The 72,089-nt window shown below is 44.2% G+C and overlaps 1 protein-coding gene across 2 annotated transcripts; it reads right to left on the bottom strand.

Annotated features, from left to right (window-relative positions):
- Positions 1-44,002: 44,002 nt before the first annotated feature.
- On the bottom strand, positions 44,003-68,765 carry LOC128349007 (uncharacterized). 2 transcript variants are annotated; one of them, XM_053304857.1, is made up of 4 exons: positions 68,644-68,765; positions 57,914-58,054; positions 47,390-47,659; positions 44,003-46,392 (listed from the first exon to the last, which is right to left on the bottom strand). In XM_053304857.1, the coding sequence occupies exons 1-4, from the start codon at positions 68,702-68,704 to the stop codon at positions 46,259-46,261; spliced, it is 606 nt and encodes a 201-aa protein (XP_053160832.1). In that variant the 5' UTR covers positions 68,705-68,765; the 3' UTR covers positions 44,003-46,258. The 2 variants fall into 2 exon arrangements, 1 of the variants encoding a protein (XP_053160832.1); XR_008318486.1 differs by lacking the exons at positions 57,914-58,054; positions 68,644-68,765 and adding an exon at positions 57,755-57,907.
- Between the last annotated feature and the right edge of the window lie 3,324 nt (positions 68,766-72,089).

Below are 72,089 nucleotides of genomic sequence, written 5' to 3'. Positions count from 1 at the left end.
GCTGCCTGAGAATATGGTAGGGGGCTAGGCAGCAGGGAGCAGCTCCCCTCTCCTTATACTCCAGTTAGGCTAATGGCAGTTAGCTATATGTCCGATGCACGAATCGGAGTTTGGAATTTTAACTCCGGTTAGTGTTAACTGCAGTTAATGTGTATGTCTGAGTGCGGACATTGTAGTGTTGATTGGTTTGTATGACAAGGGTAGTTTGTTCATTTTGGGTTGTTTTTTAAAAACTTAAATTGATATCTTCCCTTTTTCTAAGGATCAGGGTGGCATACCTAGTTCTTCTGCTCTCTCTTATCACAACAAACCTGTGAGGTAGGTGATGCTGAGAGTCAGCTGCTGGCCCAAGGTCATCCAACAAGCTTCTAACTAAGAAAAGATCTGAACCCAGGTCTCCCCACACCTTTTTATAAAATTACAGAGCTGGATGAGGTCTTGTAGACCATCTAGACCAGGGATTCTCAATATTGGGTCCCCAGATGTTATTGGACTTCAACTCCATAATCCCCAGGCCCATTGGCCTTTGGCTGGGGATTATGGGAGTTGAAGTCCAATAACATCTGGGGACCCAACATTGAGAATCCCTAATCTAGACCAACTCCCTGCTCTATGCTGGATCTCCTCCATTGACATCAGGGCAGGTGTGCTCTCAGTGCAATTCCATCCTGCTCATGTGTTTCAGTTGGCATTTGTCTGAACTGACCCTTTAACACAAATCAGTCCGTCCTACTATTGTTTCATTCTGATCTGAAGTTCATAAGATTGTTAATATGACTTTGCCATGATCTTTGTTAAGGATGTTCATGTGCTTTGGGGGCATATTCCTAGTACATGGAATCTATCCTTACATCAATAATTAAGGATCTTTTGAGCATGGGGGATTGCTAAAATGATTATTATGCAATGAAAGGACAGATGTACTCCTGATCTCCAACTCTGGATAACCGATATGTGTTCTCTGTTGGCATTAGAACTGGTTTATTTTTGTTTTATGTTTTGTTTTATGACAGAATGGCAAAGAGGAGAAGTTCTTAGCAATCTGGTCTAATTCTAATAAACTGAGGTTTAAAGAGAAGTATATTTGGAAGATTCCCCCTTCCACTATTATTAAAATTAACACTACTTATATATTATGTAAATGATTAAGGGTTCCCCCCCATCCACCACCTTCAGTGTTCCCTTTTCTTGGTTTCAATTATGTAACCATCCATGTGGTTGTTCTAGTTGAAATCGAGAAAAGAAGATCACAATCTGCCTGCATATAAAAATGTGAGGGGAGTGGGGAAGATCCCAACTATGATTTCCAGCTCTGCCTTGCAGGCAATGTATGCTTTGCAGCACTTATCATCATTTGCCATAGTAAAGGCAAATGGTGGTTTGCGACCAAAGAGGAAGTGTGAGAGAGAATCAGAGCACACAAGGGAAGGAGAGAAGTCAGCCCAAACTCACTCATGGCTTGGCTTTATGCATGAACTGAGCCCATATCTGGAAGCAAGAATGTAGTAGTACTTTATTACAGCCAACGGCCTCTCAATACAACAAAACCACACACAAAACTACACGTCACATCAGAAACATCAAAATAAACTGCAATAGACACAGTACAGTAAGAGTATCATACATGAAGAATTTTCAATAAATAAAATCTGTTCACCCTCCTACTATACTATGCCCGCATCTAGCCTCTCAACATATCTTCTGCGACGTTTACTTGCAATACAAAGAAACTTGGCTACTCTTGTCATCCAAATCTGCAAGTAAAAACTCCACTTTCTCCTGACCTGAGGTCAATCTGCGATCTCTTAAAAGGGGGGAAATTAATTCTGCTCTTAGCTCCTTATAAAAACAACAACTCAACAACACATGTTCGGTAGATTCAACCTCTCCCACATGACACGAGCACAATCTCTGGAGATAAGGGATTTTCAGAAATCGCCCTTCCAGGATGGCCGATATTATTATTATTATTATTACATTTATATCCCGCTCTTCCTCCAAGGAGCCCAGAGCGGTGTACTACATACTTGAGTTTCTCTTTCACAACAACCCTGTGAAGTAGGTTAGGCTGAGAGAGACGTGACTGGCCCAGAGTCACCCAGCTAGTTTTCATGGCTGAATGGGGATTTGAACTCGGGTCTCCCCGGTCCTAGTCCAGCACTCTAACCACTACACCACGCTGGCTCTCTGGAAGCAATATAACCAATATTACTCCCAGTGCCCAAGCTATGGGAAAACCCTTTCTGAGATTTGTCTATATCAGCCTAGGTTCTGGATGCCCCTGAGTATACCTTTAAAAAAAAAAAAAAAGACTCAACTGTGGTCATTACAATCATATTTCTAGTTTTCTTGACTCGACTCAGTCAAAGCTTGTTTACCTTTCATGACTTGACTAAAGATATTTTAAGAGTACAAAATTCTATGTTAGAGACAGGAAGTCCAGTACATCTGCAAAGTCAGACATACCTGGATCATCTAATGAAAATGACCAGCAGTAGATTCAAGACAGGCAACAGAAGGCACTTGTTCAGATAATGTATAATCAGTCTGTGGAACACACTGTTACAAGGGTGGAGCAGTAATATGCTAAATGCAATAGCAGTTAGTCATGGTGGCTATATGGAACCTCTGTGTTTAATGGCAGCATGACGTTGAATAGCAGTTTCTGCAGAGCTGCTATTGGCTGACATCCTAATGAAGCACCAGACCAGTGCCATGGGAGAAGCACTGGCCCTTGCGGGGTTGGGGGAAGCTGCTGCTTGTTTGTGTGAACATAGGAACATAGGAACATAGGAAGCTGCCATATACTGAGTCAGACCATTGGTCTATCTAGCTCAGTATTGTCTTCACAGACTGGCAGCGGCTTCTCCAAGGTTGCAGGCAGGAATCTCTCTCAGCCCTATCTTCGAGAAGCCAGGGAGGGAACTTAGAACCTTTTGCTCTTCCCAGAGCGGCTCCATCCCCTGAGGGGAATATCTTGCAGTGCTCACACATCAAGTCTCCCATTCATATGCAACCAGGGCAGACCCTGCTTAGCTATGGGGACAAGTCATGCTTGCTAACCACAAGACCAGCTCTCCTCTCCTGTGCTGCCTTGAGGGTGTGACAGATGGTCACACCCTGAGTCTCTGGGTTTAGCTATGAAGAATATGGACAGAGAGATCCCCCTTTCTCTCGTGGCATTGTTGAGGTCCCACATCTCTTTAGAACACTCATTGGCCATGTTTGGACATAACACAAAACCAGAGCTAAAGGGGCCTCCAGTTAAAATTTGTGTCTGTCCGAATGCGAGCAGCCGCAGTTTGGATCGGAAATGGACCCATTGTTTCCTTCCCCAGACTCCAATTTGTACCTTCGGTTTGTAGTTAGTTTTGCTACCCGTACTTCTGGTTCTGTGGTGCCGTTATATCCGTACGTGGCACCACAGTCTCACTCTTTGGCAGCCAGAGTTGAGGGAGGAAATTCCTCCCTCGCTCTGGCTGCTATTGGCTGCCAGGGCTATCCTTCAGTAAAGAAGAAAGCCCACACAGCCTGTTCCGCCTCCTCCCTGCAGTCTCAATTGCAAAGAGGGAGCTCCCTGTTACATCTGAATTTGGATGGGAGAGTGGGGAAAGTGGGGAGTGGAACTGCAGGTCAATTCGAACTGCGGTTCCGGGTTACATGATGTAACACCTGCAATCTTGTGATGGCCCTTCAGGCAACAGGGAGTATGTCCTGTGCAGAGTAGCAGGAAGAAATGCAAGTGGCAACAGGCCTTAAAACACAACTGTCCTTTATTGTTATAACAGAAAAGATGACACTCTGCATAAGCTCCACCCCTAGCGACTTCTCTCAAAATGATAACTCTCTTCTATGCAAAGAACTTCTATGTGCCAAAGAGCTGCCAAGCTCCACTGGCAAACACTCTTTCCAAATATTTATTTGTTTGTTTGTTTGTTTGATTTCTATTCCACCCTTCCAAAATGGCTCAGGGCAGTTTACACAGAGAAATAATAAATAAATAAGATGGATCCCTGTCCCCAAAGGGCTCACATTCTAAAAAGAAACACAAGATAGACACCAGCAACAGTCACTGGAGGTACTGTGCTGGGGGTGGATAGGGCCAGTTACTCTCCCCCTGCTAAATAAAGAGAATCACCACGTTAATATGGTTTTTAAAAAGTAAGGTTTTAACAATTGCATGCCCACCCCCTTGCAATTTTGCCCAGGAATTACCTCATTGTCTTCCCAGAGACAGACAATGGCCAAATTCAAATGTAACACAAAACTGGAGGTTTTGGCGAATCTGCAGTTTCCATTTTAAACTGCAAATCGCACCACAGACATTCATCCAGCCACAGTCTGCCAGCCTCAGGTTACAGGACAGGGGAGGTCCTCCCTGCTCCTCAGCCACCGAGGCCAATCCCAGCAGGCTCCATAGCCAGACTATTGGCAAAGAGTCAGCGTGTCAGCAGAGCAGCTGTGACTGGCCACAATCTGGAAGCTCCACAATCTGGAGCTTGTGCCGATCATGCATTTTCAGAGCTGCCTGCCTGCCCTTCGCATGTAAAGGGCATTTAAATGACACCCCATGCCAGTGCTTCTTCAGACAGATATGGCGGCACCACCACCTTCCAGAGAGCCCTGTACCTAAATAGTCCCACACAAGCACGATTGGGGGTGGGGGATCGGAGGCACTATTTCCCTTAATGAAAGGAAGGGAACATGAAGGCTTCCTAGGAGGGGATATGTATATGAGGGAGGGCAACGGATCATGGGGGGTCTGTCTCACCACAACCTAGGATGCTGTTGCGATGGATCATCCCATCAAAGCAGTCCATGCAGATCAAACCACACTCCTGCTCCACCGGTAGCTTGCTGCCAGAGGGCTATCCCTCTCATGAGAGGGTCAGTCTACTAGGTGGGACCAGGGGGTTGTAAGCCCTAGAGCTCTCATCCGACTCCATGATCATGAGTTGAGTTGAGCTAACCAAACAAAGGGGCTCCCACTTGTGTGGGGCCCCAACTCTCCATGGTAAAAGATAGAACAGAAGCGCTGCAACCACCCCTTCCCTAAGAAGCCTTGCACGCACCCAAAGGAGATTTTGTCACTCCATGTGTCAGAGCCTGGCCACGTGTGCAGATGGGGGGCAGGACACAGGGTACATGGACAGATTTTTAAACCCACTCAAAATCCCTGGGTCTGGTCTGGCATTGCGCCATATGTAGATCTGCCAACACAGAGAATTGAGGGATAGGGGAGCCCTGATTTCCAGGGTCACCTGGAGAGTAGGATCACCATTTGGTGGCACAAGCAAGGGCACAAAAGCCCACATGAGTGGACAGGCTGGCAGGGGGCAAGCTTTGACAGCTACTTGGCAGCAGTCACCAAGAGAGGGAGAGCAGTCACTGGGGAACCTGTCCCCATGGCTTTCCTCCATAGAGCAACCTGGCTCAGTATAGACCTCCAATGGCCCGACACTCTCATGAGAGAGCATTCTGTGAGAGAAGGGGATGCTTTGTTTTCACACATTATCAGTGATTCTGCTTGGCAATTCTCTCCCCTCTGACCGTTCTTCTCATGAGTTGTGAGGGGATGTCCCCATGGCCTGGCACTCTCTTGAGCGAGTGCAGTCTGCTCCAGGTCAGCATCTGTCATCATCACAGATGTCAAATGGCCTCTTTCACTGGAGCAATGCTGATCCTGCTGCCCCTCCGTGCTCATGAATAAGCCTAAGGACCACCAACCCCCAAAGAGGAAAGGGCTGGGCCCCCTTTCCCCAACCTATCTGTGGGGAAAAAGTAGAACTTGGCTTCTCGAGAATCTCTGTTTGGGGCTGTCATTTAAACTCAACCCCGGGTTTAAAAACAACAACCCAAAACCCAACCATTTGTTCCCCTCCTGGTACTATGTTGGGGTGACCTGCTGATGTTGACACTAGGAGTGCTTGTGCTTGTGAACATACATCATGGTTGCTTCATTCTCAGGGAGCAAAACACTTAGTGCCCATCCTGTCATCCCATCCCCTTTCCCTCCTTCTTGCCAGGTGGGGGGAGCAAGGGACAGAGTAGGAATAGGGAATGCCCCTATGTGACTGTATCATTGGACGGGCTGACCAGCTTGGAATGGAATGCGGTGATGTCCCTGTTGCTCAACAACTGCATAGCTGGATAAGTGACTGGATGGGAGGGGCTGGTGATCAGAAAGGCAGCCAGCTAGAAGCAAAGCAGTCATTGAGCGGCCACAATCCCCGGCAGGTCAGCACCGCTGTCTCTATGATTGCTGTTTCAAAACCAGCACGAAACTGTAGTTGTGGCAGTGTCTGGGATTAGATGTAATGCTTGTATATTGGCATATAAACCAAATATTTCAAGGACACCACATGCCTTTTGTGATCTCTCCTCCAAAGGAAGCCAAAACCTGGAATTCTTCATTGTTCCAAGAAGTGGGGAGTACTTGAGGTATCTATTGTTGAGATGGGGTGGGGAAGAAAGGTAATTGACTAATTCAGGATGTGACAGTCATTTTTCACAGCATTTCAGAAAATGACTGAGCTCTATTCAGAAGCTGTGGGATACTGAAAAATTCTGTACTTCATATAAACCAGGAAGCAGCCAGCTCTGAAAAGTGTTTCATGATGTCATTGGATACTAATCCCTACCTAGTACTGAAAGTTCACAGAGATGAGTGTGATATCTTGGCAAAGAGTACGGCAAGCAGGGTTCTATAGAACATGCTTTATTTGTCAAGCACACAACACAAAAGAACAATAAAGGCTGAGTCGGGCTAAGGTTGTACTCTTCTGAACTTGCCCATACGAATCTACCAGGGCCCTTTGCTCAGCATTTCAAGCCTTGTTCATGGCCTTGCCATTGATTGAGATTTGTTTGACGGGGACAAGAGACAGAGCCTTTTCAGTTGTGGCTCCTTGACTCTGGAATGCCCTCCCAGAAGAGCTTCACCATGCTCCCTCCTTTAAGTTTTTAAAAAAATATTTTAAAACCTACTTGTTCAGAGAGGCTTTTTAATATGTTTTATTACAGCCTGGTGGGTTTTTAACTTTAGTTTTAATTGTTTTTGTTTGAATTGTTTTTATACCACATTGTGTTTTATTTGTTTTATTGTGTTAAATTTTATATTAGTTTTTGTTGTTTTATTGTTGTGAGCCACCCCGTGTATTGTATTGGAGTGGCAGAATATAAATGTTAATAATAATAATAATAATAATAGAGCTTGTTCTCTACAGTCTCCAGCCCTGGTTGCTCAGCTGAAGATCCTGAGTCCTGTAACCCATTTTTCGACAAGTGCCCAGGTACTCTAGCACTCAACACGACCCTTGTTGACCCAGGCGATGACCAATCCAGTATAGATTTCATTTTTCTGGTTCTCACCATGGTTATGGGATTAGGCACATTTAGTCTGGCTTCTCAGTAGAGGCCTGTCTGGTTTGAGTGACCCTCCAGCATAGCCCTCTGCATCCTCGAAGATTGCAAGCCCCTCCACCTCAAGGTAGTGCCCAGCGGAGGGCACTACATAATAATAATAATGGAACTTTTGCATGAATTACAAATTGCCACCAAGCAAGAATTGGTGGAATGATTCGATTGAGAAGGTCACAGAAAATGAGGAGGCAAAAATCCTTTGGGATTTTCAGATACAACTGATAGGCATTTCGCGCGCAATATGCCGGATCTGACAGTCATCGAGAAGAATCGGGTTCTGATCATTGATATTGCAATCCCAGGGGATAGATGAGTCGACAAAAAACAACTGGAGAAAATAACTAAATACAAGTACCTTCAGATTGAAATTGAGCGGCTCTGGAAAAAGAAAACAATAGTGGTGCCAATAGTTGTTATCGGTGCCCTTGGTGCGGTACCAAAAGAACTTGAACACCATCTTGACACCTTGGGCATGGATAAAATTGCAGCACATCAACTACAGAAGGCCACACTACTCGGGACAGCATGAATAATACGACGCTATCTTTAATTTTTCTTTAGTTACCCTAGACCCTTGGAAAGGGCCCGATAATTAGAGTACCAAATCCAGTCAATAATATCTGGTAGACTGTGTGCAAATAGTTGTTGAGATGCTGTTCAAGTTATTTTGGTACTGCACCAAGGGCACCAACAACTATTGACACCAGAGCCGCTCAATTTCAATCTGAAGGTCCTATTTTCTCCAATTGTTTTTCGTTGATTCTTAATAATAATAATAATTATAATAATTATAATAATAATAATAATAATAATAATTATTATTATTATTATTATTTATTCATTTTACACAGTCAGACAGGTGTTATTGACTGGTTTGTTTTATCCAGACATTGGGACCTTCCCAAGGACATGGGATGCCAGAATTTTATTGTCAATGTTGTTGCTGTTGTTATAGGTATCGTCGCAGAATATAGGCTGTTCCCAGTAAAGCTGCTTTTTGTAATCGGCTGATGGTGATTTCTGTGGCCCCTATGGTGTTAAGGTGCTCTTCAAGGTCTTTTGGAACTGCACCCAGGGCGCCAATTACCACTGGGATTATTTGGGTCTTTTTCTGCCACAGCCTTTCAATTTCAGTTTGTAGATCTTTGTATTTGGTGATTTTTTTCTATTTCTTTTTCTTCTATTCTGCTATCCCCTGGTATTGCTATGTCGATTATTTTGACTTGTTTTTCTTTCTTCTCGACTACAGTTATATCTGGTGTATTGTGTGGCAGATGTTTGTCTGTGTGTAGTCGGAAGTCCCATAATATTTTTACATCTTCATTTTCTTCAACTTTTTCGATTTTATGGTCCCACCAATGTTTGGCTAAAGGCAGCTTGTATTTTTTGCAGATGTTCCAGTGTATCATCCCTGCTACTTTGTCATGCCTTTGTTTGTAGTCAGTCTGTGCGATCTTTTTACAACAGCTGATTAGGTGGTCCACGGTTCTTTACAAAGGCGGCACTTGCTGTTTGTGGTTGATTTTTCGACTTTTGCTCTTACTGCATTTGTTCTTAGTGCCTGTTATGTGCAGCCAATATTAAACCCTCTGTTTCTTTCTTCAAGTTGCCATTCTTAAGCCATTGCCAGGTCTTGGTGATGTCTGATTTTCCACTTATATTGTGCAAATATTGACCATGCAGGGGTTTATTTCTCCATTTTTCTGCTTGGTTCTTGACGTTCTTTCTTGTAGGCCTGCTTTGTTTCATTGGTGTTGAATAGTTTCGCATTATTGACCATTTGAAGTGCATCTTCTTCACTGTCTTTTATATATTCTTCAAGGCCTCTTTTCTCCTCCTCTACTGTTTGATGGACTTGCAGCATTCCTCTTCCACCTGAGCTGCCAGGGAGGTATAGCCTATCAGCATCACTGCGGGGGTGCAGAGCATGATTGATGGTCATGATTTTCCTGGTCTTACGATCTAGCGTCTCTAGCTCTGCCTGGGTCCAGTCTATTATTCCTGCAGTGTATCTGATAACAGGTATAGCCCAGGTGTTTAGGGCTTGCATGGTGTTCCCGCCATTGAGTTTGGACTTGAGGATTTTTCTAACTCTCCTGATGTGTTCACTTCCAATTTTTCTTTTAACTTCAGTGTGTGCGATGTTATCAGCCTGGAGAATGCCCAGGTATTTGTAATGTTCTTTCTCTTCCAGGTTCTTGATCTTGCTTCCATTGGGCAGTTCTATTCCTTCTGTTTTTGTTATTTTTGCTCTGTTCATTATTAATGCAGCACACTTGTCTAGTCCAAACTCCATTGCTATATCGCTACTGAATATACGGACAGTGTTTAGCAGTGATTCGATTTCTGACTGGGACTTTCCATACAACTTCAGATCGTACAGCAGATGGTTGATTTGACTTGATGTTTTAGATGTTTGGTATCCGAGGCCTGTTTTGTTTAGTGTTTGCGAAAGTGGGGTCGTGGCGATTACAAACAACAGAGGGGGTAGTGAGTCCCCTTGGAAAATGCCTCTTCTAATGCTAACCTGTCCAAGTGTCTCGCCATTGATTGTTAACTGTGTACTCCACATGCTCATTCCTTTTTTAATAAATATCTGAATGTTTTTGCTGACACCAGTTGTTTCTAAACATTTTAGTATCCATGTGTGAGGCAATGAATCCATGTGTGAGGCAATGAATTATTATTATTATTATTATTATTATTATTATTATTATTATTATTACTAAGGAAGCCCCAACAGGTCAAAACTAACAACAAGCTAACTATATGGGACAAAGCCCCTAAAGATCATTCAAATTATTACAGTGAGAAAAAGATTTTAGAGTTTGAAGGTTAACCACTACAGCACCAAGAATGCATGCTGGCACAAACTTACTTCAAACTTCAAACTTCTACCCTCTGCACATGAAGGAACGTAATTTACCCCCAGGAACCCTTAGGCCCAGCACCTTCCAGTGCCCTCTCCTCCAGCTTGCTGTGTCCCCAACTATAATGCCTCCTACCTTTCAGCTTGCCACCTTAAGTGGCGCAATGGGAAAATGCTTGACTAACAAGCAGAAGGTTGCCGGTTTGAATCCCCACTGGTATATCGGGCAGCAGTGATATAGGAAGGTGCTGAAAGGCATCATCTCATTCTGCATGGGAGGAGGCAATGGTAAACCCCTCCTGTGTTCTACCGAAGAAAACCACAGGACTCTGTGGGCGCCAGGAGTCAAAATTGACTTGATGGCACACTTTACTTACCTTTCGTTTTACATGTCCAATTCTGGAGAAAAGTGACATAAAAACCTGCATTCTCTTGAAACCCCAGAGCCGGGGTAGGCAGTCTTGACCCTCTAACTGTTGTTGAACTACAGCTTCCATCACCCTCAGCCATAATAGGCTGGGGATGATGGGAGTTGTAGTTCAGCAGCTGGAGGGCCAAGATTATCCACCCCTGCCCTAGAGCGTGGTGCCCCTAGACCTGGCCCTATGGCCCTATTAGGAAATTAATTTCTGCACATGTCTACTTTTCAGTCCCACCATCCTTCCCAGTCCCCTGTTTTGTGTGTACATGTTGCAATTACTGTTTTTTTGTTAATGTGGGTTGAAAAAATTAAGCCTGAGTTTGCAAAGCTTCACCAAACTAGAAGTGTGCACAATCCTCGGTTTGTGGACAGGTTCAGCACTGAACTGGTTCGGGTAAGCACCGAACTGGTCTGGCGCTCTGAGGTGCCAACTTTGTCACAGAGGATCGACTAGATTTGCTGGAAGTTGTTCCCACTACCAGCACCATGATACCCTGAGCAAATAGAAAGTTGGTGGGTTGGGTCCTATTAATCCACCTCTACTATGCATCTGACTGGATTACTCCTGTAATAATCACCTACTACTATTGTTCTCTCTCCCTACTCCACTGTTTCATCTCCACCCCAGTCCAGCTTGTCCCAACTTGTAGGGATGTGTCTTATCTCCTTTTATTTGCCTCATATAAACTTATTTGCCTTCTCTTGAAAATTCCCAGATGTTTCATATGTTTCATAGAAACCTAAAATTTGCTTCTAATTCTACTTTTTCAGAATGTCAGTGCCACAAGCGAGGCTACCAGACCCAGCGGTATCTGGTGATAGACACAAAAATACACCTGGTCCCATATATGCAACAGCATGTGCGTCATGGATCAAGTGGGCAAAGGCCAGGAAAGAAACAATGAAGCATATTGTGTGTAGATTGCACACACTGTCGCTTTCTAACTGGGTGCATTGCCAGTCATTCCAGGTGAGAGTTTTGCCCTGCCTTGCCCTGCCCAGTTTTATTACACCAATTCCTTCCTGATTCCATCAGTGATTTCCAGTTACCTGCCTAGGTCTGAACAACCTGCAAATAATGTCCACTTTCACTTTGTATCCGAACCTGTTGTGTAGATCAGTGTCAAAGAGATTCAGATTACATCATGCTTCATCTTCAAGGATGCATTAATCAAAAGATCTATTGATACTATGTCATTTAATGCAGATGCAACATAATAAGGCAAGCCTCAACAAGCCGACTGACATACACAGCATTAGCAAATAAGACAGCTCATGCACCTTCAGCAAAAACTTAAGGGAATGAGGTGGGAACAAAGAAGGATAAATTCTTAATATAATGTGGATTTGCATGTTCATCTACCATGCACACAGCTGCATTTTTCATGGGACTGACTTCTTCCCTTCCCCACTCCGTGCAAATGCAGGTGAGAGCATTCTTCTCACACACATAATGATCCCTCACCATTAAAAACTGTGTGGGAGGATGGAGTTTGTTACCTGTTTTACCTGACAGGGGTTTGGTGCCTCTCACAGCTGCACATTAGGCAGAAATTCAACAGGCATGGCTTTTCCTGATATAGAAAAATCTGCACCACCAACCCACCCTCAAAGTATGTTTTTATGTCATTAAAAACTCTCTTTTAGACACCAGGCAAAGTCCATCCTCTTGAGTCTTTAATGACATTTAATGGCTTTCTATGCTATTTGCTTCCCCCACACTTAAGTGGAGCTGATTTTTATTGCTGGCTATTTGTCTGGGGGGATTTATCTGTGGTTTTAAGTTGGGTTTTTAAAAAATGAATTATGGTTTCTGTATGTAATTATGGTGAGCCACAAAGCTTCACAGAGAAAGCAGGACACACATTCAGAAATAAAATTTTTAAATGGAATAAAAACTGTTTCCTCATATAGTCTCAGATCCACCACATGTACAAAGGAAAAGGAACTGTAGTATATTTTTAGAACATGTGTATGTATATAGGGGTGTGCATGCACACACAATGTGGAAAATACAGTAAAATATTCATGTTTCATGAACATTAACATATGCAAGTGGAGGTCTGGCAGTTTTTAAAAAAAGAGCTTCTAATTATCTGTAATCCAGATGTTTTAATATCTGGAAATTGCTAGGTTGAAAGCTATAAATTTCCTGGGAAAGGCAACCGTTTAGGCCAGAACCACAGTCCATGGAAGAAACTGTGGTTATTGTGCTCCCCCTACTGTTTATTTCAGGGTTTAATTCCACCTGTTTTCATACTTTATAACAGCAGCATTCAACGGGAAGGAATACTATGGGACATGCTTTGCTATTTGCTGGAGGTTTTCCAAACGGCAATTTACTCCTGCTTCACAACACTTAGGATAGAGATGAGTTCATATGAGGAAGATATTTACAGCACCTTCCGTTTTGTGCTGTTCATACAGCCAGTGGCTTTGTTGGGTTTTTTTCATGACTATTGGCCCTTATTGTGTAACACTTTAAAGTGTCTTTTAAGAGTTGTGTGTGGAAAATGATTGTGTGGTATACCCCAGCATTTTTGCTGAGTGATATGGAGAGACCCTGTGGATAAAGAGAGAGGTAACTACCTGCCTAAGTGTGACTTTGGGGCTCTGCCTGCCACCCCTCTCAATTCCTCACCAGGCCATCTTGTTTCCTGTGTCCTGCAGTCAACTTCTGGTCTACAACACTTTTTTTTTAAAAAAATTATCTGTTATGCTGGTCTGTGATCGTAATAAAGGAATTGAATTAAGTTGATTATTCTCCGCCCCCATGCTCTTGCCCACTGCCAGCAATGCACTAGAACAGGCCTGCTCAGCTTTGGCCCTCCTGCGGATGTTGGCCTACAAGTCCCATAATCCCTCACTATTGGCCACTGTGGCAGGGGACTATGGGAACTGTCATCCAAAAACAGCTGGAGGGGGGCCTAAGTTGAGCAGGCCAGCACTAGAACAATGGACAGGCACACCACACAGGCAAATCCAAAATCCATCGTACAAAATGGCATCCACAGCCATTTCCCATATTTGTAGCAATTTCAAACCACCAGCCCCACTCACAGCAAAAATAACTGTTCTCTGAGCTTTTCCCCCCTCTCTCTTTTTGATTTGGCAAGATAGTCTTGCATGCTGTTGCTACTGAAAAAGGAAGAAAAGTCAGAAACCCTTTTGCAGTAGCATAATAGCAAGAACACCTTCTCAAACAAACAAAAGCCATCTATGGGAAAAGAGGGAAAAATCAGACTGCGGAAATGGTTAGGCAGAGAGCTCTGAAACTTGGCACACAGGTGCCAAAGACTCCATGTTATGAATTTCAAGTAAATCAGTCCATCCATTGATTTTTAATGATTTTAATATGTAATGCGAATAGCACTAACATTAGAGAATCATGAAAAAAAACTACACATCTGAGAATCTCTGAATTAAAAAAAAAATTCCAGTGCCCCAAAAGGTAAGACATCATCCTTCCAAAAAAAAAACCAAAACAAAATTAACATCAAGTTTTTGCTACTCCCCGCTCTATTCCTTTCACTCTGGAAATTCAGAACAGTATAGCACTTGGAAAGAGTTTTTAAAACTTAATTGCTAACATGATGAGAATAATTACTCAATGCTGTTCCATTGAAATTTTAAAAAGAAAAGTTAGGGAATGCCTAACTTGTCCACCAAATCCACCAAAAATCAGTATGAGCATTGCTGTGGGGAGCTGTGTGCTCTTCCCATCAATGACTCACACATTGTCTAAGTGACAGGCAAGCTTGCTGCTTCCATGCCCCTTTAAACTCTGCTGGCCTGGTTTGCTAAGGTGGGAAGGCTCCGTGCCTATTATGGAGGAGCCATTATTGCCAATGGGAGCAGCTGCAGGAGTGTGAGGCTCCTTCAGGTGGAGAGGCTCCTTCATAGCCACGGAGCCTCCCCACCTTTGCAAGTCATGTCGGTAGGGATTACAGGGACTTGGAAGCAGCAAGCTCACCTGTCACCTAGGCAGGTGGCTGGCTGCACAGTGTGTGAGTCAGTGTAGTCATATGTGCCTGATGTTGTACTAGGAGGGTCTTCAAGTGTTGGAAGAGTGAGATAGTCCATCTACCAGAGAGATTAATCCCCAGTTCCTAGCTCAGTCTTCAGCCACTTCCTGTCTCCCTTTTGCACAAAATGCAGCCGCTATGTTAGCAGTTCTTCTTCTCATTGACAGAAATGATCTTGGATTCAGACTACAGTCTCCATCACCAGTTGTTCTAAACCTATGTATCTATATCTATATCTAGCTATCTAATATAAAATTGATCAGCCAATCACATGATTCATCTGCAGATAATTATACATGATTCATCTGTGGATAATTAGAGCTTCTCCAATAACTAGTTACAAGGAATCTTCTATTTCTGACACAGAAATTACAAATAGCTGATGACATGCAATTCCAGATACAACTGTGCATTGCTCTGGCTCCTAAACACTTCATAACTTCTGACTTGCCCAATATACATTTGTCTTTTGGGAAGGGATGTGGGCTGGATGCATTTCTGATAATGACAGGTCAGATTGTTCTCACTAGATAGATAATAATTTCTACCACTAGATGTTAGAGAGCTTGGAGGGGAGATTTGTTTATCTACCCCAGCTGGAGCAGACATGCACAAGTAAGGAGAACATTGCTAATTAATATTGACTGTAGGCATGGAGTTAAAGTTCTAAACAAAGTAGTTATGTAGGGAGATAAATAAATCATCAGGGAGATAGATAAGTCTACATGCCTGGCTGGTTGTTACATACAGGCCGGGGTCATACGTAATGCCAAACTGGACTTAAACATGGCAGAGGTTGTAACTCCAGGACATCCAGACACTTGAACCCGTGATTTCGTGGCAAAACCAATCTCCAGTTTGTCTCGCCAAACTTCAATTTGAAACTTCAGGTTGCATAAAGGTTCACCGCTGAGATCTAAGGTTGGGCCACCGAGGCATTAAGTCCAACACCGGTTACGTCCGACACCGCGTAATTTCCAAACTGCAGCCATGGAGGCAATGCACAGACCCACCCAGGAACTCGGCTGCTCCATGCCAGCAGTGCTTCTCACTGGCCACCACTTGGAAAACCAGCCCCAACCCTCCTGTCTCCTATGCTGCTATGGAGTTGCTCAGCAACAGAGACACTGTGACGTGCCATTGCAGCCTTGCCATCCTCTTAATGAGCATTCCCTGCCCCAACTCTGTCGTTTGCTTCCCCCACCTGACAAGCAGGAGGGAAAGGGAATGGGATGGCAGGACGGACACCAAGTGCTTTGCTCCCCAAGAAGCAACCGACAGTGATCACAAGCACAGTTACTCCAGGTGGCAACATAAGCAGGGCACCCCCATCATGTTAGCAGGAGTGGGTGTCCAGGCTTGGGTCCAAAAAGCAGCCCCAAGCAAGGATCCTGGAGGAGCCAAGTTCTACTTTTTTCACTGAAAGGTTGGGGACGCAGAGCCAAGCCACTTCCCTTGGATGGGGAGTGGGTAACAATCTCTAGGCTTGGTCATGAGAAGAACCATCTGTGAGAAATAGGCTCAAATGTACCAGGTGGTATTCGAGTTGAACGAGGTGGTGTTCTTGTTGCATGCTGCAGAAATAGCCTATTATCCCACGGACCGCTTTCTCATGAGGGTGCAAAGCCTACAGGTGTTCAGGATCGAGCCAGGGTGCTCTATGGAGGAAAGCCATGGGGACAGGTCCCCTGGAGACTGCTTTCTTTGTCTTGGTGACTGCTGCCAAGTTGCTGAGCATGCCCCCTACCAGCCCATCTGCCCATATGGGAATGTGCACCCTTGCCTGTACACCTGAAGGGCAACCCTGCTATCCAGGGGCAGTGGGGAACCAGGCTCCCCTCTCCCACAAATCCCCATGCCAGCAGATCTGCGTGTGGCAATACTGGTCCAGACCTGGGGATTTTGAATGTGTTTAAAGGTCTGAGCCTGAACCCGGTGTCTGCCTTGTCCGTGTATGGCCAGGTGAGAAGGACAGCCCCAAGCAGGGATTCTTGAGCAGCAAAGTTCTATTTTTCACACTGAAAGGTTGGGGAAGGGGGCCTTAGCCCCTTCCCCTTTGGGGGATTTGCATGCCCTAGGCTTATTCATGAGCAGGGCCAGTCACCACGGTGAGTAGTGCTCCAGTAAGTGGGAAGTGTACTTTTGCTGCGAAGATAGGGGCACCTGGCCCAGGGTGCACTGCTCAATAATGAGAGTGAACAGCCATGCATACACCTCCTTTCAGCTCATGAGAAGACCCATCAGAGGGGAGGGGAGGGAATTGCCAAGCAAATTCAGTCATGATGCCTGACATCAAAACATCCCCTTCTCCACCAATCACGTTTTCATGGGAGTGATAGGACAAGCAAGGTTGCTGTGTAGAGAAAAGCCGTGGGGAGCCTGATTTCCTTGGAAAACCCAGGAGACTACTTTCCTTGTTTTGGTGACTGCTGGTAAGTACCTGTCAGAGTGAGCCTCCTGCCAGCCTGCCCCCCATGTGGACATGTGCACCCTTGCCAGCACCCTGTAAGAGTGACCCTGTTATCCCTGGGTCACTTGAAAAGCAGGGGGGATCCTCTCCCGCGATTCCCAGTGCCAGCAGATCTGCATACAGTGTGACGCCAATCCAGGCCCTGGAGTTATGAATGGGCTTAAAGGTCCCTCTCTGAACACATGACCAGACTATGGCACATGGAGCATCTAGATGTCTTGGGTGAACGCAATTCTCCACAGGGAATGGAGGTGGGGAGGTTTAAGAGGATATGTTCTATCTTTTAGCACTGGGGACCTCACACAAGCCTCCATACTTTGGGTGGCTGGGTAAGCCAGCTCAACCCATGAGCTCACAGGCCATGGGCTGACCAGTACCCCTACAGCCATATTGGTTTCCCAGTAGATTGGCCCTCTCATGAGAGGGTGAGCCCACTTAGCAGCAAGCTGCCAGAGAACAGGACTTCAGTTGGGTCTGCATGGACTGCTTTGTTGGGATGACCCCTCACAATAGTATCCCAGGTTACAGTGGGGCAGTCTCCCCAGCATCCTTTGCCCTCTCTCATCTACATATCCCCTCCTAGGAAGTCTCAACGTTCCCCTCCCAGAGTAGCAGGGAAATATCCTGCCCCTGGACCTCCAGACCACCACCACTCCCATTTCATGCTCGTGCTGGACTCTCAGGGTACAATGACCTTTGGGGACTGCAGGTGCCATCACTGCCAGGAGAAGCACCGGCACAGCATGGCATGGCAGGGCAGGGCATTTAAAGGGATTTAAATGCCCTTTCCCTGCCAAGGGTGGGAGTTCCATGCCAAAAATATACAATCGCACTTGGAATGCAACCCTTTGAGATGGTGGCCAATCACAGCCACCCCACTGATGTGCCAACACTTTGCCCACAGTCTGACCATGGAGCTTGCTGGGATTGGCCTCGGTAGTCAAGCAGCAAGGAGGGGCTACTCTCTCTTGTAGCTGGAGTTTGGTTGGCATCAGATGAAATGTTTGTCAGTAGAACAAGGTGGCCATTCTTTTTTTACTAGTCCCAGACATGTGCCTTTAACATGTCCCAGACATGTGCTTTTAATGTGTGCATAATGTGCACACATTTATTTAGATATTTTAACCAGCTTGTCAAATTTGGGAGATGTTTGAGGGATGTCTGCAGCACGATTTACAATTCCAAATTGAAACCACGGGTTTGCCAATCTCTGGTTTTGTGTTTCGTGCAACCCTTCGGGAATGACCCACAGGAAGATGAAGTCTGTCTCTCAAATGAGAGAATGAAACCTGAGACTATCAGTCTAACAAAGGGGAACCAGAGCAGAGAAAGCATGGTCAGAGGGGGAATGCCCTTACTGGCTGCCTCTACCTCTCATGCCCCTAGCGGTCAATAGGGTTGCTGATGCCAAGAGTCAACGCCACCAGGAGCTGCATCTGTGCTCCAACCCTAGATAATTCGTACCTTTCAGGTGGAATTTTAATTTCTCTGCCTTCCAGCTTCAGAATAAGATTGTGCTTAACTCCTTTGGCTAAACATTTAGGATTCTGGGCATTTGGCCAAGCTGAGTTGTTAGTGAGAACTGAAAGTCTTACCCAGGTGTATTAATATAGTTTACACAAGTAGTGTTAGATTAGCAATGTGAATCCATTAGTGAGGTGGGAACATAATAAGCAACACTGAATTGCAGGTTGAGTCTTGGGTTTCCCTGCAATAATAATTATTATTATTATTATTACATTTATATCCCGCTCTTCCTCCAAGGAGCCCAGAGCAGTGTACTACATACTTGAGTTTCTCTTTCACAACAACCCTGTGAAGTAGGTTAGGCTGAGAGAGAAGTGACTGGCCCAGAGTCACCCAGCTAGTTTTCATGGCTGAATGGGGATTTGAACTCGGGTCTCCCCGGTCCTAGTCCAGCACTCTAACCACTACACCACGCTGGCTCTCAATAATGACAACCTGGAGGAAAGAGATCTGAGAAATTCATTCATTCATTCATTCATTTCTGAGAAAAGTAATTGGTTTAGTTGTGGGAATACAGAAGAGCTGCTATTTCATGAGAATTCATGGCTCTGATGTTGCACTACTCACTTGTTTAGTGCAGGTTGGCCACTTGTATATAACCCCTTCTGTGATCAGTGACAGCAGGGGTTCCCAGCCTTGGGTGCCTAGTTGTTAGACTGCAAATTCCCTCTTCCCCAGACACAATGGCCTTCAGCATTATGGGTGTTGTAGTCCAACAGCATCTGAAAATCCAAGATTGAGAACTTACAGCAAGAGAGGAATAGAGAGAGCACCACCTCATGTTCTGGTTAATTTCTGGAAAACAGAAGAAAACATGCTGTGTAATAGAGTAGGTTGCCAACTGGCCAGGAAAATTGGCCTGGCCTGCTCTTTGTGTCTGTAACAGCAGATTGATATACATAAATAAACAGGTGAAATTTTCCACAGCATGGAGATAAGCATAATTGCTTGAAAATATTTGCACATCAAGCTGCAACCAAAAACATATCTATTGTGCTTGGATAAATAGCATCAGAAATGTTTGCTGGTAAAACAGGGCAACCATTCTTTTTTTACTAGCCCCAGACTTGTGCCTTTAACAATAGCTTGATGTGCACACATGTATTTAGATATTTCAACCTGCTTTTCAAATTTGAGAGACAAAAGAATCAAAATGACAGAAATAGTTTTTAAAAAAAACAAAAAACCAAAACCTAACTAGCAGATTTTAAAACCGTGAAACCAGTGATTCCCAAATGTTTGATAGGTAGCCTACCGGTTGTGCCTTCCTCCTTCCCTGCCCCAACCCCATGGTGGCTGCTCCTCATCAAAGGGCCCCTAAGCATGCAGAGGTTCCATAAAACATCCCACCAAAGGCACAGAACTCTTCAAAATTGCCTTTATTTCGCATGGTCTAGGAGCAGCAGCCATCCTCATTCTGCTCCTTTTGCCTATGCTGGTAGAGGTCCGTTGCCTCACAGCCCCTCTCCCTGAACTCCCTTTCTGCCGTGCAGCTGGCAATTTCCTGTTGCAGGAGACAGGACATCCACCTCCTCCATCTGTTCCAGTTATACCGCAGATCCTGTAAGGATGGAGAGGAGAGGAGCTTGGCTCCGCCCTGCCCACTGAGCCCAGGTGAAGTGAGGACCACAGTTGCATAGCCCAGCATGGATTCCTGCCCTCTTGTGCCTCTCACTCACTAGCTGGCTGCCAGCTGGTGACACCCAAGGAATTCCTTATGCAGTTTGTCTTTACCTGTGGGTGCTTCCCCATTTGGTGTGTTGGGCTCACAGTATCCCACCAGAGATTTCAAACAATTGCAAGTTCCCCCGATAAAAAAAGAGAACATCTGCTGCGTGAATAGTTTCATGTATTTTGAGGAACAAGGAACTACAAGGTACCCTCAGGTAGCGATGTGCATGGAACCAGCTGGTCTGGTTCAATTCGAGTCCGTACTGGACCTGAACCAGATTGGGCCAGTTCGGTCCAGCACTCCCTCAAAACACGCCCCCCAAGTTTTGTTCAGTCGGGGGGGGGGTTGCAAGGTTTTTTAAAACAAAAAATTATTTATTTTTAAACTTACCCCCTCGGGGGGGGTTGTCTGAGGCAGCGGGCTGGGGGCAGCGGGTTCTATGGAGGTTCCCCATGCCATGCAGAGGCCCATTGCGTAGGCACAGCAGCCTCCAAAATGGCCACTGCACCAGGGGAAAAGGATGAAAACCTGCCAAAGAAAATTGCCAAATGGCTGATTTATGGACTAAAGCAGGCCAGCAGTGGGGAGGGGGGAATGCCACAGACATACACCCCAAGCAAGTGACACTCTTCATGGCATTAAGAGCACATACCTAGGTAAATGGGCATTATGGTTCTGTAATACTCACAACTTGAGTGTTTAAACATGGTGAAACCGCTACCTACCTGTTTCAGTGTATGCAATGGGCAAAGAGTGAATATGGAATGACAATAGTTATGAAGGAACCATAGATCAGATGTGTCTATTTTCACTGTGTTTGGGATTCTGAGAAACTGTTCAACCAAAGTCTCAAATGTGGGGAACAGTATGAATTAATATTTGTGAGGAAATTGCTGCAGCCAAATAAGATTAATGGCATTTGTTTTTACAAAGTTTAACAGAGGAATTTAACACACCCTGTACGTGAAGGGTCTCATTCTTGAATCTGTTTATTATTGCTAGACTTGAGTCTTGAACTATGTGACATAATAGTAATGAGAGAGAGAAGGAGAGAGAGAGAGATGAAGAGAGAGAAACAGAACCTCTGGGCTTATGTTAACTGCCTTTTTCTCATCACAGAGCAACTGCAGTATGTATTCAAGACTCGTGTCAACTTCTGAGCAATCTGCAAAGGCAGTTCTATGTTGACATAATCTACCTGAGATATAACTAGGGCTTGGACAATCATGGCCAAACTAAGGTTGCCTTCAGACAGAACACCATACCAGAGTCAAATGTGCCAAAGGTTCAGGTTTGTGGTCGTCCAAATGTGCTAAACCGGAGTTTTGTCACCCTACCATGGGTCAGTTTTTGACCCCAAACCTGAATTTGAAACTTTGGTTTGTAGTGAATATCACTGCTGAAATCCCAGGTTTCAAAGGGCCATTGTTTCATCTGAATTCTGCTGCCACATATGCTGTGGGCTCTTCCCATTTAACCATAGAGTGAGCGGCTTAGAGCAGCCCATAAATAGGTCTGCTCTATGCCAGCTGTGCGTCTCACTGGCCACCTCTCCAAGCTGTTGCCCCTCCCTCCGCCATCCCCACACTCCTCCTGCCATTGCCTGGCAACGGAGATGCCACGTCCTCAGTATTCAGCCATCTAAAGGGAAAGAACTACATTGGAGAAAGCCCGCTTTCCCCTGCATCTTATGGGCACTCCTTGTCCATCCGAACAAAAAGCATGGGATGACACTATGGACACAGCAAGATAGGTCTCCCACAATTCAGGACTGCAGAGATATTTGCAAAAGATACTTCATGCATGCCAAAGATTCTACTTGCACATCCAAAGTTAAGATTGGATCTAGCAGCACTCTCAAGCTGCAAACCTGATCTTTAAGGAGACATTAAGAAGTGGTTGTGCTTCTGCCATGAAAAGCTTTATTCGCTCTTCACATGTGCTCTTATACTCTTTTCCATTAAGCATTATGATGTGGTGTTATGCAGCTGATTTTTGATGTGTATGAGGGAGTGACAGAGAAAAGAGGAAGGTATATAAAGGAAATGATTCTGATTTTGGAGAAATACATTGCACATGCAGGGACTTGCCCTCCCCCCACTCCATCCCGCCACATGTATTCATGGACCAGTTGCCTAGATCTGGTAAGAAGAAAGAAATATTAATTTTGTCTGGCCTTGGAATGTATCCTATTTCCTTGATTTTCCATGTGTGGTAGGTAACAAGTTAAATTAAATTACAATATTGCCCGAGGTAATTGTCTACCTAACTTTCAGTTGTTTAATATGTTTGGGATGCTGCAAAATTATCTAGTAGAATAGATTTTGGCAGAGAATTTGATTGCATGCTTTGTCACAACAATATGTGGACCATCCGAAGGGGGCGGGGCAGCTAAATTATGGGGGGTACCATTTTGTTTTTCCTGCCTCAGACTAGCCCTCTTGATGTCATTTTACCACCTGCACTCCAGTGTAACTGGCTTAATTCAAGCAGAGGCTCCAGTGGCAACCATCTTGATCTTTCTGCCTGTTACACATCCTAAAGTCTCTCAAGTGTTTTCTACCCTGCTTGCTAAATAAACTGCCAGTAATACACTTCAGGCCATGTGTGTACTGAGATACACAAATGCTCAAATGCTTTTCAGTGAGAATGAGTTCATTTTTATACTCCCCCAAATGTAATGAATCTAAAAAGCTAACAGAAAAGAAGGAAAGGAAAGGAAAAAACATTAGAGACTCTAAATTTAAATAGAAGACATGAAGAATCATCTTGTCCACTAGATGGCAGCATACACATTCTCTGATAACCACAAATAAACATGAAAGGGATTCTTAGCATGAGGTTTCAAAATTGCTTAGTTTGGGTTTGAATTAGGGTTGCACATTTTGTATTTTTTCTGTTTCGATTTGTACCAAATTCAAATCAACCCCATTTTGTATTTTGTCCAAAATTAAGCCTTCCGAATCACCCCAGTTTTGTTTTGTATCCAAATTAATCAGAATCTGAATCTGAATTAATTCAGATTAAAAAATTGGTCACATGGTCAAAAGATTGGGTGGGGGATATTATGCCCAATGAGTGGAAGCTACCACAAAAATTTCAAAGGAATTGGGCAAACTGCTGATTTTTGGTGAATTTTTGAAGTTTGCACGTCTTTCAGATTTTTCCCATAGGGTATGATGGAGGTTTCAGGAAAAGTATAGCTTCACGCAGGGGAGGGAGGGGTGGCCCAGAGTGGAGTGTGGTTGGTGGTAGTGCCCAGTTGGTACAAGGAAGCTACCACAATTTTTTCAGAGGAATTTGGCAAAGGGCTGATTTTTAAAGAATTAATGAAAGTACGCGTCTTTCAGATTTTCTTCGTAGAGTATAATGGAGGTTTCTGCAGTTCCATAACTCCACTTGAGGGGCACTGGGGTGGCCCAGAGCAAGTGGCGGTGTAGTGCACATAGGGTGCCAACCACCCACATGGGTTGCCAACCCATGAAGTACAGGGTTTTGTTGTTCTAGAGGTCTTTTGAGAGTAGATTCTCTAGTAGCATATTAGAGTGGATTCATGGTTTTTCATTCAAAATCTCATTTGCTACCAGAGTATCTAAACTAAACACCTCAGAAACAACAAAGCCCAGTACCCCAATGGGTTAGCAATCCGGGGGGTGGTTGGCACCCTCTGTGCACTACACCACCACTCACTTCGGGCCATCCCAGTGCCCCCCAGGTGGAGTTATGGGGCTGCTGAAACCTCCATTATTCCCTATGGGGGAAAACCTTAAAGATGCATAAAGCTCAAAAATTCCTAAGAAATCAGCCATTTGCCCTATTTGGAATCTGGGTGCACCACCCTTGGGACACTGCCACTCAACCCACTGTTTTGCCCCAGAAGCCCCACATAAACAAGTTGAGAGTGAAGAGAATGCTGAACAACAATGACACTTAATTTTTTGGCACAGTTGTTAGAGAATTTTGCAGCAGGCATGAGCCTGTCCCTGTGGCACTAGCACAGCAGCACAACCCATTTGTGGATTCAAGCAATCTTTCAATTAAAACACTCCCTCCCCACGGAACAGTGACCACAGGTCATTTGAGATAGCAAGATAGACCAATGAAGTGCCTTGGTACTATGGAACAGCTTCAAATGTTCATTTAACTGAAGTGGAGTGAGCTGTAGCCCAAACAAATCAGCCTTCTGTTCAGAATTGTTGAGATTTATCATCACTGCATTTAAGAAAGTGCAAAACCATGGATCATGGTTACAAGAAAGAGAGAAGCAACTAAGATTCCTGGGGATGTCAATAGATTGACAAGGATATTCACCCCCCCCCTCCTTTTGTCTCCTGTAGTCCCATGTGGATCACCTGTCCCTGCAATGGCAAAAGTTGTGAACCACTGGCTTAGACATCATGTCCCACCAAATTACATTGTGGCCTAAATTACATTAGATGGCTCAACTTGGGCAACAAAACTTAGACACCACTATAATTCATAAAAATCAGAAGAAAAACAAAATAGCTCTTCAAAAGACCCCTGAACAAATCAAGAGATTCTTTCTAAACCTCTGGAAAGAAAAACCTGTGTAATTTCAGAACCTTCCTAACCAGCTTCTCGAAAAGCTTCTCCACACAATTTATACCATGGCTTTTAGCAAGAGCTTTGGAATTGCATTGAGCTCCCAAAGATATTTGGGCATTTCTGTCTCAAAATGCCACCTTCCAAATCCCTTTGCAAGGTCAGTTTGCATTTCAATCACACTGAATACAACACATACTTAACTAAACCATTCAGGCTCAACAGCATTTTGCATATATTATCGTCTGCTAATCACTCAGTGCCTGAAATGAAGTGGAGAAAGTCAGAGAAGTCAATTTCAATTGCAATGCTTTTCCAAAGAACAAAGCATTCTGTCTGAAACACAGTCATTTCGATTTGTAAACAAAAAATCTCTGTTCTTTAATTCTTGATTTTGTTTTGGTTACAAAACCTCCAAAATTGCCATTTTGGGGCACAAAACGTTTTGTACCCGAATCGAAATGCACAAGCCTAGTTTGAATTGAACTGAAAATCTGAGAGCAGATGTATTCATCCGAGGTTTTAACTCCATCATGCCTGAATGCGTGAAACCACGGTTATGGTCAGAAAGCTCCCTCTGGTTTGCCTTGGCAAATTCCAATTGGAATCTTAAGTTATCTCTAAGGTTCGCTGCCAACTGAGGTTTTGCCACCAACCACTGACGCAGCTATAACTGCCGATTTTCCAACCCCAATCATAGAGGCACAAACCTGCTCAGGGACTCGGCTGCTCCATGCTTTCAGCGCTTCTCACTTGAATTCTCTCAGAAAATCAGCTGTGGTGCCCCTCCTGTCAGCTATGTGGCAATGGCGTTGCCAGGCTAAAGGGACGCCCCATCTCAACTGGCCCGCCTGTCAAGCCATGCAGTCACTCTGTCCCTTGCTTCCTTGTGGTAGGGCGAGGGCACAGGATGACAGGATTGGCATTATGTTCTTTGCTCTCTGAGAAGGAAGCAACAATCACGTATGCTCACAAGCACAAAGATTCAAAGTGGCAACATGAGCAGGGTAGGGGTGTGCACAAAACTGGGTTGCCCGGTTCGTTCGAGTCCAGTCCAGACTCAAACTGGACCAGGCATGTTTGGTTTTTGCACGCACACGCACATGCACACACACACACACACACGCACACCAAACACCCCCCAGGGTTCAGTTTGGTTCGGTGCGGGGTTGCAATTTAAAAAACACTTTTTTTTAACTGTAAAAAATTAAATTTTACTTACTGCCACCCAGTCTGGGGGCTTAGATTTGGCTGCAGGGAGGATCTCCAGAAGTTCCCTTCCCCCAGCCACCCTCAATATATGTCCAAATTGCCCAGTTCGGGTGGTCTTCGGCCTATTCCAGGCCTGCCCACCATTGTGGTGGCCATTTTGGGGCTGCCACGCATGCCAAATTGGCTTCTTCATGGTTTGCCCAACCCCAGAGTAGGGCACCCCACCACAATGGTGGGAGGGGAGCAAATGCCTGGGGGTGGGACGAATCCCCGGGATCAGGTATAAAAGGCAAAGCAGAAAAGTTCTATTTCCCCCCACACACATATAGGTTGGGGAAAGGGCGGCCAGCCCCGTCCCTGGGTGGAAATATTTGCTCCCTAAGTCTTACTCATGAGAAGAGCCACTGGTGATGTCCCATCTTGGACATCATCATGCTGGCGGCCTAGCCCATCACTCCACAGAACGCTCTCTCACGTGACTGGCAGACGAAGGGGAGGATGCTCTGTGCAGGAAAGCTGCAGGGATGGGCATTTGGGCAAGTGCTGTCCCGCTCCTGGCTACTGCCACCAAGCTGCTGTCAAACCCTGCACCCTGCCAGCCCTCATGCCCATGTGGGGATGCGCGACTGACTGCAGCCCCAAAGGCAAACCCACTGGCCCCGGCCAGCTGGAAACCGGAGCTGTCCACTCCTAGGAATCCATGCCCTGGGATGGCACCCTACCAGCCCCTCCCCCCTTGGGGGTGTGTGGCTTCATGCCCCTCAGTCTGACTCATGATCAAGGCCAGTCACCAGGGTTAGTCTGGGGTCAACTGAAAGCCTTCTTCAACCCAGCCTGGGGCTCACTGGTGAGGCATGAGAGGGAAAGGCCAAGGGGACACCCCCAGACAACTCAGGAGAAGGACCATTGCAAGGGTGGTGGAAGTTAAACGTCCAGAGAGGTTTGAACGCCCCTTCTAGGGATGTGCATGGAACCGGCGGGAGCCAGTTCAACGGTGTGGGAATTATCCCCACATTTCCCTCGCTGGCGCTCTCTGTAAAACCAGTCCAGTGGGGTGGCAGCGTACCTCCCTCCTGCCCCGTCCTCTCCTCGGACCAGAAGTGGCTGGAAGTAATCTGCGCACATGCACATGTTAGACACATGCACGCACATGTCGACATGCATGCTATGTGCACACGTGTGTGCCAACATGTTTACGTGTGCGCATTACTTCCAGTCCAAGGAGAGGACGGGGTGGCAGGGAGCTACACTGCCGCCCCACCAGACTGGTTTTACAGAGAGTGCCGGTGGGGGAAATGTGGCCGAAGAGAGGGTAAGTGCACCCTCCCCCATGCACCCTCCCCCACCCTTAAAGTGATCCCCTCTGCCTTCAAACCGGCCAAAGCGCCGAGTATTTAAACCTGTACGGAGGCCCATAAGAAGGCCTCCCTAGCGCCTTCCCCAACCTCTCTGTGGAAAGGATGGAACTTGGCTGCTAGGGAATTCCTGCCATGGGGGCTGCCTTTCAAAGCCTGCCTATAGCACACCACTCAAAACATTTTAAGGGACAGCGCGAACAAGGGGCTGCAGCATTATTATTATTATTATTATTATTATTATTATTATTATTATTATTAACTTGATTTCTATACCGCCCTTCCAAATATGGCTCAGGGCAGTTAACACAGAGAAATAATAAATAAATAAGACAAAATGGATCCCTGTCCGCAAAGGGCTCACAATCTAAAAAGAAACACAAGATAGACACCAGCAAGAGTCACTGGAGGAACTGTGCTGGGGGTGGATAGAGCCAGTTACTCTCCCCCTGCTAAATAAAGAGAATTATCACATTAAAAGGTGCCTCTTTGCCAAGTTAGCAGGGGCATGGACCCTTAAACCCAGTCAGAATTCCCAGGTCCAGCCCGGCGGGCTGCCTTATGCAGATCTCCAGGCATGGTGATTCCTGGGAGTAGAGGGCAGTGTTCCCTGTAACAGGGATTCCCAGTTGTCTTTGGGGAAGGCAAGCTTCTGCTGCCTTCCCTGCCACCCGCCGCCAAGCCCTTCTTACTGATTGTGTGAAAGGGCTCAAAGTCACACCAGTGCAGTGGCTTTATGCTGGTGTAACACTACCACTGCATTGGAGAAACTAGGCAGGTGGAAGGCACAAGTCAGTGGGTGGGAATACATTTTATACATGCTTTAACATGGAAAAAATTAAGTGATCTGTTGAATATGGTTAGCATGAATACTGGACACAGAAATGACTAGAGCCAGGGTTCTCAAAGTTGGGTCCCTGGCAGTGTCACTCAAGGTCATTGTGGCTGAGGGTGATGTAGTCCAACAACATCTGGAGACCAAACTTTGAGAACTCTTGACTAAAGCAATGTTGTTATTTTTTTCTGGCAGAACTGCATTTTCATCTCTTCCTGTTGCAAACAACAAAGGCTGCTGAAACCAACACCCCAAACCAGAGAAACTGAAGCATGCATGTGGTTCTGGGCCTCTTGCAGCTGGTGAAGAAGCAAGCGGGGATCTTACTTTTTTTACCGTACTTCTCTCACTTCCAGACTTTGTAAAAACAAACCTATCTTTGCAGAATAACAAGCATCTACCAGTTTTTACACGTGGCTGTTCAAATAATTTCAGTGCCTATTGATTTTCTTCTTCGAAGGGGGCAACTTCACACATTGGGCGTAGGAGGCATAGGAATGAATGTACTTGAACCAAAGTACATGGGGGAAGGTTCATGGGAACAGGGGACATGTACAAAGTGAGAAGGGCCCTCACTTTACATGGGAGGAGCAAGAGGGAGGAGGGGGGATCCTGGATGCTTCCCACAGGCAACCAGTTGGCCACGCCTAATGTTGTCTCCCCCCCCGCCCCCGAAAAAAGAATTAATTTCAGGAAGCTCTTTACAGATTTTGCAGAGTTCTTCTTTGCTGTGTTCACTTTACCTACCCCATAATTCCTTGCAAGCTCTCACCATTTTGTTATCTAATTATCCAACCTCAGCACAGCATCCCCCCCAGTGGCTGTTGCTGGTATCTCTGCCTTATATTTCTTTTTAGATTGTGAGCCTTTTGGGAACAGGGAGCCATCATATTTATGTATTATTTATTTTTCTATGTGAACCGCTTTGAGAACTTTGGTTGAAGAGAAGTATATAAATATTCCTGGTGGTAGTAGTAGCAGCAGCAGCAGCAGCAATTATTCATCAGTTGGTGACAACTTCCATAAAAGATTGTTTCCTAGAGAAGCTGTGTAATCCTCTCTATAGGAATCAGTGGCACTCTAGAAAGGATTGGGGAGAGTAGGGGTCCTCCTTTATCACAAGTGCTGTGCATTGCTTATATTTGGAAGAATTATCCCAAATTTTATTATGGATAATTTTTATGATAGAAAAGTAGAAAATGTATTCTGGATAGAGTTTGCCCAGCTGAAGTTCAGCTGAAGTTGAACAGGCCTGCTCTAAGCACTACCCCAATTGGCTCTCGCAGCTTAACAAGTGTCTCACTTGGTATCCTTCTCACAAACGAACAATTTAGCAGCAGGGACATATACTCCTCTTTAAAGAGTTCACACCACCATTCCCTTATTACTTGAATCCTATTCTCAGAACAGGTGTTGGAGGGTCGAGTAAACAGAAGTAACGGGTGTTAATGTAAACTCTGTTAACGTTTGCACTTACCAAGAAGATTATGATCTGTTCTTTGTTCTCATTTTGTAGTCTTGTCTGTTTGATTTTATCTTTTGTATCTGTGAGTCACTATCTCTGCCAAAAGGTGATCAAAATGGTGCACATAAATTAAAAGCATAACACCAATAAAATAGCAAAATCCCTGTTTTATGAGCTTGTATGAACATGTATGCTAGCGCTCTCGCTCGTTCTCTCTCTCTCTCTCTCTCTCTCATGCATGCACATAGACACACACACACAATTTGCTTTCTTAGAGGATCTTCAAGTTGCTTCTAGGAGACAGGCAACGCCTCACTGTCAATGCTCAGCAGTGAACTGTTGAGCCTTCTTGCCACCTGGGGTTCAGTGTTTCTACCGTGTGACCTAATTCAAAAGCACCTGCAACCCAAAGGCACTGTTGCCAGGGCACAGTGTGACAAAAGGGGCCCCAAGTGCCAAAAATCCCAGCGTCTAACATTGCACAACATGCAGACATTCAACATGTGCAGCTCTTCCCATCATAGAGGTGAAACGATGCTTTAAAAGCCATACATGACACATTTTGATCGATTCTAAAGCTGTTAAAAAGAAAGATCTGTTCTTCGGCAATGGTGGGGAGAAACTGGCAACCAGTTCCATCGAGGTGTGCTGTTAAGTAAGTCCCACTGAGTTCAATGGAATTTACTCTTTATTGTGTAAACATGCATTAATCAGGAAGGAAGCTTCTGCTGGCCAATGGCCATAATAAAATTGATGATGGTGGAAGGAAGCTGCAGCTGATCGGATGCAACATAACCTAGGATGAGCCAATGGCTTCTCCTCCAATCTACATGTAAATAATGGGACTGGACAAGAGAAAGGAAGGAGGGCTCTGCCCTGCCCTTAAATTTTTTAAATTTTATTTTTATTTTTTATTGTTAAATTTATACCTCGCCTTTCATTAAGAAAACCCCAAGGTGGCTCACAATAAAATTTAAAAACAAGATTATAAAAAAGACACATTAAAATATTGAGCTAAAAATATAAAAACAAATCTGATGTTTTAAAAAAATTAAATTAAAACACTAGCATAAAAACAGTACAAAATACAAGCAGCAGCAGTGGAGACAATCATATGGGGATATTCAAAATGGGGATATTCAAACTCTTCTGCCTTCAGGCAAGTCTTTCCACACTAACTCATTTGACCTGAACACACTGCAGAAGATGCTGGGCTCTATTCTGGGGGGAGTACTCAGTTCATGGCCAGGCCTGCTGAGCTCCATGGACTGCATGAACTGAATGACTTAGAGATGCACCCAACAGTATCTTGGGACTTTCCACATGCCTTGCATAAACATGGTCCCATATTATATCCCTGGCATCTTCAATTAAAAGGATCTCAGAGAGAGACATTGGAAAACCACTGCCAATAATACTGAGTTATAGATGGGCCAATTAGCTGATGAAGGGAGCTTCGTATGTCTGTATATATGTTCAGAGATGCTCCAGATTAGCAGCTGGGGGAGATCGGGTGCTCTGGCTGGGAGGAGATTTGTGTGCCCACGCTTTCCTCCCGTGTGATTAGGACTGGCTGGCAGACATATTGATCCATGCGAACTTCCCACAGGCTATTATTATTGTGTACACCACAGGTTCTCAAGCATGGGTGCCCAGATGTTGTTGAACTATTAACCACAATGGTCTTCAAATATGGTGACTGAGGATGATGGGAGTTGTAGTCTAACAACATCTGGGTACCCAAGTTTGAGAACTCCTAGAATATTGCAAAGCTGGCCTGGAAACTCTGTGAAAATATGGCCAAATGAAGCTATCTTGGGAAGAGTAGCTTTGCTTTCTTGGCTTCTCTTCTAACTTAAAATACCAGACTTCATAAGACATGCTGAGCTCACATCTGATAACTCCCCAAGCATCTGTTCATTTTTATTTTTCAAATGTCTCAAATGTAATACAGTCTCATAAGATTATACAAAAAAGTTTCAGGGGGGAAAATAAAACAATTAGATATACGGAAAGTATTGTAATATTTCTGCATCGGGGGCGGGGCGGGGGGAGAACAAGATGGCCAAATTGTCACCAACACAGGTATAGATCTTGCCTGGGGGGTGTATATCACATGTTTTTTGTGCAGGAATAATGGTGACAATAACAACCAAAGTAAATGTCTTACTTTGAAAGTGTCTTCTATTGAAAGCCTTTCCAGTTTTCCTCATACACAGAGGCACTCTTACCCCTGGACTTCTGCGCCGAAGTTCAGGGCCTCCACACTCCTGGGTCTGTCCCGGATGGTGTGGTCATGTTAAAAATGTGTTAAAAATACTGTCGGGGGGCCCCTCCAAAATTGCCTAGGTGCACCTCTGCCAGCTACAGACCAGCCCCCTGGGCAGGATCAGAGTCATTTGAACTTGTAGCAGGATCAAACACATGAAACAATTTTCAAGTGTCTATTCCAGATTAGGCATGACTAGGAGAAAAACTGGAGACAGAGGAGAAGTACAGTTTTAAAAGGCCAGAAGAGTCAGATCCAATACTCAAGGTTCAGAAGGTCAGGATCCAAGAAAGGAGGAGGAGGAGAGGAGCAGGATTGGGCAATAGGAGAACTCTATAGCACTGTTCAGAAAACACAACACACACTGGATGGCAGCCTGTAAAAAAATACACACTTGTCCCCTGATAACTGAGCAAAGAGGCACATTTTAAAAGTGGAGGAAGCAGAAATAAGAGAAATAAAGTACTGTACCATGCTTTTGAGGATACCATGGACAGCCAGGAAAACAAACAAATGGATCATAGAAGAAATCAATCCAGAATTTTCAGTCAAAACACAAATGACCAGGCTCAAACTATCATACTTCAGAAACATTATGCGAAATCCGAGCTCCCTAGAGAAGTCATGGGGGTATCTAGGGTGGGGCAGGCAGGGCACGTACCCCGGGCACCACTTGAAGGGGGGCACAATTTTGTAAAATTAAAAAAAAAATTAAAAAATGGCCACCGAAAATAAAAGGGCCACCGTGCATGCTCAAATGGCTTCTGTGAGGCCCTAGGTCATGCCAGGCCTTGCAGAGGCCATTTGAGCATGTGCGGTGGCCATTTTGCTTTCAGTGGCCATTTTTTTTTAAAAAAAAAGATTATTTAAAAAAATGGCCACCACACATGCTCAAATGGTACCTGCAAGGCCCTAGAAGCCAGCGGGGGGGAGGGGGAACCTTTGCAAAAAAAAAAAAACAACCCCAGACTTTAGGAAGCCCTCTAAAGGGGCTACAGGTTGAAAAAAAATAAAAAATTAATATAATATAAGAACTGTACACATATTCAGATTGGCACTATGTACAGAGAATCAGGGCTTGTGAATACTGAGTTGACACTTATGAGCTAGGATTGTATTCATTTGCTCTTACTTTGCTTCTTGTGATAAGTGAGTTAAATGATTTCTTTCTAATATGGCTATTAATGGTGAGTTTGTCTTTGAATCAGTGTGAAATCCTTAGTATTAAGGCCCACTGGGAGTTTCTTTCTCTCTTTCTCTCATTTTAACTGTCTTTCTGAAATACTAGAATATATTCCAAGCAGTGACACAGTTTACTCTGCACATCCTTTAATTATTTTCAGAGTATCTGGGAAAAGTCAAATTCTCCATTGATTTTTAAAACTTATGTAATAGTGATGCTACAATGCATAGTAGAGAATTAGACAGGCACTTCTAGTTTTCCAAGTACACCTCCACATAGTATTTGGGTATTTCATGAGCCCCAGCATACTGAAATTTGTAGTTTTCCAGCATTTTTTGATCTGGCTAAGTCCACTGCTAAATAGTTTTTGAAATATTAAAAGATTAACGAGCCTGACTTGTGTTTTTGAGCTGATATTATGGTAAAGTTATCTGAAAGATGGGTGTCAGATGCTTGGACGGGTGGCGCAATTTCAGTGTTTGCCCTAGGCTCTATTTTCCCTAGATACGCCTCTGTGAGAAGTCCATAATGCTGGGGAAAGTTGAAGGAAGGAGAAGAAGAGGATGACTAGCAGCCAGGTGGATGGACTCGATTATGACAACAAGGAATGCACCACTGAGAGACCTGAAAGGCCAAACTTGAAGACAGATCACCCTGGAGAGAATTTATCTATGTGGCCACTAAGAGTCAACACCAACTTGGTGACTCTTAATCAATCATCAATCACCATGCTTTCCAGGTCTCCAGCTATCCAGCAATGCCCCCTATAATCCCAATTCCTCCAATGTTATGCGATAAATGGCAGGGAATTTTTTTTTAAGAGCCACAAAATGGCTCCATGCTGCAAAACAAGTGCCCGAAAATGACTTCAGAAGTAATTTATGGCCACCCAGGAACTGCAGATAGGTGAATTTTGGCTTTAAAAAAAAGGGGGGGGACAAGGTCAGGTCTATATTTCCTGACTGTGAATATGCAGAAACGTGGATTCGTGGACCATGGATAATGAGGACCACCTGTAGATCTGGGTCTGAAACAGGAAGAAGGCAAGAAAGCAGGGACTTTCTATACACTTTGGAAACAAAAACACACAGAGTGAGTAGCTGTCTTGTTCTATAGGCTGGAAGTTCCTTTGTTGCTGTTAGGTTGTCCAGGTGTGTTCCTCCTCTGATGCTGCCTATCTTGAAGATTATATGACATGGAGGTAGGTAAGCATCTCAGATGGAACAGCTTTGTAACCGTACAACTGTGTCAGGTTCCTCCCTGCCTCACAAGTTCTAAAGGCATTGTAAAAGGACTTCTTGAAAGGGGGCAGAACATACATAACATGTCAGTTCAGAAGATGGCAAAGGAAGGTAAAATCCAGTGAAGCAAACCCATTCCAGAGCTCAGTACCGATGCTGCAGTTTTTGTCTCTCAAGACAACCAAAGCTGATATTTTGTCCTGTTTCTCTTGGGTATCTCCATTTTCCTTCAATCACAGGATGATCTTCATCAAAATTTCTTGGAGAAATTGCATTGCAGTTCTAGGGAGTTTATAATGTGCCATCAGGTTTTCTCAATGCAGACCAGAAAACAGTGTCTGATGCTTCTGTATTTATGATCTCTCTTTCATGCGTCTTGGTGGCTTCTGCTGATGAGGACGGGGCCTGGGCTGAGGGGGTGCAGCCTGTTGTGGCCCTTCCAAGCGAGGGGGCAGAGGCCTGTACTGCTGCTGTGGCTGATTCAGGGCAGCATGAACTGGAGGCTGAGGAAGCTTCCGCTGTTTCAACGCATTGTCCGCATCACGATGGCTCTGCAGTTCTCTCTCCTCAGCTGTAATAAAACTTTACACCATTAGTGACTGACCTAACAGGACTAAAGAGCAGCTATGTAGTTATTGATGATGAACTTTCAAAAAGGAAGCAACAATTTTCAGCGCTACTTACGATAATGCTTAGTGTCTAACCCTACTAGCACTTAAAAGCAGCACTCAAAATGGTCCACATCTCAGGAAGCCTAAATAACTACTTTTGTACTTTATCTGAAATGAGCGCCAGCCTTCTGTGATGGTACAAGACTCATGTGCAATGCACCTGCCAAAGTGCCAAAAGGTACCACCACCACCACCCCGGCTTACGTGCACATCCTCTTCCATCATTGCCATTCAACTTGATGGTTGTGAACATCAACACTCACTTCCACCTCCTCTTTATTCTTTGCAGAAGGAATTAATGCTGCTGCTTGACAGGTCTCCTGCCTTCTCCACCTCTTCCCTTGCCGACCACTGGGCTGCTTATAAAATGTGGAGAGAGGCAGTAGAGTGCGAACAGGGGTGTATCTATGGTGGGGCAGGCAGGGCACGTGCCCTAGGCGCCTCTTGAAGGGGTGGAGCCATTTTTTTAAATAAAAAAAAATTAAAATGGCCATCAAAAACAAAATGGCCACTGTGCATGTTCAAAGGGCCTCTGAAAGGCCCTCAGCCTTTGATGGGCTGAAATGGTGAATTAAGAGGCCAGCGGGGGAGGGGGAACCTTTGCAGACCACGCATGGCCTTTAGGAAGCCCCCCGAAGGGGCTACAGTTAATTTTTTTTAAAAAAAACTAATATAATATAAGTCACTGTACACATATTCAGATTGGCACTATGTACAGAGAATCAGGGCTTGTGAATACTGAGCTGAAGCTTATGAGCTAGGATTGTATTCATTTGCTCTACTTTGCTTCTTGTGATAAGTGAGTTAAATGTGATGACTTGCTAATATTGCTATTAATGGTGAGTTTGTCTTTGAATCAATGTGAAATCCTTAGTATTAAGGCCCACTGGGAGTTTCTTGCTCTCTTTCTCTCATTTTAACTGTCTTTCTGAAATATTAGAATATATTCCAAGCAGTGACACAGTTTACTCTGCACATCCTTTAATTATTTTCAGAGTATCTGGGAAAAGTCAAATTCTCCATTGATTTTTAAAACTTATGTAATAGTGGTGCTACAATGCATAGTAGAGAATTAGACAGGCACTTCTGTTTAGTTTTCCAAGTACACCTCTACATAGTATTTGGGTATTTCATGAGCCCCAGCATACTGAAATTTGTAGTTTTCCAGCATTTTTTGTTCTGGCTATGTCCACTGCTAAATAGTTTTTGAAATATTAAAAGATTAACAAGCTTTACTTATATTTTTGAGCTGATATTATGGTAAAGTTATCTGAAAGATGGGTGTCAGATGTTTGGACAGAGGGTGCAATTTCAGTGCTTACCCTAGGCGCTATTTTCCCTAGATACGCCTCTGAGTGCGAAGACACTCTGCAGAACACCTCCATTACTCTACTGCCCTTTCCTCATTTCCTCTTCCACTTTCTTCCTCTTTTCATAATCAGCCCAGCAGTGGGTGAAGCAAGAGCCAGGGGGCAGGACACATAGCTTGCTGAGGCAGTCAGCAGAGGTGGGTGCCACTATTGAGAAGGAAGGGGGGCGGCAGTCTGTCTCAGAGCAGCTTGTTGCCAAGCAATGCCACCAATGGGGAAAGTGCTCCTCTGATGGCAGGGAGCGGCAGAGGGAGCAGGTGAGAGTCAGGGGGCCTCTGGCTACCCCAACACTGCCCCAGTAATCCAATGTTTGAAGCAACAGACTCACTTCACCTCACCCTGTAGTAGGGCTCCCATGCCTACCATCACCTTACTGAAAGATACTTCTTAATGCAGTGTTTATGAAAGCATAGAGAAGGCACTGGGGCACCAATTTAAAAGATGCATAGACAATTTTGCCTCTCTTATTGGTCACAGGCCTATCAACGAAAGCTCACTCTTTAGCAAGTTTCACCCCTGCGAGATTGCTGAAAATGGGATGCTGTTTATTACAGAAGAGGTCTAGAAATCAGGGCTAGAACTGGCACAGGGCTGCACAGGAAGTCAGGAAGGCAGAAGCTGTACAAGCACAGGATGTGCGTAGGAGGTGGGCAGATGGAGAAGAGATTCAGGAGGTTACATGCTGGGTTGTCATAGAAAATGAGGTTGCCTGCACCAAAAATCAAGGGGCAGATAGACATGCCTGACATACATGAGCCTAGTAACTGACATACATGAGCCCAGTAATATTGGATTTGTGCACCTTGTGCAAATCTAAAATTTGCCTCACACAAGAGTAAGCCCATTGGGAATAATGGACTCACTCATGTGTAACACAGTTCGCGCAAATTCAACTGTACTGAGCTGGTGTATGTCAGCCAGTAGATTTACCAGGGGGCACCATTTCATTAGGTTTTACAGCTTTAAGACATTTATTAAAAAGAAAAGGATCTTAGAGGTTAGGTTTCAAGCCAGCAAAGGGAACTGGGCTTACCTTCTGTTTCAAGTCTTCTTGTTCTTTTCCTTCTGATGCAGTGAATAACCAGAGCCACACAGATGATAAGGACAACCACACCTCCTCCAATGCTCAGGTAGATAAACATCATATCTATTTTGGGAACTAAGAGGTGGACAAATTAAAAGGAGAAGCAATAACTAGAGATATAAGGATAGCTGGACATATGATACAGCATGGATGACTATCATAAGTATGCTTTTAATCTCTTGTAGCTATAGAAGTCCTATATTACCTCAAATAAATATATAAATATATAAGTCCTATATAACTCCAGAGTAAGCGGAAACCTGAAAAACTGGCAACTAGCTAAAGTGAGGTCTTAAAAGCTTTCAAACATACTGAGCTAGCTGATAACCATCTCCAATATTTCTTGCCTAAGTAAGGTCTTTCACACGTGCACCTCCATCACTTGATGTTTCATTTCTTGATGACTTGCCACTTGCTGACCCTCTGCTAAATGTGTAAGATGCCTGCATTGACAGGCTTTTTATCTGAAATGATACCAGAGACTAAAAGCTATGTAGATGCTTCAACTGAATTGGTATTTGAATTGTGATGGCTGCTTTTTAGTCATTGATTAAAACTGGACTGCCTTATGGACTAGATCAGACATGCAGCAGTGCCATGAGATTTAATCCATACATGCACTTGAAATCTCATGAAGAAAAGTACTATATGAACTGGAAGCACACCTGTACATTCTTTCATGTGAGTGCAGTGATTCCAAAGAATTACTCTTGCAGTCACGGAATCACCACAGTTGCATGTGCTAGTGCAGGAGTTCCCAACCTTTTAAACCAAGTGTACCCCTTCTGTCACAAACCTTCAGAATGTGTGTGTGTACGTTTGCATGCTCACACAAATTTGAATGTTACAGTTATGAGACTCAAGCCACTGGCTTACATCCTCCAGACTAAGTTTACTCATAAGTACTCCCTCCCATTGAAATTAATGGGACAAGTTTATTTAGCCAATCAGGAACAGAGGAGTTAGCCAATCAGGAGCAAAGGAGGGGGGTCTCCTCCCTCCTCTTCTGCAGTGGACACATTGCTGAGGACATGTCAGCTTCAAGTCGGTGATCCTCAGATGGGGAACAAATAGCACAGTTGCAGAGTTGAGAGGCAAGAGGGATCCGAATACCCCTAGGGACACTAGTAGCCCCTGTTTGGAACCCCTGTGCTAGTGTATTCATGTACTGTCAGTACTTTATCCATGCAACCATGGGCATGTTCAGGCTTTAGACCATTACTTAGGTTACATCTTCTTCCACACATATGAATCAGCCCTAGCAACCTCTAGTGAGGTTTTGATATGTTCTTAGGATCACAAAGCATCAACACTATGGCCAAATATTTATTTCTCCCCCCCCCCCAATTCAATTTTTATTAATTTTAACAATAATAATATTGTCATTGATTACAAATAGACAAAAGTGGACTTCCCGCACACATCTCTTCGTGAATCATCAGCTATAAAGTTTACCCTTGCTATAATAATAGTTCAAAACATAAATTTAAACCCTTACAAACACAGCTAATCTACCCAACCTGCAGTTTTTTTACTAAATTTCGAACCCTGCTGTAAAGGCCAAATATTTATTTCTAAGACCCCTTTTCCTCCCCAGGGGATGAGAGATGCGGGAAATTCTCAAAACTAACTAGATAATGTAAATTGGGCCTCACTTTTGCTAGTTGTTCAAGAAGCTGTTAGACAAAAGAGATCACTGAAGCATATATAAACAGCAAAGAACACAGCCAGTCTGATATTCCTTTTTCTTTAGGCAAGACACTACCAGTATCAATGGCTGATTTACGTCCCTCTTTCATTTGAATCTTTGCTCTTGGTTGCTTTTGTTCTGATCAGGTTGTTTGAACCTGCTACGGAATGTGTATTTCTGCTTTGTTAGCAGAATTGCACTACTGATAATGAAGAAGTGATAGCATTATAATGACAATAAGTATATTCCCCCATAGTGGACTTTTTAAAAGAATGGTCAATAATATGACTAATCCCTTTTTATAGTTATTTTGATGATGTGCAGGGGGGTGGGGAGAGAAAGAAAGTAAATTAAGCTTTGCAAGAGGTCAACTAGTAGGTCAAACCACAACTTTTCACGAACACTTATATCTTCTCTGTCCTATATTAACTAACATATGCTTTTCAAGAAGTTAGCTATGGGTTGCTCAGCTATTAGAACATAAGAACAGCCCTGCTGGATCAGGCACAAGGCCCACCTAGTCCAGCATCCTTTTTAACACAGTGGCCCACCGGATGCCTCTGGGGATCCTACAGGCAAGAGGTCAGTGTATGCCCTCTCTCCTGCTGTTGCTCCCCGGCAACTGGTATTTGAGAGGCATCGTGCCTCTGAGGCTGGAGATGGCCCACAGCCACCAGACTAGTAGCCATTGATAGACTTGTCCACCATGAACCTAAGCCCCTTTTAAAACCATCCAAGCTGGTGGCCATCATGGCAAAGAATTTCATAGATTAATTATGCACTTTGTTAAAAAGTTCTTCCTCTTGTCTGTCCTAAATTTCCCAACCTTCAGTTTCATGGGGTGACCCGTGGTTCTAGTGTTGTGAGAGAGGGAGAGAAATTTGTCTCTGTCCACCCTCTCCACTCCATGCATAATTTTATACACTTCGATCATGTCTCCCCTTAGTCGCCTCTTTTCCAAGGTAAAGAGCCCCAGATGCTGTAGCCTGGCCTCATAAGGAAGGTGCTCCAGGCCCCTGGTCATTTTGGTTGCCCTCTTCTGCACTTTTTCCAGTTCTATAATATCCTTCTTAAGATACGGTGACCAAAGGTGTACGCAGTATTCCAGATGTGACTGCACCATAGATTTGTATAAGGGCATTATAATCTTAGCATTTTTATTTTCAACCGCCTTCCTAATGAATCCTAGCATGGAATTAGCCTTTTTCACAGCTGCTGAGCACTGAGTCGACACTTTCAAGAACCTATGTCCCCACCCCCGCAAATGTTCATACCTATTCTTTCAACGGCATGTATGTTCTTACAGGATATATTATTGCCTGCTGTCATATCATTAGGAAGAATGAATGCAAGTGGTAAAAAACCTGAACTCGTTTTTACTTTCAGTATAGGAACATGGGAAGCTGCCTTACACTGAATCAGACCATTGGTCTATTTAGCTTAGTATTGTCCACACTGACTTGCGGCAGTTTTAGGCAGGAGTTTTCCCACCCCTAACTGGAGATGCCAGGAACTGAACCTGGTACCTTCTTCATACAGACAGATGCTCTACTACTGAGCTATAGCCCCATCCCCTAAGTGGAATGTCTTACAGCAGACAGCAGTCACTTGTAGTCACCCATCCCAATGCAAACCAGGGCAAACCCTGCTTAGCAAAGGGGACAATTCATGCTCGCTTTTGCAAGACCAGTTCTCAATCAGGTATAGATGATTGAATGTGACAAGGAGCGTAAAGCTGCTTTGTATAAAGTTTGATGTTGGCAGGTATAACTTCATATTATTATGACTGAAGATGACCAGTTTCTTGAGCCGAAATGATCAGATATCCCCTGGCTAAACTGCTCAGGGACTGGATCCACCCTGGCCCTGATGTAATCATCTCTCGCCACACACACAACACCAGCCTGGCTACTAGGGAGAGACCCATCCACACAATATAGACACTCACACTCAAGACATTGGCTGGGGAAGACATCTACAAGGTAAGAAGCAACCAGGTCAAAAAGGGGGGTCATGCTGCTTCTCATGTTGCAGGGACCACCAGAGGTGCACCTATGTAATTTTTTGGGGGGGAAACCCCGCCCACTGCAAGTTAAGCATGATTTTTTTTAACATGTAGGTTCTTGAGGGAACAAACCACACCACCCAGCACAGACTAAAGAGGATTTGAGAGGCCCCAAGGGGTCTGGAGGCCCTGGACTTCGGCCTGGGTGGTCTCTCCATCTCTGCAGTCATTTCCCAATGGGAGGAAAAAGCAGCACACAACTCTCCCAGCGCCCACTCCCTTCCCAACACTGAACTGTGAGTGCTGCTTCTAACTTGGGGGCAATTTCTTCCTTTTCAGGCTCCCTTTCTGGTACTGAGAAAATAGAGTGGCTGTCAGATAAGAAGCAGGGCATCTCATGTTCCCAGTCTGGCATCAGGAGGAGACATCTTGGGAGCAATAAGAAATTGTGGTGAGTTTGGATACTATCCAAATTCTATCCCTGGTTGCTATCAAATGTTTTTCATTTTTCAGACAAAGTAAAGATTTCACCTCTTGAGTATAATGAAATCTGCTAGGGAAAGAGGAAGCTGATTGTTGGAAATGGGATGCAACAAACAGAGGAGGGGGAGAGAGAAAAAAGGAACTCTGTCCCAAGCCATCTGGAATGTTACTAGGGTAGAGATGTGCACGATTCAATTCGAATTTGAATCAAATTCAAATCAAATTACAAAAATTTATTTTAAATGTGAATCAAATTTGAATCAATTCGAGCCTATTTTGGCACCTTTTTTTTAACCAATCAGGGGGGCTGAATGGTTTAAAAAGGGCCCTCACATCAAATTTGAATTGAATTTCAAAAAATTGATTTGAATTCAAATCTAATTGTCCCTTTAAGGGTTCATTTGATTTGAATTTGAATCACTCGGATCACCCAGATCTGAGTTGAATCAAATTGATTTGCACATCCCTATCCAAGGGGCATACCCATCTGGGTAAAGGCTAAAAGACTAGCCTAGCCTAACAGGGAGTAACTAAGAATATTCATTTGGGGAAGGGATTTCGATTTCTCTGTGCTAAGAGCCAGTTAAGTTTGGAGAAAGTAGCTATGTGAACTGCAGTGTTTGCTTTCTGCTGCATGCTCATAGATTATCTTCATTCACTTTTCCTGCATCCACATAAGAATGTCTCTTTCTGGTGCTGAGGATTATTAAATGCTTTATGTGCTAAAAATAAAAATAGGCTCACAAACAATCATGTTTAAGTTACACTACCATTATATATTCCAGGACTGAGTGACAATTGGAATTATAGGTAAAAAGCTCAGTCCATCTGTAGTACAGGGGGATGGAGTGTAAAGAGGAATCAGAAGCATAATGTGATGTGGCTGCAACATCCAATCACAATATATTTTGGAGAGCTGTTACTAATCCCTGAAATATAGGAACAGGATGTACCACCATCTTAAATGCCACAAAGCAGGCTGTTGCTGCCAGAAGCATATAATAGATGTTGTTGTTTCTCCTAATAACATCTGCAATGTTTTTTCTCACTGCTAAGACCTATCACCTGCAATAATGAACAATTTCAGGAGGAATTGTCCATTTCCTTCCTTCCTTCTTCCTGGAAATCTTCTCAGCAGATGATTACAGAAGCACATGTTCACACATATTTGAAATGTCTGTAGGCTGAATGCATGGAGCAGGGAGCAAGATTGTGCCTGTTGCCCCTGCCCCTAGTACCAATATATTGAATAGCTCAACATGTGGTGAAGGCAGCATACTGCACAGTGACCTGAAGGTGCTCTGGGTACCATGGAAACTTCTGTATGCTCCTAACACAGTGTGCATGCAGTTGCACAAGAGCAAATGTCTGACATTGTGAAAAACAGTTGTGCAATGGTACAGCCATTATTTCTAATGGTTACACCATCACAGAAATGCATCGATGCAATTTCAGACATTTGTTCAAGAATGCTCTTGTGCAATTGCACAAGTCTTTGGCCCATTACCAAAGCAAAGACTATTGATCACCATTGCCATCTGCTTGCTTTACCAATCTTTGCCCCTGAAAAGATGAGCAAGTGAAGAAAAGTATTGAGAAGGATGAAGAACTGATGCCACCTGCTTGCTTATTTGCTTACATATCAGCATTCTCCCTTGGTTCTGTCTAGATGGTAGTTTACTCCTACTTCAAAACAAAATCTAGCAGGAGATTTTATAGGATATCTACATGATGTTTACACATGTTATATGATTTCATAGTTGTCCATGTGTTGACCATGTCCTTACAATCCATGACCTTACAATCCAAGACCTTTGTCTTTCCAATACCTCTAGTCTTGAAAAGACACATTTTTCACAGAATATCTATAACTGGCCAGCAGATAGCACTAAGGAATTATGCAACATGTTTAAATGTCATATAGATATCCTATAAAATATCCTGTCAAATTTTGTGATGAAGTTGTATACATTACCATTTGAAAAGCCCCCTGGTAAGTGAGCAGGCAATGGAGATAAGGAGTAGCAATAGCAGCAGCCAGCAGCAATGACACTATGGAAGTGGAAGGTCCAATGAGGGATGGGGCCCCACTTAGCAGGGCCTTCCAACACCTGGAGCCAGCAGTGCCCACCCCATCCATGTCTTTGAATGCATGCAAAGGGCTAAAAGCCACATTTATTTATTTATTTATTTGTTTGTTTGTTTGTTTGTTTGTTTTTAAATTTCTATACTGCATTTCATTAAAACAATCTCAAGGCAGTTCACACACAAAAAAACCCAAGATTACAAATATTACACAGTTAAAATATTAGTTAGAATATAAAAAATACAGATATGATTAAAAGATTTTAAAACAAGCACAATATAACCATAAAAGATACAAAGCAGCAGCAACAGAAAATCATATAAAAGCCTGGGTAAAAAGCCAAGATTTCACACACTTTCTAAAAACTGTGATTGAAACTGAGGAGCAGATGGCCAAAGGAAAAGCATTCCAGAGTCTGGGAGCAACAACTGAGAAGGCCCTGTCCCACATGCACAACAGCCAAGCCTCCCTCATTGTTGGCACCTGGAGCAGAACCCCACCAGATGACCTTATCAATCAGACAGCAACCCTTGGGATCAGGCGGTCCCTCAGGTATCCAGGGCCCAAACCGTTAAGGGCTTTAAAGGTCAAAAAGAGCACCTTGAACTGGACCCAAAAACAAATTGGCAGCCAGTGCAGCTCTTTCAAAATGGGTGTGATGTGATCCCAGCAGGCAGCTCCAGATAAAATCCTAGCTGCCGCATTTTGCACTAGCTGCAGTTTCTGAATAGTCTTCAAGGCAGCCCCACGTACAGTGTGTTACAGTAATCCAGCTGTGATGTGACTAAGGCGTGGGTAATTGTGGCGAGATCTGCCTTCTCGAGAAAGGGACGCAGCTAGCGCACTAGCCAAAGACTTGCAAAGGCACCCCTGGCCACCACCTCCACCTGAGCTTCCAAAAGCAGAACCGGGTCTAGCAATACCCCTAAGCGGCATACTTCCTCTTTCAAGGGGAATGAAACCCTATCCAGAACCAGTAGAATCTCCTCAACCTGATTGGCTCTCTTTCTGACCAACAGTACCCCTGTCTTCTCCGGATTCAATATCAATTTATTAGCCCACATCCAACCCATCACAGCCTCCAACTCTGATTCAGGACATCAACTGCCTCCCTAGGATCAGGTGACAAGGAGAAATAGAGCTGAGTGTCATCTGCATATTGCTGACAACTCAGTCCAAATCCCCAGACAACCTCCCCCAGCAGTTTCATATAGATGTTAAACAGCATGGGGGACAAAACCAAATCCTGCAGGACCTCACAGGCTACAGAGGACCCCACAGAGCCAAACAGTAGTCCCCAAGCCCCAGCTTCTGGACCCTTCCCACCCCCAAGAAAGAACCAAAGCCACTCCAAAGCAGCACCTCCAATTCCTACACTCGAGAGGCAGTCCAGAAGGATAAGCTTGGGGAAAACCAAAGTCACCTCTGAGACCACTCCTGCCAGCTCAGGTAGAGAGACTGATGTGCAGTGGGTTGGTTGGTACACCAGCAGAATCCCCAGCCTATCCCAGAGGTCCACCTTCAAGGGCAAACAGGGCACCTAGAAATGGGAAATATCTCACAATAGATGACCACAATACCTCCTCCCTAACCCTCCAGGCAGGGCTGCTGCAGGATCAGGAAACCTGGAGGGCAAAGCTGAGTGAGACCAACCCCACCCAGCTCATCCAACCAGGTCTCTGTCACACATACCAGGTCAACATGCTCATCCACAATCAAATTGTGGATGAGGGATGTTTTCGCATTTACCTACCTAGCATTCAACAGCAACACCTTCACCCACGAGGGAGTATTCTCAGAGCTCCCTGGGGCTGCAGGGTTGGGAGAAGAGCTGGAAAAAGGAACAGGCCTCAGTTGCCTGGATCTTTCCCCCCTAAAATGGCCTGCCCAACTCCCACTGCCATACCTCCCTCTGCTCGCTACCTGTGATATCGCTGCCCACTCCTATGCCCGGACCATCCCCACTCCTCTGCTCTCCCAGACACCCAACCAACCACACCCAACCAACCATTTAAAAAAAAAAAATCAGGCCCAAGACTTGTTCAGTCATACAGCTCTCTTTGATGAGCTGGGTGAGGTTAGTCTCTCTCAGCTTTGTCCTCTGTGATGGAAAGGGAGAGGTCTTCTGAGGCCCCAGGCCATTGACCCCAAGGCTGAGAGCCACAAGGATGAGAGCCAAGAGGCCTGCACCCACCAGCGCAGCCTGGTTTTTATAGCAGCAGCAGCAGTAGCAGGAGCAATGATAATACACCTGGAGGGGGTGGGGCAGAGGCAAACACAGTCAGAGCCTCACGCAGGCTGACTCTCTTCCTTCCCCCAGCCCCTGGCGCAGCCTGATTTTTATAGTAGCAGCAGCAGCAGCAGCAGTAGGGATGGTAATACCCCTGGAGGGAGCAGGGCAGAGGCAACTCCCCCGTCAGAGCCCAACTCAAGCTGACTCTCTTCCTCCAATGGTTGTTCTTTTTTTTCAGTGCCTGGAACAAAATGATATCTGTTTAGGAGGTTCTGCATAAGAGAGGCAGCAGTTCATATGCTCTGGCATAACGCTTCCAAGAAGTGGTACAAGGGAACTGTCTGTCTCTTGGTGCCTTTCCCAGGAGCTGGCTCCAGTCATGGTGCTACAACAGCCATCAGCAACCCTCTTAGCCACTGTTCAGTTCAACTGTGCTCAGGAACGTAACTAGAGGAGAGTGTTCACCCCTCTCCACAGTGGCCCCTCATGCACACCAGCCACACCCCCACATATGACATCACACGCAGGGGGCATGGCCAGCCCTCTGGAGTTCATTCCCCAGCCAGCTTTGTTGTTGGCTGGGTGTTTTCTTCTTTTTCTTGGGGAGAGATAGAAGAAAACACCCAGCCAACAACAAAACCGGCTGGAAATGAAGCTGGCTGGAGCTTGGGGGAAGGGACGAGGGGCGGACCAGGCAGCTCCCAAGAGCTAGGCAGTTTGGGTTCTTTGAACCCACCCACCCCATTATATCTCCACCCTGGCTGTGCCACACTAGAGGTGTGGAGTTGTTCTTGTTGTTTTGCAAAGCGAATGGGACAGATAATATGATGTCCCCTTATGCAGGACCAATTGGGTCAGCGGATTGCTCCTAGATCCCCTTTCCTCACTTCACCAGCAACTGAAAACCACAAAGTAAAACAAGAGCCTCCTGACTTTTGATTGAAGGTATGAAGAGCTAGACGGCTTGTGTCACTTACCTGCACGTGCCTCTGCTGATGCTCCTGCAACTAAAGCACCCATTTGGTATTTGTTCAGCTCCCTAGCTACTTTTTTAAAAAATGCTGCACCAAGCACAGATCTGCACATCTGACTGAGAACATAAAACCACTTATATCTAAGCTGAAGCCACAGACCTAGTGACATCTCATTGAAATGGGCATAATGACAGCAGTTGAGGTTTGAAGAGCGTGCCCTTTCTCTTCTATCATTAAGGGGTGTTTTAGCATGTGGATGTGTACCTGAACAGTTGATTTCCTTCTCCGTTTCTTCCTTGCTGCTGTTGGTACTTGCCTCACATCTGAATTTCCCAGATTTGAATTTTGGTCTGATTGCCACTTGCACTTTCCACATCCCATTGAAATAGACCGGTCCAGGATACGAATATTGTTGTTCTTTATTCTTTTCAAACAACTTCAAGTTGGGCTTTGGGCTTGAGTTGTATTTCACCTCACAGGTGAGTGTAAAATTGGAGCAATCCTCAAAGAGCTGTGGTGGTGTGCGGAACGGTTCTAAAAGAGAGGAAACAAGAGAAGGAGAAGGCCTCTGAGAATTCCTCTGGTTAAAACAGTCTATCTTGCGGGGACACTGCTAGGTGCTTAAAAGATCTGGGGTCTGGGGCCACAGCCCCTCTTTTCAAAATTAATCTTAACTTAATCATATAACCCCTCCCCCAATAATTATTCTTGATTGAGCCAGCATGGTGTAGTGGCTAGAGTGCTGGACTAGGACGGGGGAGACCCGAGTTCAAATCCCCATTCAGCTATGATACTAGCTGGGTGACTTTGGGCCAGTCACTTCTCTCTCAGCCTAACCTACCTCACAGGGTTGTTGTGAGGAGAAACCTAAGTATGTAGTACACCACTCTGGGCTCCTTGGAGGAAGAGTGGGATATAAAATGTAATATAAAAATAAATAAATAAATATGTTTTTAAAGCCTCTAATATTATAATACAGCACATATGAAGATGGAAGCAGAAGAACCCTAGCTGAGGCTAGAAGCTCTCGCCCATGTTCTGTGCCAGTGCCTCCACTTCTGCCCTTCCTTTCTGGAAGAGGTCATGGAGGAGGGAAGTGGTTGATGATATGCAGGACTCTGAGCAATTCATTGTAGGCCTGTGCCCAATAGGCTGCCCTGCTCCCTAATGACATCTCTGCTATCATGAAAAGATAAAAGTAAGTTAACTTTTATTAAAAGATCAACGTTTTATGTGAGACTCAGTTTACCAAAATGTAAGCTAATTAATACAGATGATGCCAAATGAAACATGGAGCACTCAGCAATGCAAGGGAGAAAAGTACATTCTTGCCTCCTTGTCTGCTTGCCTTGCTGCAAGCAAAAAGGAGAGAGAACGAAGCAAGTATTTACTCTGGCGTATGATGCAATCTCAAAAGGCCAATAACAAAGAAACACATTCTGCAAACATTCATATGTAGGCTTTTATAATCTAGTGGTTGGAATAACCTCCTCCTCATTGTAGTTCTGTAGTGGAGCATTTCTTTTCAAACTAAATTGTAGCAATCTTTTGTTCAATTACCCAAATAATTGGCTCTTTAATTCCTCCATTTTCAAAATATAGTAGGCTTCCTCTTTCCTTTGCTGGTCTCATTAATCTAGAGAAAAGAACTGCATCCCTTAGAATGCTTGAAATGCTACAAAGATTGTTCTTGGCTTTACGATAACAAATCCACTCAACCTTTCCAGAAGATTTTTTTAAAAAAACAACCAAAAAACCCACTAGATTTTTATTATTTGCATTAAGTTAAGGCTGGAAACCTAAACCCAGTTTCTAGGGATGAGACTCGGTTTCGCTAACCTCAGTCGGATTTTCTTCTGAGTAAACATGCTTTGGATTGCACTGAAAGTAGTCAGGCCTGGCATAAGCATGTGGCACCCCCGGGGTACCCTTGCATTTGTAGGAGAGCATGAGACATAGAACTTCCTTGATCAAAATGCTTAAACAGTAGCAACTGCTGAACTACTGAGGAAAATTACAGTCTGAATTAGGAAGTACAGTTAGATAGATGGTTCAACAAATTATATCTCTGTAGTGGAGCATGAGATACAGAACGTTCTTGATCAAAGTATTTAAATAGTCGCAATTTCTGTAATTATTTGTAAGAAGTACTATTATATATTGAGTAGATTGTTGTTAATTGAATTTAACACAGCCAGTTTGGTTGACAAGCATATGTTTGTTAGTTTAATACTAGAGAGAGAGAGAGAGAGAGAGAGAGAGAGAGAGAGAGAGAGAGAAAACCCTGCCCCCTCCCCCGATTTGTTCAGCCCCCTCCTTAGTGGCTTTCAAGGCCCTTCTCAAGACCTACCCTTTTCGCCAGGCTTTTGCCATTTGATTTTTTAAAAATTATTGTTATAACAATAACTCTCTCTCTCTCTCTCTCTCTGATGGAGGGCAGGTGGAGGCTTAACAGAATGGAGGGAGAGTTAACAATAACCCCCTCTCTCTGAGGGAGGGCAGTGTGCCTTTTTGCCTTAAGGAGGCAAGTATTAGACCTCTTCTGAAGAAGCCCTGAAGGAATACTGAAGTTAAGCAACTATAGGCCTGTCTCCAAGCTTCTGTGGTTGGGCAAGGTAACTGACAGGGTGGTGGCCTCCCATCTCCAGACAGTCTTGGATGAAACTGATTATCCAGACCTGTTTCAGACTGTCCTTCGGGTGGGCTATGGGGTGGAGACTGCCTTGGTCAGCCTGATAGATGATCTCCAATTGGGAATTGACAGAGGAAGTGAGACTCTGTTGGTCCTCTTGGACCTCTTAGCAGCTTACGATACTATTGACCATAGTATCCTTCTGGAGCGTCTGAGGGGATTAGGGTGAGACACACTGCTTTGCAGTGGTTCCACTCTTATCTCTCAGGCAGATTCCAGATAGCGTCCCTTGGGGACTGTTATTCTTTAAAGTCTGAACTTTTGTATGGTGTCTCTCAGGGCTCCGTATTGTCTCCAATGTTGTTTAACATCTACATGAAACCGCTGGGAGAGATCATCAGGAGATTTGGTGCAGGGTGTTATCAGTATGCTGATGACACCCAAATCTATTTCTCCATGTCAACATCATCAGCAGAAGGCATAATCTCCCTAAATGCCTGCCTGGAGGTGGTGATGGGCTGGATGAGAAATAACAAACTGAGACTGAATCCAGAAAAGACAGAGGTACTTATTGTGCGGGGTTGGAACTCAGGAGATTATTTTGATCTGCCAGTTCTGGATGGGATCACATTTCCCCAGAAGGAACAGGTACGCAGTCTGGGGGTGCTTCTGAACACAAACCTCTCCCTGGTGTCCCAGGTTGAGGCAGTGGCCAGAGGTGCCTTTTATCAGCTTTGGCTGATACACCAGCTGCATCTGTTTCTTGAGATAAATGACCTCAGAACAGTAGTGCTTCTGCTGGTCAGCCTCCAGACTTGATTACTGCAATACGCTCTGTGTGGAGTTGCCTTTGTACGTAGTCCGGAACCTGCAGTTGGTCCAGAATGCGGCAACCAGTTTGGTCTTGGGGTCATCTCGGAGAGACCATATCACTACTATCTTAAAAGATCTACACCGGTTGCCTATAGGTTTCTGGGCAAAATACAAGGTCTTGGTTATCTATATATGTAATTCTTTAAGGCATACCTGTGGCTAATCCCATGAGTGGCAGCTCTCATGAGAGTTCTCAAGCAGAAGCACTGTATGCAGATAAGGAGAAAAAGCCTGTGGCACCATGGTGATTGGTCAGTGGAGATTCCATATGCAGATAGGGGGGAGGAGCCTGTGAGAGCAGAAGCATCATGGTGATTGGGCAGTGGGGATTCCATATGAAGATATGGAGGAGGAGCCTGTGATGGTTAAGGTCAGTTGGAATGCAACTGTTATTGGATGGAAGATGTTCTTGATTGTAGAGGAGAGGAATCTCCCACTCCTCCCCTCTATATATAATGGGCAGGGATATGCGAAGAGAAGGGTGGTAAGGGAGGAAAGATCCCCTTCAGGAGAAGGAGGCTGCCATTGTGTGGATTAGATGAGGAAACAAAGATGAACAAGATCTGTTAACCCAGGAAGGGAGAGAGAGAGGGTGGGGAGAGAGAGAGAGAAGGGAGGGGACGAGAGAAAGAAGGAAGGGCAACGGACAGGCCCAAGCCTGTCAGTAGCCTGAGGGGAATGAGTGTCCATGGTGGCGGCAGCAAGGAACGGCCCAGTCAAGCACTGCTGCTGTTTGGGGCTACCAAGGCCATTGGCGGAGGCAGGCAGACAGGGCCCGGACCTGTCAGTGGCCTAAGGGGAATGAGTGGCCATGGCGGTGGCAGCATTGAGGAAGGGCCTGGTCAACCGTTGCTGCTGCTGTAGGCAGGAGCAGGAGCGGGGCTCAGGTGAGGATGGGGAGGTCTCTGGGAATAGGGGGCTACAGCTTGGTTAATAGCTTGCCACAACGCTGCAGCCATGACCAAGAGGGGTGAGCAGGATGGAGCAAAGGGATGGAGGAGGAGGAGCAGGTGTGCAGCTCAGGTGAGGGTAGAGAGATCTCTGACGTGAGGGGGTCTGTGGCAGGAGGTGAGGAGATCAATCGAGTACTAGCTCTGCGTGGGTTAAGCTAGTGACCTCTAACGCCCTAAACAGCTTGAGCCCTGGGTATTTGAGAGAACATAGTCTTTGCTATGAATTACACCGCACATTGATATCATCAGGAGAGGTTTGTTTGCAGTTACCACTGCAGCTCGTCTGGTGGCTACTCAGGGACAGGCCTTTTTGATTGCTGCCCTGAGGCTTTGGAACACGCTTCCTGCTTAAATAAGATCCTTCTCCTCTCTTACAACTTTAAAAAAGCCAGTCAAGAGACATTTGTCCACCCAGGCTTTTAATTAGATACTGTTTTAATTGTTTGATTTTTAATAGTTTTAAACTTTTAAATTTTAAATTGTAATGTTTTAACCTTTTTATTTGTTTTTTTGTTTTATTGTAAATCACCCAGAGACTTATGTTTTGGGTGGTATACAAATATGTAAAATAAAATAAAATAAAATAAAATAAAAAATTGTTCATTGCCTAGAGTCCTTGGAGGAGATGGTATACAAGAAATTGATAATAAATTATAAATAAATAAATTATAAATAATTCGTGAGCATTCTGCTAGAATCTTAAACAGTCCCTCTACAAGAAAGTATAATTTTTATCATTTCAGTGTTTGTCCACTTGAAAAAAGTGCCAAATAAAAATGAAGACCACCAAGTCACTGTTGTGGACTGACGTGAACTAGAGCACTCTATTGGGGATTTATACACTTTGTATTCATAAGAAGATAGATTTGTGGATTCAGTTCGCTCACAGTCATTGACATTACATCTTGTATATTAAAGATTTGTTGAATTGTATATTTTGTATTGATATCGACTCGTGGGCAAATGCCAGGCCTCTTACACTGATGATACCTGCATTGCTTTCCCCCTTTCAAACTCTATCTATCTTTCTATCTATCTATCTATCTATCTATCTATCTAATTTGTATTTCAAAGTTGTGTATATCGCTCCAAACGTCCATCTCTGGGCAGTTTACTTTTAATTCCGCTCCAGTGTCTCCCAAGTAGCACTGCTGCAGAGCCCTGCTATGTCCATTGCATTCTGAAGGCGTTAAAACAGTGGCCCCTGAGAGCATCATTGTTGCTATTGCCACCTAGTAAGCTCATCCGTACCTGCCCATAGCACCGAGAGGAGCTGCTGCTGCCCAGAGCTGCTGCTGATACCTAGAAATCCTGTCAGGGCCCACTGACATAGAAGGGGGTCCACCAAAGATCACTTTGCAGAGGGCCCCATCAAAACTGGAACCAGCCCTGGAGATAGGCCATCACCACCAAAATGAAATAGATGGATGGGAGAGTAGTCAGGGGCTTAACTAGGTTGGAGTGGGCCCTGAGACAAGATTCTTAAATGGGCCCCCACCTACCCACCCGCCGTCACCGCTTACCTCTCCTTCCTCTCTCTGGCCGGATGTCTCTGCTAATTATCCCAACTAGCTGCAAGGTATAGATAACACGAAAGCAGAACCAACTAATACAACAGATTTGTGATGGCGTATTGATACCGATTGCTGTTTGAATCACAATTATCTCCCCCTGCATAGAAGATCCAACATTTGCAGTTCAAACCTATGCATGTGCAATCACTTAGAAGTAAGTCCCACCGTGCTCAGTGGGGTTTACTCCCAGGCAAGTGTCCACAGGATCGCAGCCTGTGAGTAGAGAGGCATAGGACTGAACTCGTAGAGGTCTCAGGTCTGAATGTTGGGGGCTTCAGGTACACTAAAAATCAGTATAAAAGTGGGGGAAACAGGAGTCCATTTTCCTCCCACTCCTCCCATATCAACGAAAGACGCTCTGCTTGCTGCCGCCCTGGATCTCTGGCCATCAGCGCCTGAGAGGGGAAATGGTGTTGTCAAAGGCGTCCGTTAGCCTGGACTCGCTCAGCAGCCCTCTCCGACTTCCTCGCAGCAAGTAATGCCCGAGTTCACGCCTCACCTTTCTCCCCGACATGCCCAAGAACAAGGAGAGCTGGGTGAGTGCTTGAGCACGCGCGCATGGCATCCCTTTCCCCAGACCACTAGCCAGAACAGAAACCGGGCAAGAGATGCAGCAGCAACAACTGCACACTGCCACCAGCCCCGGGGCTTCAAGGGGGACCCAGCCAGCCAGCCACGCTCTCACCTCGCATGGCCGCCCCCCTCACCCGCCCAAGAGGAAGCCGCCTTCCGCGCTTCTCCCTGGGCTTGGGCGGGGCGTCTCTCTTGTGCACGCTCCTGTCCTTTGATTTAGAAAACCTGCCGTGAGCTTTCCAGCAGTCCTTGGCGGCGGACTAATTGTAGTTACGCCCCTGAGAGTAGTCTTTGCCACTTTAGAGCAGTGGGGGTGGTGGGGAGAGAAATCAGGGCTGTACTCCAGCAGAACTGCACAGCCAAGACCTAAATATAATACAAGAAGGAGAGTAAAAGATTCCTGACCTTGCAGGGCATTTTTGCAACAGGAGGAGGTCGTCTTGATGTCTGGCTTGATAAGAACTCTTGCATGGGACAGTGCTGATTCATAGAAATGAAACAAGCCCTCAGAAGTCAAATGGTGAGGGTATGAGAAAGGAGTGATATCTCTTACCAATAGTGATGTCACAAGCATTGTCCAAGAGGTGTCCATGACACTTTTGCAACACCACTCCGAACAGTAAGAACAAAGAAGATACTAGTTGTGGGCAGAGTCACATTTCTCCAGATATAAATTTTTGGGGAGAAAATGTCATTTGCCTACAACCAAAGCACTTTCTTAAGAGAAGACGGTGGGCCCTGTGTAACAAACGAATAACTGGTGCATATTTATTGCTTTAGCAACAGAGAAAATATATTGGGGGGGGGGAATCTGTCTTCAGGGATGTTCTGCAGCCAGGGAGAAGACACACAGCTCCAAAAACTAGAATTCCATCCTTCCACTTCGCTGTACCAAAATCCTACAAGACAGGCTACCAGACAACGGGTGGAAAATTAAAGGACCATTAATCTGGACCAAAGGTGTAGGTAACAGTCATCTGGAAACAAAGTACAGTTAAATGGCTGCATTAGAGCAGAGATCTAGCCAGAGATAACAGCCTAACAAGGCTGTAACACATTTTCTGAGGTGGAAAACACACAGCAGAGAGGTAGGCAGAAAGGAAAGCAAGGTCACGCTGCATGCAGAAGCATGACTCAGAAAGAGACTGAGACAACAGCAGCAGAAACCTTAATTGCTCTGCCAAATCCAGGTGTTGATCTGGGAAAATATACTGTTCATTTTCCAGAAGAAAGGTCATGCTGATCCAGTTAAAGGGTATTACTATTTGCAGCCCAATCCTATTCATGCCCCTCTGAGTTAAATGAGATTTACTCTCCAATGAATATCCATAGTGTGAAGCCTCAGATCCTATATGCATGTACTGGGAAGAAAGTGTCGCAGCCTTAAAAAAAAAAAAAAAGTCTGTAACATTTAATAATTGGCTGGATGAGAAGAAATGGAGGGCAGGTGAAAGGCCAGGCAAAGGGAAGGGTAAAGACAGCAGCTCCCTGAAGCCTTAGGAACATAGGAACCAGGTCAGACCATTGGCCCACCCAGCTCAGTATTGTCTACACCAGGGATTCACAACATTGGGTCCTCAGATGTTATTGGACTTCACCTCCCATAATTCCCAGGCCCAGTGGCCCAGTGGCCTTTGGCTGGGGGTTTTGGGAACTGAAGTTCAATAACATCTGGGGACCCAGCGTTGAGACTCCCTGGTCTACACTGACTGGCAGCAGCTTTCCCAGCCCTGCCTGAGGAGGCCAAGGATTGAACCTAGCTAAGACCTTCTGCATCCGTAGCAGATGCCCTCCCACTGAGCGATGTCCCATCCCCAAGCTGGTTTTGTGGCAGCAAGCATGAATTCCCCCCTTTGCTAAGCAAGATTCACCATGCTTTCCATTTGAATGGGAGACTGTGATGTTCCCCTTAGGGAATGGGGCCACTCTGGGAAGAGCATCTGTATGCTTGCATGCAGAAGGTTCCAAGTTCCCTCCTTGGCATCCCTCCCTCCCTGGCATCTCCAGACAGGGCTTAGAGAGACTCCTGCCTGCAACCTTGGAGAAGCCGCTGCCAGTCTGTGTAGACAATACTTAGCTAGAGAGACCAATGGTCTGACACAGTATATGGCAGCTTCCTATGTTACTTTGAAAAACAATGCAAGGAACATGGCAATCTCTTGAAAAGTATGTAGCTTAGGATCATCCCCACTCACTCACAAACTGTCAAGTACCCGTACTTGAACTAACACGAGCCCTGTTCAGATATTATCTTGTACATGCATACAAATGTCTACACACATTTTGTCTGAATGACTGTACATGTGTTCATTTTAGAAGTGGACCAACCCGGGTACAGGGCCTCTCAAATGCAATGTACAGGTAGGAAGTGAACGACTGTATGTGCACTGAACATTGTGTGTAAATAATTGTATGTGCATACAGATCTGTACATGTTGGACACAACATGTAACTAAGGCAGTGGTAGCCAACCTGAGGCTCTCCAGCTGTTGTAGGACTACAATGTGTGGCTGGGGATCATGGGAGTTATAGTTTAACAACGGCTAGAGAATCTCAGGTTGGCTACCCCAGAACAGGGCTACAGGGTCTTGGCATCAGCTGCCATAGAAGTGCCAGTCCGTCTTCTGGCTGATCTATTGTGCCGTACAGTAACAAGCTAGGGTGCTAAAATAACCAAGACCCATGCTGGCACTAAATTTTATGAACTCTTAAAGAAGTTCACTTTAAGAAATAAGCAACACCATAATCAATCACCTCTGTGTTCACCTCTTCACTAGGTGATATAATATAAATTAGGTGATATAATCTAGAAATGTGCAAGTTGGCTGTTTGGCCAGTTCAGTCTCAGGTTCAGCCTACCGGGTCTGGTTCAGCCATCTAACTAGACCAAACTGGTTCACAGGCCAGTTCAGGGGTATACTTGTAAAAGAGAATCTGGCAAGGATTCCTCTTTACAAGTAAAATGGCATTCCTTATCCTAAAGGTTGGGGGCGAGAGGTGAGAGAAAGGGTAATCTATACCTTTAGGAGGCTGCTATGGAGGTGGCAGAGAGACATTGGATGCGGTGAGGGCAGAGGCAGAAGCTCCTCCAAGCCCCCTGCTGACCTCCCAAATGATAGCCTAAGCCTTATGCATTATCTCCATGCATGCGTGGCTATTTGTGTGACCACAGAAATTGCATGGTGATGCAAATGGCCTCAGCACATGCATTGTGCTCATGATCCAGACCTCAGCCAGCCCGGACTGTCATTCAGGAGGTCAGCGGGGGGCTTGGAAGTTCTCCACCACCGCATCCGATGCCTCTCTGCTGCCTCCGATGCCTCCACAGCAGCCTCTTAAAGGTACAGAGTACCCTTTCTCTTGCCTCTCGCCCCCTTCCCCCTGGCCTCTAGGATAGAGAATGCCCCCTTTACTTGTAAAGGGGAAGCATTGCCAAATTCCACTTTACAAATATACCCCCGAACTGGCCCACAAGATGGTTCTTAGAACTTGGGACCAGTCCGGTTCGAACTTGGACCGCCTGAACCAGGCTGGTTGTATTTAAACCGCAGTTTGAATTGAGCCGGCTCGCACACCCCTATTCCCATCTTGATATAATTTGGGTTTTCTTTTAGTGCAATTTATATTATAAAAGACAGTAGGCTGGCTCTCGCAAGCGTTGTTTATTGTATACGAGAAAAAACCTAGGTAGGAGGAGGGGGAAATGATTGTGTGGGAATTTCGCACAAGGTGGGATGGCACCATCTTACCCACCACCTCTACCCAGCTGTTTAAATGGGTGATTGTCCTATCCAGTTTATGGTTGTGGGAACAAGCTTAAAGAATTGTGATGGATTATAATAATAGTACGTGCTCAAAATATCCATTGATAACAACAATTATTTGAATATGCATTTTGAGTATAAGAAGAGCCCAGTTAGGTCAGATCAAAGGTCCAGTGAGTCCAGAATCATGTTTCTGAGAATGGCCACCCAGATGGCTCCCACAAGCAGTGTATGTAGACCATGGGGAGATGAAGACTTACCTTCAAGATACAAAGTAATTGTATGTTCAAACACTCTCGTTCCTTCTATGTATCCTTCTACTGTGTACTGGCCCTCATCCCCTTTCTTCAATTTATTTATTTTCAGGGTTCCATTCTTGAATATATCATGTTTCTCTTTGTCTGGCACTGATAAATTACCATTGTAGAATCGTGCAAGGCGAATTACACTTTTCTGCCATTTTATGTCATCTGGTGTAACTTCTTTTGGGGGAATAGATAGAAAACCTGGCTGGCCCAAAACTTGATAATCCACTTCAGAGGAAGCCACATCACCTGCAACTGAAAAATTACACAAACTTGTTCAGATTATTCTATGGGATTTCAATGGTAGAACTACCTGGTTCTCTTGGTGGTTAACATTCCTCATTTTGCCCCTTATAACTCATCCCACTTTCCAGTGATGCAAAGGCTCTCTGTTGATATTTCCCAAGCTATTAACACACAAGTATGAATACACAGGCTGTAATCCAAAGTAGTGTAGGGAAAGAGAGCACACACACACACACACACACACACACACACCCAGTGTTGGAAAAGGCATTGACCTTTTGCACCAGTAACCCTAATGACCATTAGGGGCATTGGGAGTAGAGATAGTCAGTTGGGTCTTCTCTTTCGTATCTTTCCCTCTATGACCCCTCTGTTGATAGAGTGTACTCAGGATTTTCCTGGGAGTGACTTCCTCCTCCTTTTTCTTCCCAGAATGCTTCTCTCTCTCTCTCTCTCTCTCTCTCTCTCTCTCTCTCTCTCTCACCATGTAGTCGGCAGTTAGTTATGGGTCATTTCTATCGTCATGTACTTCTGAATAAAGTAGATTAGTTTAACCGTACATGAATCTCCATGTTTATCATTTACAAACTGTTGCTCCTGAGACACTGTTAACGTTTGGTGTATGGGAGAGAGTTAGCTCCTGAAATAAGGAGGGCACCTACAAAGGAGTTCAGAAAAAGAGAGGAGAACCTCTAAAGTGCACAAGATAGATTTATTCTACCCAATGCATTTCCATCATCATCATCAATCCTGTGGGGGGGGACCACTCTGCTCAACCCAAACTCTGCTGTCAGAACTTTTCCACTTCTATTTTTGTATAATCGAAAGGAGTCAACAGAAATTTTTGATACAGCAGCTTTTTCAACATAAAAGCAGCTCATGACTGGAGCTGGTATTCAAGCCCCAGCGTTCTAGTTCTGATCTGTAGTGCTGGCTGGGGTGGCATCCAATGGCATTCCTTCAGGGGCTGCCCAGGCTGTTAGCATAGCAGCCCAGTGCCTGGCCTGAGGCAGCACACTTGCCCAGGGTCCACTATGCCAAAGCCTGCCAGGTTCACTTCACTCTGGCTGGGCAATCCATGCATGGCACAATCCCAAGAGGAAAGTACAGGCAAGGGAGCCATCACTACCACCAGCAGCCAGATGGTGTATGTGAGAGAGAGAGCGCAAAGTGTGCTTATGCATGGGAAAATTTAAGTTACCCATTCCCATAATTGTTCTACTTACATAACTGGTGTATGGATTTTGAGTTCTCTCCAAAGATTCACATTATATTCTATATATTTAAAATATGATATATATTTAAGAGACTCTAAATAGAAATTTTAAAAACCATTGTTATAAGACAATATAGGCTGGAAATTGTAGATGTGACACCCAAGATAATAACTATTCAAATATCTGTTTGGCCTTTTGACCTCCTCCTCTTAATAACAGGCAGCCACCTAATGTCACAGCAGGGAAGTAACTTGCCTAGGAAGCAAGAGGTTGCTGGTTCAAACCCCACTGGTATGTTTTCCAGATTATGGGAAACACCTATATTGGGCAGCAGCAATAGAGGAAGATGCTGAAAGGCATCATCTCATGCTGCGTGGGAGACGGCAATGGTAAACCCCTCCTGTATTCTACCAAAGATAACCACAGCACTCTGTGGTCACCGGGAGTCGACATCGACTCGATGGCACAACTTAACTTTTCTTAATAACAGAGAGATAATAGAGAGCTAACTTTCAAATATTAGTGCACTGGTATTTGACATCAATAAGCTTGTCTCATATTAATTCACCATACTCAACAGATCATTGGAGAGATTGTGGTAGCACTGAGGCATTTTTCATATCTGGTGGACATATCCATGTGTATATTCCCCACCACCCCCACCCCTGCTTTTTGTAATATGTTCAAGACAGTATGTGAGATCTGGTAAAGGTCGTATTAAATACGTCTATTTCTGTTTTGAGAAAGGAATAGGGCTTTTGGTTGCTGCTGCAAAGTTTTGTGTGACTGAAGTATAGATTTAAAAATCCATATTTGGAGGGGGGGCGTTATTTCTTCAATTCAAATAAATATGAGAGAATATGAGATTTGGTAATTCAGGATAAATTATATTCTCAATTAAAGTATGTGGATATCTTCTCAATTAAAGTTATGTCAATAGGTGTGTGGTGGTGATCCAGTTGACATAGTAAACCTAGTTTCAAAAAGCTTTCGACAAAGTTCCTCATCAAAGGCTCTTGAGTAAACCTAGCAGTCATGGGATAAGGGGACAAGTACATCTGTGGATTGGTAACTGGTTGAAGGTCAGGAAAGAGAAGGTAGGTATAAACTGACAGTTTTCTAAATGGAGGGAAGTAAGAAGTGGGGTCCCCCAGGGATCTGTACTGGAACCAGTGTTTTTGAATTTATTCAACTAGAAGTTGGGGTAGACAGTAGGGTGGCCAAATTTGCAGATGACATTTAACAATTTAAGGTAGTTAAATCCAAAACAGATTGCGGCGAGCTCCAAAAGTATCTCTCCAAACTGAGGGAGTTGGCAATAAAATGGCAAATGCAATTCAATGTTAGCCAGTGTAAAGGGATGCATATTGGGGCAAAAAAAACCAAAAAACCCAACTGCATGTATATGCTGATGGGGTCGGAGCTTTCAGTGACTGACCAGGAGAGAGATCTTGGGGTCATGGTGGACAGCATATTGAAAGTGTCAACTCAGTGTGTGGCAGCTGTGAAAAAGGCCAATTCCATGCTTGGAATCATTAGGAAGGGGGTTGAAAATAAAACTGCTTATATTATAAGGCCCTCATACAAAACTATGGAGCGGCCACATTTAGAATACTGCATATAGTTCTGGTCACCATACCTCAGAAAGGACATTATAAAACTGGAGAAGGTACAGAAGAGGGCAACCAAGATTATCAGGTGCCTAGAGCACCTTCCTTACGAGGCAAGACTGAAACACCTGAGGCTTTTTAGTTTAGAAAAAAGACAACTAAGGGGAGATATGATAGAGGTCTATAAAATCATGCATAATGTGGACAGATTAAAAGTAAAATTTATATTACATAGGAAGCTGCCATATACTGAGTCAGATCATTGGTCTATCTAGCTCAGTATTGTCTTCACAGATTGGCAGTGGCTTCTCCAAGGTTGCAGGCAGGAATCTCTCTCTGTCCTATCTTGAAGAAGCCAGGGAGGGAACTTGAAACCTTCTGCTCTTCCCAGAGCGGCTCCATCCCCTAAGGGGAATATCTTACAGTGCTCACACTTCTAGACTCCCATTCATATGCAACCAGGGCAGACCCTGCTTAGCTAAGGGGACAAGTCATGCTTGCTACCACAAGACCAGCTCTCCTCTCAATTGTAATATGTTAATAGTACTAAAAGTCAAACTTTGTATTTAATGCTTTCAATATTTATAAAATCATTGTTTACAAGTATGGGATGTCTACTGAGGTATTTCTGTCAAACTGAAACTATTTATTATATAGTTGTTAAAAACTGTCTTGTCTATTTTGCTTTTGATTTGTGTTATATTGGAAAATATAAAATAAAACATTTAGGTAGGGAAACAGCATTTCCTGGGAGTTCTGACCCTTTACTCCTGGTCTTTGCCCCATCTCCAAGGTCTCCATGCCTTGACTCTCTTGGGCTGTGCCCTTGCCCAGAAACCAAAATTCTGAAGCTTAAGTTTGGCAACCCTACACTCAGTGGCACACCATACGAAACATTGTTTTGAAATCTAAATAAATAAGTTCTGTTAAATAGAATGTGTGGCCCAATTCCACTATGTGCACCAGGAAGTAAATTTCATGGAGCCAGCGTGGTATAGTGGTTAGAGTGCTGGACTAGGACCGGGGAGACCCAAATTCAAATCCCCATTCAGCCATAATACTAGCTGGGTGACTCTGGGCCAGTCACTTCTCTCTCAGCCTAACCTACTTCACAGGGGTGTTGTGAGGAGAAACTTAAGTATGTAGTACACTGCTCTGGGCTCCTTGGAGGAAGAGCGGGATATAAATGTAATGTAATAATAAATAATGCTGTTCAGTGGAGCTTATGCTCAGATAAGTAAGCATAGGATTGCAGCCAAAATTCCACAGAATTGATTGTATTCTGAAAAAGTTAGAATTGAAATGAATAAGACTTCGGTTAGTCACAGCTAACTTGCATAGTTGAGTCATTTCAGTGGGGCTTAGTCAGGTCCGATGTGTTTATGAGAGGATGGCTGACGTGCTGTGCAGCAGTACGTTGGCTTAAGAAGAGCTGCAGGTCCACTTGGAGTCTCCAGCATCCCTGTGGTGATACTCATTGTGCAGCGAAGCAGGCATGGAAGGAGAGAGAGAAGCAATATTTGCTCCTTTCCCCTCCAAACACCATTTCCACTTGCAGGAATATGTTCCTGAGGGTTGCACAGTCTTCAGGAACATATTCCTGCAAGTGGAAAGGGCTTTTGGAGGGAGAGAAGAGGAGCAAAAATTACTCTCACTCCTCCTCCACACCTGCTCGGCTGCGCAACGAGCCATCGCCACAGATGCTTGGGGCTCCCTGTGGACTCACAGCACTTCTTACACTGAACTACTGATGCGCATCATGTTGGCTAACATAAATAAATTACAATGTGCAATCCTACATGCTCAAACATTAAAGCATTGTTAATAGAAAGGCTTTATGCTTTAAATAGGCACTTTCAAATAAGCAGCCATCCCAGTATACAGTGGAACATTAGGAAACTATCAATGTGGTGCTGCTCTAATGTAGCCTGCTGGGACCTCATGAGGTGGAGCTTTTGTCCACACCTCCCTTCCCTCCTGACTGAATAGCAGTCCAACCCTGAGAGCATTTATGTGAATTAGTCTATCTACTTTCAGTTAAAGCTTCTTCTATGCTGACCATAAGCAGTTGCTCTGACCCTAAACAGTTTATCTGACCCTAAATATTTTGCACATGATGAACTAAATCCAAAGAGCATGCGCTAGGTTGAGCGTGCATGGCAGGATGTTTGATCGAGTTTCTGAGATGAACTCCCTTCCCCCTCAACGTGCAGAATGGCGCACCATGTAATATACTGCCAGATTTTTTCTACAGATGAGGGAAGTTTTAGAACAGCTTTGTGATGCACTGGCACAGGGGCAAAGGGTGGAGGGTGAATAAGAAGCCCCATTGCGTATTATGTATTAATGTGTATCTCTGGATTGTGATGCCCACTGGGATAGGATTGGGGTTGAGATTTAAATATCTATGAAACACAACCCTAACCACAGGACATTCTGTACCCTGTATGACTACACCCCATACATTTAAAACAGGCCTGCTTGTCCACCAGGAGCTTTCCCAGACAGCAGGTTTTACTGTGGGTTTACTGAGAAGCTTTTCTGTGAGTTTGAAATTGCCCCCCCCCAAAAGGACGCAGAGAGTGGATTTTTTTACCCTGGATATAAATCGGGCTACACTCTAACACACAATTAAGAAAACTTGAATCGTGTTGTGAAGAACTTCCCGATAGCTCACAGGGACTTCAGGGTACATTTCGCTGATATGTGAACACCCCCACTCCATTTTGGAGGAGATGTGAACTACAAGCTGGGTGTGAAAAACTCCCAGGGCATATTGGGATCAGCTGTGGAAATAAAAGTGTTTCTGGCCCCCTGAAATGCTTCTGTGCTGATACGGTGGCCATCCCTCCAGTACTAGCCTGGAATCTCTAGGTATCAGCAACAATCTCCAGATCACAACTGAAAGCAAATCTGGAGATTTTAATGGCTTAACATTGTAAAGAATATTTTGGGGCAGGAGGAATATCCAGGTCACTTCAATCAGAGCTGGTATTTCTAGTGCACTGGATAGTGTGTTTTTCCTCCGCTGTTTTTGTTTTATGGTACTTTTGTTTCTTCCTGCTTTTATTATCACCTTGAGACCATTGTGGTCTTTTGTGAACCATCCTGGGTGCCACATATCAGTGCATAAAGGCAGAGAAATGTTCTGCTACAATAAACAAATCATGGTGGGCAAAACCAGAATGCTGACGCAGTTCTTTTATGTGGCGCACTTATTGTACTTTATGGTGAATGGCACATTTCCTGACTTTATTCTGTTTCATATTTTTATTATACTGATGTTTTCATAAAATTTTATTATATTGTCTGGAATGCCAACTGTGTCAGAAAGGCAGCACACCAGATTTTTTTATTTTTTTTTAAAGAACTACAAAATAAATCAATGTTGAAGCGGTTTGTTTCAGCCCTACCAGAATATTGGCAGAATTGTTCCAATATTATATAAATTGATGTGGAATTTCAATATGTGGTTCTTCTGAAATACTACAGTCCTGTTGAGAGGCTGACATGGAATAAGAAATAGCAATGTCGACCAAGGGACAAATGCTTTTACACTAATCTTATGAAATCTGTTTGCACTGGGATGCAAGGTCATTCAGAGCCTTAAACAGATGAGCCTTACCCCGTCACTAATTACTTTAAGTAATTAATGGAGGGGTTGGGATGAACCTCCAAACCCTATCCACATGTGTCCATTTGTTCAGTTATATCAGTATTTTCTGGAGGGAAGTCTTTAGTACTACATTGTTCAGTGCTATATATTACTTATTGCTATATGCTGTAAACAATATTACAGAACAGTCCTTGGACGCTGCTGCAATGCTGCTGGGCATCTTTCTAGAAACCTCTCATATTCATCTTCTAACAGCAATCAAGGTAGAAATAGGTCCAGTGTTCAAATTATGGGATAATATATAGGGGAACCTTAATAGAATATCCAGTCTCCACCCTGCCTCTTCCCAACTGAGCTGTATCATGTCCCCCATAGCCTTCTAAAGGGGCCAGAAACAATGTAATGGATATGGGGGCCCCTGTAATTAAAGGACTTGAGTGGGTTATTGGAAAGGTCAACTTTTCACAACCTACTGTCCAGACCAGTGCTAGTATAGAAGAATATGCATTCACTTTATTCTGGACAAATTGACAAGCCATATTAAGATTCCCAAGAATTCCGCCAAAGGGGATGTGTTCTTTGCTAGCTGGCGCCAGGAGTCAAAATTAACTTGATGGCACATTTTACCTTTATCTTTACCCAGTCCTGTCCTACACAGACATACAATGTTCTTCAAACACTGCTCCTCAAACACTTGATAATACCAAATGCTTTTCTCTTCGTGCTGACCTATTGTTTTCTGTTGCACTGTAATCCAGGAATCCTCTTTAATGCTTTGGTGTCTAGGTTTTTTCACTTTTCATGGTTATGTAGTAGTGTTTTTGTAGAAAAACACTTTTATCACATTTACAAAAAATGCCAAAGGTGGCTCATATCAAAGATTTAAATAAAATACAATAAAATAGTTGACTGAACAATAAACACTAATAAAAATTAAACATATCATTGATTCAGCTGATACTTTAGGCTACTGGTTCAAATGTATAGTTTAGTACTTGCATTTCTCTTGTTTTCTTTTGACAAACTTTAAAATAATAATATTTACTTGTAATGTATTCTCGTTCTTTTTAAAAAAACAATTGATATGCTTGGGCAACAGCTGCAAATCTAAAATCACTTATTCCAGAGTACTCCTTTTGACATCAGTGATGGGCCTCAAGTACAATATACAGTTATTTGTAGATTTTTGAAGGTGATTACTTTGGGGAGGAGAGGTTGATTTATGTTAGGACCCTGGCACACAAGGAAAGGGTTAACCAACCCACCCTGAGCCAAGGATGGTACCAATCTAGGTCAGGATTCCATGGCTACTGTTTCCTTTTTAAATAAATTGACATGCAAAGACACATTTAACATCTCTAGTTTGCTTTTAATAAGTGTACCAAAGCAAAATCTATTCGGAGAGGGAAATACTTGCAAGTTATTATGAGCTATTATTATAGTTATGGTCAGAAGCCAGATGGATATACAGTAAATTAAGGCTATAAACTATTTAAATAATTTCCTTTGGTCATCTGCCATTATGCTAATTGGTCATGTGATTAATCAATTGTATTTAAATACAACTGCATTTTACTAAACCTAAACATAGGCACCTCTTTTTAGAAACTGAAGGCTGAGTGAGGTAAGTTAACTATTAAATAATCAAAAGCTACATTCATTGATAGAAAGAAAGGCCATCTTTAATACTTTCTTTTTCATTCTCTATAACTCTCACACATCAGAACCAAGAAACTACAAAGATAAGCAAGTTTACCATTGACTTTGCTTTCCCCAATTAAAATTGTCTTCCAGTAATGAAGCAAGACAAAGTTTAGTTGATTCATCTACTGTACCAATTAAAGCTTATAGCTCCACTATTCCTGCACGTGACATGGATGACTTTTTCCAACCATGGAACCTGAACAACATTGTAAAAGACTGCAGTTATTTTATTTTATTTGCAAAGGGAAATCGAGGTTGTGAATGCTTAAAAGAACGCAATTACCAAATATAAAAATTTGGTACAGCCTGAAGAATTTTTCTAACATCTAAAAGCCTCATATTAAACACAAAGTGTCCTCTGTGAACCATACAAGCCACAGGTATTTTTGGATTTAATCCAGCAATGCTTACTGGCAGTATTCTGTGTGCATTTACACCCCACAGAAACCTGTGGAATTCATTACACTTAACTCTCTGCTGGATTGTGGTTACTGAATTTAAATATTAGGTGTAAATGGGGATCACAACCCAGGGCCATTCCCTTGTCCACCGGTGCAGGGGTATAAAGGGAAAGGAGCTTCATCACACTTGCCAATAACTAAATGGGTCCCTTAAGGTACAGGGCTAGCATCTGCACAGATTTATACTGGTTCAGCCCAATTACTTTCAATGGGATTTAAGCAGCCTAGCTAGGCACAAGATTGTGGCTTATCCTCATGTAATTCAAAACTTGGGCATTTGGAGGTGAGGCAAGGGCATGGCTGATGCCAAGGGGTGGCAAAGGGTAGTGGGTGCATCCCCACCCCCAAATATTTCTCACTCCCCCTTTTGCTTCTCCATCCACCAGACTGCAAGTTCTCAGCAAGGTGTCAGACAATACTGTCGTAGTATATTACAGACCTGTAGCTTGAATCTTTAATTATTTTAAAAGGCCTCCATGGTTTAAAGAAGCCTCAATCACTCTCTCTCCTCTGCCCCAGAACAAGTGCAGCAGTAAGTGCAACCAGTTAGGTAGGTGATTCAATAGTTACCTTAATTACATTAATTACCTTACCTCTGTAAGTATTTAATGTACAGCAAATTCTGTGTTCCCCAATGCCATTCTTTGCTATCCCATTGCTCCTCCCAGAAATATTGTTTAGAGTTACTCCTGGGCAAGGGGAAAGCTCCCCTCCCCTCACCCCAGATTGGGCCAGTATTAACACTGGGTACCTTAATATTAGCTCAGTGAGGTGGCATTGCCTTAAGTGGTGCAGCAGGGAAATGCTTGACTAACAAGCAGAAGGTTGCCGGTTTGAATCCCCGCTGGTATGTTTCCCAGACTATGGAAACACCTATATTGGGCAGCAGCGATATAGGAAGATGCTGAAAGGTATCATCTCATGCTGCGTGGGAGACGGCAATGGTAAACCCCTCCTGTATTCCTTCAAAGAAAGTCGAAATCGACTTGACGGCACACTTTACTATTACTTTACAATGTGTTGTGTTTGGATTTCTATTCACATACTTTGTAGGTGTATATTTAACCCTAAAGACCTGCAGAAGCCCATCGTTCAAGAGTGTGGATTTCAGAGCTGAGAAAGCAAGATGAATTGAACCCATAACATTTAGGTTTACAATCTATCTAGCGGTAAATGGAAAGCATTTTAACGTATATGCACCAACGAAAAATGCAGTGCATCAGTAGGAGCTCCTTTTGTAAGGCAAACAGCAGTTGCAGAGGGCCCTGCCTGGGCGTGTAACAGGGCAAAGGGTTAAAGACCCATCTCCCCACACTACAGACCCAATCATGGGACCCAAATCTGGTGGCCATTTAATTAAGAACATAAACAAGCATATAAGTGTTAAATAGATGCTTAATGTAATGCTTAATATGTCCCTTCATTTTGATGTGCATTTGCACATCAGCCGGATTCACACCGAAGTCTGTGCAAGATACTGGGGAACACTTCACATATGATTTGGATTTTTCATTGTGTACTACAGCCTAGCCTGATTTATCTCCAGGGTAAACAAAATCCACTTTTTGTGTCAGGTTCCCCCCCCAACAAATTCAAACACACAATAAAGCCTAGCAGTAAACCCATAGTAAAGCCAGCTATCTGAGAAAGCTACTGCATTGCAAAATTCATTTCCCACATTCAAATACTTTTAAATCCTACTTAGATTAAAATATAGTCTACACTAGGTCTGCTCAATGTAGGCCCCCCCCAGCTGTTTTTGGACTACAACTCCCATAATCCCCAGTCACAGTGGCCAATAGCCAGGGATTATGGGAGTTGTAGACTAATATCTGCAGGAGGGCCTAAATTGAGCAGCTCTGGTGTACACAGACTGTTCTTCAGCTTGTTAGGAAACACACACAAAATTGCCTTACTTCAAATGCTTCTAATGCCTTAGTATTTATTATGCCACCTTGACAATTGGGAAGTGAAGTTGTTGCTAACTTACCTTTCAGAGAGATGGAGAAAATCATCAGGAAATGCATTAGCAAAATGCTGCCCAAATACATATTCAAGCCTGGATTTCTTAACTAAAGACAAGTGTTTCAGGCAAGAGAGAGGCTGTGTTCCTGACTGAGTGTGCCGTTCTAGATGCCACACCATACCCCTCGCATGCACCTCCCACCAGTTTCTCTGTAGCCTTCCTCTTTTCTGACACACACACTGCAGGGTAGAAATGATTTTGTGGTATCCTTTTCATCTGAATACAAATAATGCAAAGGCACTGAAATGATCTTTTGTGTTTGTCTTGAACCCCGCCAGTTTTCACAATGGTGGTCTAATTTTGAACAGAACAAAGCTAAAAAGTTAAATGTATTTGTTGATGTTTTGGAAATAATCCAGTTCTGAAACTTCTCTCCAGCTTTCGAACAACAGATCTAGGTGCTTTAATATTCCTCAGTATAATGGATTTGGTCTGCTCCATGACCTAACACGTAGGTCATCCATCACAGAATGACAATTCCCAAGAGTTTCCTTACTGTTAAAGCACTTTGTCTGTAGTGCAGGTATGTCCTAAGCCCAATCAGTTTCTAGAAGCATAAAACTGGGTTGATGCTTATTTGCTTTGAGCTACTGAGCTACTGTGGGGGATAATTTCAATTTATTTATTTGCCTTTGTTATTAACTGTACTAACAATATAACAAAAATGTAGGCACCATAGAGCAAATATAATTTATTTTAAAATATAGTTCAATGAATATTTGAGCTGACTCCTCCAAACTTATTTATTTATTTATTTATTTATTTATTTATTTGATTTATATACCGCCCTTCCAAAATGGCTCAGGGCGGTTTACAATTAAAACAAGCCACTAAAACAATGAAAAGCTAAAACAAATTAAAAACAATATAACAACAATTAACAATTTAAAAACATTTTAAAACAGCAATTAAACAGTTACAGTAATTAAAAGCCCCAAAATCGGGTTAGAATTTAAAAACCCTGGAAAGCCAGGCCAAACAAATACGTTTTAAGGAGTTGATCTGAAATCCTTGAGACGGAGTTGATCTGAAATCCGGTTGTCAGGGCCAAGGGTCAGGCTCCAGGCAGTTGAATCCCAGGACCCAAAGACAGCTGGCTGTTAGTCTAAGGCTGCCAGAGAAGCAGTTTAGTAGTCCAAAACAGGCAAGGGTTAAGTTCGAAGGCAGCAGTAGAGGTTCAGAGGGGCAAAGAGCAGGTGCACAGTCAAAACCAGGCAAAGGATGAGTTCTGAGACTGCAATGGAGGGTCAGAAGAGGCACACCATCAAACCCAGACAGGTATCGAGACTGGAGGCAGCAACCAGGGAGGGAGCAGGAGTAGGTGCTCCCCACTCTGGCAAAGACTTCACACACACAAGACAAGTTGCCAGACTGAGAACCAAACTCTGAGGAGAGAGTTTATAGAACCTGGCAGAAAGCCTTTGGGAATATGTGTGCTGAACTTAGTAATGCTCTCTCAGTAATGTTATGAAAGCTGTTCGGAGAGGTTGGAAGCAGAACTTACATTCTTGAAAGTTTCAAGAACATGTGCAAATGTGGCAACTTCTCAAAAGTCTCCTGCTAATACATGGTACACATTTATACAGCTTGTTTTCCAGCAACCAGGCAAATAACAAAACAACAACAATAACAACATTTATATACTGCTTTTCAACTAAGATTTCCAAAGCAGTTTACAGGGATAAATAATAAATAAATAAAATTGATCCCTGTCCCCAAATGGCTCACAATCTAAAAAGAAACATAAGATGGACAGCAGTAACAGTCACTGGAGGTATTGTGATGGGGGTGGAAAGGGCCAGTTACTCTCCCCCTGCTCAATAAAGAGAATCACCACATTGAAAAGGTGCCTCTTTGCCCAGTTTACAGGGGTTAATGGCAAGAAAACCACATGCCCATCAGAAATGTGTTTACCAGAAAACCCTTATCTAAGCCCAGCAGTAAGATGGTCACTTGTTTGTAGAGCTGTTTGAAGTGGGAAGTGAGGTGGACAACTGCAAGGCCAAGGATGGACTCTCCTTCTGTCATCTACAACAGGGTAATGGGTTGGAGCTGCTCATGGGAACATGAAGACAAGCCCAGCTCATGTGCCTATCTGAGGCAGCAGGAGTTGCTGCTAGATTCGACTTGGACACTAATCTAGCCAAAAGCAACTCTTCTGCCTTGAGGATCAGTGGACTTTAGCTGAGGCAAGAGAGATAGGAGAGAGCACCTGAGACTTCTTTACCTCCCAATGCTAACATAGGAAAATGCCATATACTGAGTCAGACCATTGGTCTATCTAGCTCAGTATTGCCTTCACAGACTGGCAGCGGCTTCTCCAAGGTTGCAGGCAGGAATCCCTCTCAGCCCTATCTTGGAGAAGCCAGGGAGGGAACTTGAAACCTTCTGCTCTTCCCAGAGCGGCTTCATCCCCTGAGGGGAATATCTTGCAGTGCTCACACATCAAGTCTCCCATTGATATGCAACCAGGGCAGACCCTGCTTAGCTATGGGGACAAGTCATGCTTGCTACCATAAGACCAGCTCTCCTCTGCACTTCTTTCCCTTAACTCAGTGTTTTCCAAACTTGAGCCCCCAGATGTTGTTAGACTATGAGGCTGTTCACACAAGCAGCCTTACACAAGCTTGGGCAGCCCTTCCTGGGTAGGGATGCTTGTGAGAGGCACCAGGACCAGAGCTGATCACTGCACTGCCTCCCCGGTAGCCCAGGTTTTTTTTAACTCAGGCTTTTACTTGGGTAAAAGGGCACGAGCACACCCTTTTACCCAGGTCCAGGGTCGTGTGTCTGCTTGGGCTGCCTGCCCGAACCGGGTACCTAGAATGCCCAGCTCAAGGGCAAATCCCTCAATGCACCATGCTCCTCGCGCAGTGCATTAAGAGCTATCTGGAGGCTGGGCTTTGTTTTCTTTGCCTTCGAAGATGTGAGCTGTGTGCACACGCAATGGATTGATGATCACCTGGGGAGAAATTAGGTTCAACCCTACCTTCACCCTGGCTGCCTGTCCCAGAAATGGTCATGTGAATGACCTTTATAACTCTCACCATCCCCAGCTACAATCGTGAAGGACATTGTGGCTTAGGGTGGTGGGAGTTGTAGTCCAACAACGTCTGGGGACCCAAGATTGAGGACCCTGCCTTAACTTGAATAGCCCCACACCATGCAGCTTGTTATATCCCCTCCCTATTTCCCTCAGTCCAAGAGGCTGTAAGATAGGTGGGCTGAAAAACTCACTCAGCCCTCTTGGGAATACACTGAAGAGATGACAGGGGTAAATAGAACTCAAGTAAGTATCTGCTCTCCTCGCCCAATTTGTTTGCAACACATAACAAAAGCATTCCGTGGGCAGGTTATTCCCCTGTCTCTGACCTTTCTCCTTATGAAGCATGTATGCTTGCACTGCATGTTGT

The sequence above is a fragment of the Hemicordylus capensis genome, chromosome 3 (assembly GCF_027244095.1).
Source record: "Hemicordylus capensis ecotype Gifberg chromosome 3, rHemCap1.1.pri, whole genome shotgun sequence".
NCBI lineage: Eukaryota > Metazoa > Chordata > Lepidosauria > Squamata > Cordylidae > Hemicordylus > Hemicordylus capensis.
Note: the sequence above shows the minus strand (reverse complement) of the source record. Positions and strands in the feature narration are given on the sequence as shown.

Excerpts from the sequence above, each read along its gene's own strand:
- LOC128349007 (XM_053304857.1), bottom strand. The coding sequence starts at position 68,704 with ATGTATTTGGGCAGCATTTTGCTAATGCATTTCCTGATGATTTTCTCC. Across the intron at positions 58,055-68,643 it reads TTTCTCCATCTCTCTGAAAG|TTGCAGGTGATGTGGCTTCC; the intron begins GTAAGTTAGCAA and ends GTAATTTTTCAG. Across the intron at positions 46,393-47,389 it reads GAAGGAAATCAACTGTTCAG|GCACTGAAAAAAAAGAACAA; the intron begins GTACACATCCAC and ends ATTTTGTTCCAG.